Source organism: Pelobates fuscus, chromosome 12 (genome assembly GCF_036172605.1).
Source record: "Pelobates fuscus isolate aPelFus1 chromosome 12, aPelFus1.pri, whole genome shotgun sequence".
Classification (NCBI taxonomy): Eukaryota; Metazoa; Chordata; class Amphibia; order Anura; family Pelobatidae; genus Pelobates; species Pelobates fuscus.
The window spans coordinates 105,951,711-106,023,799 of NC_086328.1; the positions used below are offsets into that span (position 1 = coordinate 105,951,711).

Consider the following 72,089-nt stretch of genomic DNA (forward strand, 5'->3'; position numbering starts at 1 on the left):
TTTTCCTGGCACTATAGTGCCCTGAGGGTGCCCCCACCCTCAGGGTCCCACTCCCGTAGCGCTAAAGAGGAGGAAGGGGCTAATCCCTTACCTCTTTTCCAGTGCCGGGCTCCCTCAGCGCTGGGACTCTTCTCCCTCTTCTTCCGTCATCGGCTGAATGTGCATGAGCGGCAAGATCCGCGCGCATTCAGCCAGTCTCATAGGAAAGCATTCTAAATGCTTTCCTATGGACGCTGGCATCTTCTCACTGTGAAAATCACAGTGAGAAGCGCGGAAGCGCCTCTAGGGCTGTCAATGAGACAGCCACTAGAGGCTGGATTAACCCATTTGTAAACATAGCAGTTTCTCTGAAACTGCTATGTTTACAGCAGGCAGGGTTAATCCTAGATGGACTTAGCACCCAGACCACTTCATTAAGCTGAAGTGGTCTGGGTGCCTATAGTGGCCCTTTAAAAATAATAGGAGGCCTTAGAGACAGAATGGGTTCACTTCAATCACATATCACACACAGAGTAATGTCATGGGCAAGGGGGGAGCAGCAAGACAAAGGCAACAAAGAAAAACCCCAACTCTGCTGGATACTAAAAATAAAAAAATTAACTCAACTGGGCACTTGCCGCTCATGCTTTATGCAGATGCCCATGGCCGATATTCGATTGTCCTGTAAGGAGAGCAAGAATGAGAGCTGGAATCTAGCAACGTCTGATATAATTACAGGAGTTACATGAATCTTCTTTAATTTGTTTTGACATTACAGTATAATATGGTATGTTAGTGCCCACTAGTGGTAGAATTTGAGAAGGCAGTATACATGGTTGCATTATATTGTAATAACAGCTAAACCTGCACAGCAAATGTTGACAGATGATATTACAGTAAATGCTCAGCCATTTTAAAGATCATAAAATATAATAGATTCCCAGTTACTGTGTACAGTTCCATTACAGTAGATTTATGCCCATCCTTAAGCTATGTTCCATTACACAGGGACTATGGTTCCTACTACTCTACTCTAATAGTATGAGATCAAGCATGGGTGCAACGTGCAATCATATGATATAGACTCTCTTGTAGCGTTCTACTAGAAACCCTTACAGAAGCTGCATACTAATACTGTATCACTCATCACAACGCCAGTAGCCTAGTAATACCTAGTAATACCCGTCACCAAATCAGTAACCTGGAAATAACGCAGTAAAAAAGTAGGTTAGCGCTAATAATACAGTGGTTAGGCAGCTACCTTACAGAGGGTAACCCTCTAACCCTCTATATTAGAAATGTACAACAAGAAAAAAGAAAGGCTGCGCTAAAAGGAAATAATAAAAATATATATAAATAAATAAATATAAAAATAAGTAAAAATAGTTCCAATAAATATCAGAGGTTGAATTGACTTAGTTACTGATTCCGTTGGTAGAGTATCTTCTCTGTTTATAGTAGTTCAGATCGTCTCGTGATATGGAAGACACAAGAAGAGAGGACCAATCGTGCGGAGTGTATAAGGTAAATATTAAATAAATAAAATATAAGTATTACACTCACATTTGGATGAGCTATGGCCTGCTTATAGGATATGTGGATGCTTGTCCTCCGGAAGGTAATGATGTCCAACTCTCAGGAGAAGAGGAAAATAAAAACAGCAAATAGTGCTCTCTGATGATACGATGTAACAGTAGATAAAATGAAATAAAATATGCTCACAAATGGAGTGCAGACCACACTGCACTCTGGAAACAGCGTTGGTGGTATAATCCCCACCTCAGGATAAGTTATGGAAGGTAAGTAAAATGCCAGGAAGAAATAAATAAAATAAAATTATGTGTAAAAAGATAATGGCACAGGAATATAGCCAAAAATCATTTATTATATAAAATACACAATATTATAAAACCATTAACGCGTTTCACCACTAGGGCTTTATCAAAATGGAATAATATTAAAACCTGGCAAATAGAGAGTATATATAGGTGCATTGGTACTTTAAAAATGGCGCCAAAATAAAATCATTAGTCAATAGCCAATCAGAGTCATGCATTGTACATATGAAAAGTAAAATTTACAATTGAGAATAAAATAATAAATAGAGGTATGTGTAATACAAATGCTACATATCACAATCATTTGAGATAAAAATGGATAAAAAATGAGGATTCAAACTTTAAATGTAGTGTTATAAAAGATATGGCGCGTCACGTGACTCGCACAGTACTATGGGAAATGTAGTGCGTGAGTCACGTGACCGGCGTCAGCATAAATATGCTTAAATAGGAAGTGGGAGGGGGGCTTAGCCGCATAGAGAGTATGGGTGTGCGGCCGTCCTGTTAGTGGGCGGCACGCACGTCATAGGGGGCAGGTTCATGATGTGTCACGTGACCCACGGCGGATAATAAAATATAATGCGCGGGTCACGTGATCGGCATCAACAGATAATATAGGCGGCGCATGGGTGCATGGGACATGTAGTTAAAGGACGTCCGGCCGCCATTTAATTAGGCAAGTTTTTATTAGTAATATAGAAAAAAACAATATATAATGTGACTGAATAAATCAGTATATAGGCTAATAAAACATTAAAATGGTGGTACTTATCAGCAGATAAATTAATATATGTATTAACGCGTTACCCGCCATCATGTTTAATTTAGAATAAAAGTAAGCCCAAGTAAAACTCTGTAATAAACCAGGAACTGATATCTAGTGTCAATATAAAATATGGTGTATAAAATAGAAAAAAAAAGTTTGAATCAAGATTTCAACTATAAATAAGATAAAAATAAGAAATGGAGATTTAAATGGAATAAATGAGCAAGTGTGTAAAACATAAAAAATATGGGTATTTCAATGGAATAAATGAGATAGTAAATGCCTTGATAATATATACAACTGTAGATTAAATCAATTTCGTAGGCCCATTTACACAGTCCACTAATACATGTATAATATTAGACATCAAATGTCAGTCTCCAGTGGATAACTCCAATTTTAATATAGGATATCATTATATGACACCTATAAGCTTGAGCCTTGGAATCAAGATAAATTCTATCACAAGTACTGCTGGTTATATTGATTCACCATTAAATACACAATCCCACCAGATTAATACATTCAGACAATATATGTGGCTTTGTACAACAAGTATATAGCCAGCAGATCTGTGTATATGCAAAAAAAAAGAAGGAACAGATATGTAACAACGAATACATAGAAACATAGAAACATAGAAACATAGAATGTGACGGCAGATAAGAACCATTCGGCCCATCTAGTCTGCCCAGTTTTCTAAATACTTTCATTAGTCCCTGGCCTTATCTTATAGTTAGGATAGCCTTATGCCTATCCCACGCATGCTTAAACTCCTTTACTGTGTTAACCTCTACCACTTCAGCTGGAAGGCTATTCCATGCATCCACTACCCTCTCAGTAAAGTAATACTTCCTGATATTATTTTTAAACCTTTGTCCCTCTAATTTAAGACTATGTCCTCTTGTTGTGGTAGTTTTTCTTCTTTTAAATATAGTCTCCTCCTTTACTGTGTTGATTCCCTTTATGTATTTAAATGTTTCTATCATATCCCCCCTGTCTCGTCTTTCCTCCATGCTATACATGTTAAGATCCTTTAACCTTTCCTGGTAAGTTTTATCCTGCAATCCATGAACCAGTTTAGTAGCCCTTCTTTGAACTCTCTCTAAGGTATCAATATCCTTCTGAAGATAGGGTCTCCAGTACTGTGTACAGTACTCCAAGTGAGGTCTCACCAGTGTTCTGTACAATGGCATGAGCACTTCCCTCTTTCTACTGCTAATACCTCTCCCTATACAACCAAGCATTCTGCTAGCATTTCCTGCTGCTCTATTACATTGTCTGCCTACCTTTAAGTCATCAGAAATAATCACCCCTAAATCCCTTTCCTCAGATGTTGAGGTTAGGACTCTATCAAATATTCTGTACTCTGCCCTTGGGTTTTTACGTCCAAGATGCATTATCTTGCACTTATCCACATTAAATGTCAGTTGCCACAACTCTGACCATTTTTCTAGTCTACCTAAATCATTTTCCATTTGGCTTATCCCTCCTGGAACATCAACCCTGTTACATATCTTAGTATCATCCGCAAAAAGACACACCTTACCATCAAGACCTTCTGCAATATCACTAATAAAAATATTAAAGAGAATGGGTCCAAGTACAGATCCCTGAGGTACCCCACTGGTGACAAGCCCAAGCTTCGAATATACTCCATTGACTACAACCCTCTGTTGCCTGTCACTCAGCCACTGCCTTACCCATTCAACAATATTGGAATCCAAACTCAAAGATTGTAGTTTGTTGATAAGCCTTCTATGTGCAACAGTGTCAAAAGCCTTACTGAAATCGAGGTAAGCAATGTCTACTGCACCACCCTGATCTATAATTTTAGTTACCCAATCAAAAAAATCAATAAGATTAGTTTGGCATGATCTCCCTGAAGTAAACCCATGTTGTCTCTGATCTTGAAATCCATGTGTTTTTAGATGTTCAACAATCCTATCCTTTAACATGGTTTCCATCACTTTCCCCACTACTGAAGTTAGGCTTACTGGCCTATAGTTGCCCGACTCCTCCCTATTACCTTTCTTGTGAATGGGCACAACATTCGCTAACTTCCAATCTTCTGGGACTACTCCTGTTATCAATGATTGGTTAAATAAATCTGTTAATGGTTTTGCTAGTACACCACTAAGCTCTTTTAATAGCTTTGGGTGTATTCCATCAGGTCCCATTGACTTATTTGTCTTTACTTTTGACAGTTGAAATAGAACCTCTTCCTCTGTAAACTCACGTGTAATAAATGACTCATTTATCCTTTTTCTTAACTGAGGTCCCTTTCCTTCATTTTCATCTGTAAATACCGAACAAAAATATTCATTGAGGCAGTCAGCTAGACCTTTATCCTCATCTACATACCTTCCTTCTTTTGTTTTTAATCTAACTAATCCTTGTTTTACTTTTCTTTTCTCATTTATGTATCTAAAAAAGGTTTTGTCCCCCTTTTTTACTGACTGTGCTATTTTCTCTTCTGTGTGTGATTTGGAAGCTCTTATAACTTGCTTAGCCTCTTTCTGCCTAATCTTATAGGTCATTCTGTCTTCCTCACTCTGGGTTTTTTTATAATTACTAAATGCTAACTTTTTGTTTTTTACTATTTTGGCTACATCTGTGGAGTACCACAGTGGTTTCTTGAATTTTTTGCTTTTACTGACAAGCCTAATGCAATTTTCTGTTGCCTTCAGTAGTGCAACTTTTAAATAATCCCATTTCTTTTGGACTCCATTTAAATTGCTCCAGTCTGATAATGACTCCTTTACACATATTCTAATTTTGGAAAAGTCTGTTTTTCTAAAGTCTAAAACTTTTGTTTTTGTGTGGTGTGACTCAGTCACTGTTCTTATATTAAACCACACTGACTGATGATCACTGGATCCTAAACTTTCACCTACAGTAATATCTGATACCAAATCTCCATTTGTTAACACTAAATCTAGTATGGCCTCTTTACGAGTTGGCTCCTCAACGACTTGTTTTAGAGACAATCCCAGTAGGGAGTTTAGAATATGTGTGCTCCTGGCACAAGTAGCTATTTTTGTTTTCCAATTTATATCAGGAAGATTAAAGTCACCCATGATGATAACTTCCCCCTTCATTGTCATTTTAGCTATTTCTTCAACTAGTAGATTATCTAACTCTTCAATTTGTCCTGGGGGCCTATAAATCACACCTACACGAGTTACTGTGTGATTACCAAATTCTAACGTAACCCAAACTGACTCTATGTTCGCCTCACTAACCTTTATTAGGCTAGATTTTATGCTATTCTTTACATACAGGGCCACCCCTCCCCCTTTCTTGCCTTCCCTGTCTTTTCTATATAAAGAGTACCCTGGTATTGCTATGTCCCAGTCATTTTTCTCATTATACCATGTCTCAGTAACAGCGACTAAATCTACACTATCAGTTGCCATTATTGCCACAAGTTCATGGATCTTATTCCCTAAACTGCGAGCATTTGTAGACATGACTCTAAGCTTATCATTTTTTAACACACTTGCTACAGGCACCTTCTGTCCTTGTTTTGGGGGACAATTGGATTGATGTTTTATCACCCTTTTGCCCCCCCCTCCTAGTTTAAATACATCCTAGCAAAACCTCTGAACTGCTCACTGAGAACATTTGTTCCCTTTTGAGAAAGATGCAAACCATCTTTTTTGTACAGTTTATTTCCATTCCAAACAGAGCTACCATGAGCAATAAAGCCAAATCCTTGCTCCCGACACCATTCACCAAGCCACAAGTTAAAGTCCCTAATACGCATCCGCCTGTCATTCTGAGTGTTATGCACAGGCAGAACTTCAGAGAATGACAATGTGGAAGCAACCTGCCGTATATCATTGGCAAAAACACTAAAAACTTCCTTAACCTCTGAAACCTCATTGCAAGCCAAGTCATTTGTCCCTAAATGGACAAGTACATCCAATTCCCCTTCCTGCTTTGCTTGCTTAACAATATTACCGATACGTCTCCTGTCTCTGTGAGCAGTAGCTCCGGGAAGACACCTCACAAGACCACCATTGTCCATCTCCACACCTCTTATGATGGAATCCCCCACCAACAACTGCTTTCTATTAGGCCTCACCAAGCCTCTCTGCACAACACCACTAGCCTCAGTGCCTCTCTGCACAACACCACTAGCCTCAATGCCTCTCTTCACAACACCACTAGCCTCAGTGCCTCTCTTCACAACACCACTAGCCTCAGTGCCTCTCTTCACAACACCACTAGCCTCAGTGCCTCTCTGCACAACACCACTAGCCTCAGTGCCTCTCTGCACAACACCACTAGCCTCAGTGCCTCTCTGCACAACACCACTAGCCTCAGTGCCTCTCTATCTATTGTGTCATTTAATGCACACTTCTATTTTTGAAACTGGCGAATGCAATGCACATTTGTACAAGAAGATACTACTATACAACATTGTGCTACAATGAAATTGTTTATTGCCATATACGGTAGCAACATTGATGGTATTTTGATTTTAGTGTTACAAGTTAACACTAATTACATACCGTTATGAACTGGTTCTTTAGAAACATGAAAAAACTTGCAACACTTACACCAGCTGTTCAGAAACATACCGGTAATTAACTATCTTGCAACATTGATTTATTTACTGGTAATCTTCTTCATTACTCCCTCCATCATCTGAATCCTCAGAGAATGAATCCAACACATCACTGTCGGGAACATTAATGCTTTCCCCGTCATCAGGGCTGGTGCAAGGATTTTTGGGTTACACAGACGAAGATGATTTTGGCATCCTCTCCACCCCCAAAAAGCATCTTCACATGTGTGCCTCTTAACCCTCCTTTTGTTTCTTATCCCCTTTTTTAAATGTCTTACCCTTTTTAGGGTATCTTATCCCCTATTTTTCCCCATTGTGTGTCTTACACCTCCCTTGTGTATCTCTTACACCCCCCTTTGTATGTCTTACTCCCCCCAGCCCCTTTGTGTGTCTCATTCTCTCCCTGACCCTTTGTGTCTTTTACTCTTTCCAGCTTCTTTGTGTGTCACCACCAGCCCGTCTATCTCCCCCCAGCCCCTATGTGTCTCTTTTTCCTCTTCTCCAGCCCCTCTGTCTCTCTTTCACCCCCAGCTCTTTTGCATTTACACCCCCAGGCCCTTCTGTGTGTCGCTTTCATTTTAGTGTCCCTCTCTCTCCCCCCCCTTGGTCGCCAGTGTGTCTCCGACCTCTCTTTGTAGTGTAGGAAGAAAGAAAGTGCTAGTGCGCTTAAAACATATACAGACACCTCTAATATATAAAAGTGACTTGCAATATGCAAAACAGTGTTAATATTAAAAAACCCAAACAAGGTGTGTGAAACGAAAACACTGACAGGTGTATACTTATAGCCTGCCAATGAACAGCTGGATACTGTAATAAAGGAGACAAAAAATGGGGGAGGGGGGACAACAGAAAGCACTCCTAGTGCAATAAAGTTAATTATATAAAAATATAAATAATCTCTCTAGCGATAAAAAAAACTCACAAGTAAAGAGTGGTATAAGCCCCACTCATGGCTATCAAGCCCAGGGAGGATCAGCCCCTTGGGTGCGTGGGATCAAAAGAAAAGCTCTGGTGACCACTGTGCCAAACTCGAAAATTTTAATTCACATAAAAAACACTCCAATCTGCACACTTTAAAACGACTGCGTCCACTGCAGTTGAGTTATGTAATTTTTTATAATAATTTTTTATAATAATTTTTATAAAGTTCCTGTCCCTTTATCTATTTGTTTACAGGAGATGGTATGTTTTATGTACTATTTTTTTATATGTTATATTTTTCTGTGTGTTTTAATTTCATTCCCTTTTTTACTCTATATAGATATATACTTATCCCTCACCTCACGTTGTATGATTATCATCTCCTTTATATCTTTATGATGTGTAACTTTGGAAGTTTTCATTTAGAAGACTTTCCCCTTTTTCCTCCAAATATAGATTCTTCTCTGGACTGTTTTATTTACTAGCTATGGGATGTGCCCCCTCCATACAGGATTATATGTACTTAATATAGGATAATGTTTTTTGCACATATGATGTTTCTTTAAATATGGATTATATATAATACTTTTTTAATATTGCGGTGTATAGGTGGCTGATATATAGAATATGACTTATTTTTTTAGGGAACTGTAGGAGTTTACCGGCTATTTTTAAAGAAAAGTTTTTGTACAATTGAATAATAACAGACCTCATATGAACTTAATAAGGTTGAAAGGCCGATTGGATCACGGCCTCAGGACATATGATACTTAATGGGTTCTCCAGTGGGAGGAGATTATGCTCGTTTGAGAAAGCCCCAAGAGGCAGGGCGAAACGCGTCACGGGACCACGTGATCAACACACACGGAAGTGTTCGTTACATATCAGCAGGCAGGAGACACCACTCCGAGCAGGGGAACGAGAACAGGATCTAAATACCGTCCTCGTAACAGCAACAGATCCCCATTTGGTGTGGTGAGCCTGCAGTGGACTCAGTCGTTTTAAAGTGTGCAGATTGGAGTGTTTTTTATGTGAATTAAAATTTTCGAGTTTGACACAGTGGTCACCAGAGCTTTTCTTTTGATCCCACGCACCCAAGGGGCTGATCCTCCCTGGGCTTGATAGCCATGAGTGGGGCTTATACCACTCTTTACTTGTGAGTTTTTTATCGCTAGAGAGATTATTTATATTTTTATATTATTAACTTTATTGCACTAGGAGTGCTTTCTGTTGTCCCCCCTCCCCCATTTTTTGTCTCCTTTATTACAGTATCCAGCTGTTCATTGGCAGGCTATAAGTATACACCTGTCAGTGTTTTCGTTTCACACACCTTGTTTGGGTTTTTTAATATTAACACTGTTTTGCATATTGCAAGTCACTTTTATATATTAGAGGTGTCTGTATATGTTTTAAGCGCACTAGCACTTTCTTTCTTCCTATTTTACTGTATACCATTTTACCAGGGTATTTTGTTGGTGCTGCTGTCTATACCCAGTTTTCATTATAGAGGTGTTTTGCGCCGATTTATCTATCTTGTATACTATTCTCTTTGTAGTGTGGTCGAGTGGAGTAGACCACGGTACAGGAGCTTCAGTTTTTTTGTAACTGACTGGACTGACAGGAAGTGCTCACTCAGAAGTTCCTGTACCGTGGTGCGCACTGCTCCGCTCGGCCATGCTACACAGAGTGACTGGCAGGATGGGAGCGCTGTGCGCCCACCTCCTGCCGGGCACTCCAATATAGCCCCCCGGGCCGGTGCGCCCTAAGGCGGCCGCTTGTGCAAACCATCCTCAGATCCTCAGTCGTCTTCACTACCGTCTAATGCAGGCTTCCCCAAACTCTGGCCCTCCAGATGTTGCTAAACTACAACTCCCATGATTCTCAGCCTATCTATTTCATTCATAGAATCATGGGAGTTGTAGTTCAGCAACATCTGGAGGGCCAGAGTTTGGGGAAGCCTGCTCTAATGCATTAGAAATACAGTATTTCTTCAATTAATTTTTGATTAGAGGTGCTTTGATACATCTCCAAGCAGTAGAAACCCAGGGGCAACATAATGCGGAGCAGCACGCTTTATATTTCTGTTGGCACCAGTTCCCGGTTTGGCTCACAGAGGCATTTCTCTTATACTGCCGCTGAACGTTGGCTTTGAAGGGTTTGTTAACACTTGTTAACATCCAAGGGCAGTAAAACAGATGTCATCCCTCCAGGAATTACAACAAGTTTGCTGTTCGGGCCGAAAAAATTAAAAACTGAAAATTAAAAATGGAGGAAGTTGCAACCATCTGCAGTGATTGCCAGCATTACAGGTTTTATGGTAATTTATTTTGTGTGGTTACCCTGCATATCGAACAAATTCACGTCTCACCTGCATTGCCAATTTGTCCCATCAAGAAATTAAATTCTCTTATGAAGCTCGATTACATACCTTTAAAATGACTGAAGCTTTTCTTCAAAATTTGCGGGAAGCTTTTAGCATATTGTTGTGTGGCGCCATAGAGGTAAACCTATACACTTCATGAAACGATCCACCCATCCTCGATTGGCTTTAAACTTTTTCTTTGATATATTGAAAGCTATAGCCATATCTTTAGCGTTTATTCTAATTGGTTCATTAATCACAGGTAGCCCATTTTTTCTACTTTCCTGTACAAATTCCAAAACATCTTGGTCTATGTCAGGGTGTCTTCCTTTGTGAGGGCTGGTGAATTTCTTATTATCTGCTTTACATGCAAATATTAGCAATTTGTATTGGCACCACAAGCAGACATTGCTTTCAGCTACACCAAACTCTCTTGCAGCTTGACTGTTTCGATTTTTTTGGGGCAGAAAGGCTTACATTTAGTTTTGAATTTTGCATCATATGACATCCTTCACTGTTTCTTCTCCATTGTGGGGTAAATTTAATCGCTTTTTTATATTTTATAATAAGAATGGTAGTGGCACTAGAGCTGAGGTAACTCAAATTGCTCCTCACTGCAAAATTCACCGGGTTGAAATTGGATGGGGTGGAAATTGCTGGGCTGAAATTCGCATTTTCATCACAGATACAGTCTCCTACTGAGTATTCATGTTTGATGACATATTTTGCAGGTCAAAGAACCTGGAGAAAAGAGATGAAAGTAAACTCTAAAAGCTCTGTTCGCCTTCGAATCTCCTGCCCGTCTAAATTTTTGAGACTTTATTTTTCCAATGAACGTGCGCATTAGATTTGAGTATGTAATGTATTTTTTTAAATAAATAAATTAAAAGCACTCACAAAACCCCAGACGTCCAGACCTGGTCCCTGGATGATGTCGCTCACTCCCATTATTCCCTTTAAAAAAGCCAGCATACAGGGGAAAGAGCTAGCTCTCTGTTTGGAAAAGTCAGGCAGTCTGTAAACCGTGGTTCAGCGTGCATTCCACCGCTCTTTTGCACTGTGCGTTCCACTCTGCCAGTCTTGCTCTCGACCTTGAGCCAATATCTCGCCTTACGCGTTTTGTAAATCTCCAGTTCACTTTCTCAGAGGCCAATGTCGGGACATCGGTTTTAGGACTTTTTTATTTTCCATAATTTACAGCGACAAGTGCCTAAATAAAATGCTCCAGTAAGCACTTAATTGGAAAATAAAAAGGGGATTAAAAACTAACCACCAAAGTATGTGTTCAAAACATCAGTAAAGAGGTACAAAAAAAATAAAAAAGAGAATACGTATACATCACTAAGAACTGAATATTTGCTTGGACCTCATTCCCCCAAACTGCATATATTAAATTCATTCATAAAAAGCTTGTGGTATTAACAACCCCATGTCATTATTTATCTAAAGTGGCAGTGCAAAAATTATACAAAATATTCATAAGGTCCTGAATGGTAATTTACTAAAAGTGACATAGCTTGCTTGGGGCTAAAAGTAAAAATCTTTCCACACAATGAAAAAAAAAAAAAAAAAAACTATGAAGAAAATATGTAAATATGGCCCTGTACTGATAATGACTGTAAGAAGAACTTTATGTTCTCCTCTATGTTGCTGTTACTGGTAATTGATGCTGTGTGGTCACCATGGAGAATTGATGCTGTGTGGTCACCATGGAGAATTGATGCTGTGTTATCAGCTGGTACCTGGCTGACTCCAATAACATGGCCGCCGTGGCAGCTGGCGACATTTCCGGCAGGAAGTGCTCTTTGTGCGACGGCAGATTCCGTTTCGTCACATCCGGATTGCTGCTCTTCCCGCAGCGGACTCGGCACAGGCAAGATGTCTCGAGGCTCAATAGAGATCCCTCTCCGGGACACGGACGAGGTAATGGCGGAGGGGTACATTCCCCCCACTGACCGGGGGTGGGGACCAGTGACCTGTGCCCTCCCACCCCGACTGACCGCAACTACCTCTGACTCTACTTTGAGATCCCTCCATACTGTGACCCCCAAACTGTGCTCCTCCACCTTCCCCAGCTCAGCCATGAGATCCCCCCCATACTGTGACCCCCAGCTCAGCCATGAGATCCCCCCATACTGTAACACCCAGCTCAGCCATGAGATCCCCCCATACTGTAACCCCCAAACTGTGCCTTCCCATCCCCGACTGACCGCAACTACCTCTAACTCCCAGACACTAAACTGTGCCATGAGATACCCCCAAACTGTGCTCCTCCACCTTCCCCATCTCAGCCATGAGATCCCCCATACTGTAACCCCCAAACTGTGCCTTCCCATCCCCGACTGACCGCAACTACCTCTAACTCCCAGACACTAAACTGTGCCATGAGATACCCCCCAAACTGTGCTCCTCCACCTTCCCCATCTCAGCCATGAGATCCCCCATACTGTAACCCCCAAACTGTGCCTTCCCATCCCCGACTGACCGCAACTACCTCTAACTCCCAGACACTAAACTGTGCCATGAGATACCCCCCAAACTGTGCTCCTCCACCTTCCCCATCTCAGCCATGAGATCCCCCATACTGTAACCCCCAAACTGTGCCTTCCCATCCCCGACTGACCGCAACTATCTCTAACTCCCAGACACTAAACTGTGCCATGAGATACCCCCAAACTGTGCTCCTCCACCTTCCCCATCTCAGCCATGAGACCCCCCCATACTGTAACCCCCAGCTCAGCCATGAGATCCCCCATACTGTAACCCCCAGCTCAGCCATGAGATCCCCCCATACTGTGACCCCCAGCTCAGCCATGAGATCCCCCCCATACTGTGACCCCCAGCTCAGCCATGAGATCCCCCCCATACTGTGACCCCCAGCTCAGCCATGAGATCCCCCCCATACTGTGACCCCCAGCTCAGCCATGAGATCCCCCCCATACTGTGACCCCCAGCTCAGCCATGAGATCCCCCCATACTGTGACCCCCAGCTCAGCCATGAGATCCCCCCATACTGTGACCCCCAGCTCAGCCATGAGATCCCCCCCATACTGTGACCCCCAGCTCAGCCATGAGATCCCCCCATACTGTGACCCCCAGCTCAGCCATGAGATCCCCCCCATACTGTGACCCCCAGCTCAGCCATGAGATCCCCCCCCATACTGTGACCCCCAGCTCAGCCATGAGATCCCCCAGCTCAGCCATGAGATCCCCCAGCTCAGCCATGAGATCCCCCAGCTCAGCCATGAGATCCCCCAGCTCAGCCATGAGATCCCCCAGCTCAGCCATGAGATCCCCCAGCTCAGCCATGAGATCCCCCAGCTCAGCCATGAGATCCCCCAGCTCAGCCATGAGATCCCCCAGCTCAGCCATGAGATCCCCCAGCTCAGCCATGAGATCCCCCAGCTCAGCCATGAGATCCCCCAGCTCAGCCATGAGATCCCCCAGCTCAGCCATGAGATCCCCCAGCTCAGCCATGAGATCCCCCAGCTCAGCCATGAGATCCCCCAGCTCAGCCATGAGATCCCCCAGCTCAGCCATGAGATCCCCCAGCTCAGCCATGAGATCCCCCAGCTCAGCCATGAGATCCCCCCCCCCATACTGTGACCCCCAGCTCAGCCATGAGATCCCCCCCCCCCATACTGTGACCCCCAGCTCAGCCATGAGATCCCCCCCCCATACTGTGACCCCCAGCTCAGCCATGAGATCCCCCAGCTCAGCCATGAGATCCCCCCTATACTGTGACCCCCGGACAGTGCCATGAGATCCTCCATACTGTGACCCCCAGACTGCCATGAGATCTCCCCTATACTCCTAGACTGGGCTATTCGATTTCCCCATTCTGTGTTATGAGATCCCCCCCATGCCACCTGCTCAGCCATGAGACCTCCCAAAACTGTAATGAGAACCTCCTGTATCCCTGCACCTACCTACAACCCAGCCATAAGATCCCCTCCTCAACTGTGAACTTCCAACTCAGCCTTGAGAACTCCTCATACCTTCAATCAGTGACCACCAGACTGTGCACCTCCACCTACCCAAAATAACTTGAAGAGCCCCTTCTGACCCCCATGTGACCTTACTCCTTCAGCTAGAACTGAATAATATTTGGTATAATTTATTATATAATGGAGCGTAAGAAGTTTGCCCAACATATTTTTGTTCCTACACATATTTAATAAATTACACTAATATGTGAACTTATGGGAATTTGGAAGAAAACTTTTGCTGTTCGACATAGTCAGTAAATACTTCGTCACCAGAATCTGCAATGTTGGCTCTTGTCAATTTTAATACAGAAATATTACAAGCAAATAATTTTAGTAAAGTATTGTCACATCTCACTTTGTCACTAGGCAATGCTAACTTCAAAGTTCTAGATTTGGAGCAGTCTGCAAAAAACTTTATTGGTTTCCACAACCATTGCTCTGATTTCCTTACTATAACATATGCTTGTTTAGTATTTACCTTACTGAATGTGTGTCTAATTTCCTTTAAAAAAAAAAAATCACAAATGTGCAGTCTTCTTAATGGCAGTAGGATTCAGCTGTGGGACATTCTGTGAGCACACACCGTATATATGTATTTTTTTGGTAACTTTTACAAATATAAGTTTGATGCTAAATCTCTGGGCTAATAATGGATACTCATAAATCTTAAAGGAACACTCTGGCTTTAACTATAACAGATTTATTTTTAAATTAGAGTGTTCCTTTAAGATTTATGAGTATCCATTATTAGTCCAGAGATTTTGCTACTACTGAAAAAAACGCTGACTTTAAATATAACAGATTTACTTTTAAAATTAGAGTTTTTTTCAGTAGTAGCTTTATATTATAGGTCCCTTTTTAAATAATAAAAACAAATACATTTACCTGTAATCCAGAAGTGGTCCCATCGGTACACTCTGTGCATGATGACACAGAAGAGGCAACAACAAAAAAGACCGTATCAGTCCACCAAAATCCTTCAAGTGATTTTTGGTGGTTAGTGTCCCTTTAAATATGGGCATAGTTTGTTGAAATATTAAGTTATCTGTGTATTTTGTAGACAGTTGATAACTGATCAGTATTATTAGTGCCAGCAATCTTTGCTGCCTTTGGCATTTTAATGAGCGTGAATATTTACGAATCCCTTGCAGATCACGACAGCACGTCAAATGTAATACGTTTAAAATCACGTCTCTGAATACAGTCCATTAACCAGCCCGTGCGGATCCTGCTCGGAAACCTTTGCAAATGGAGTATTAATTTTTTCGGTAATTGGTTCTCTTTCCAGGTCATTGAACTTGATTTCGATCAGCTACCGGAGGGGGATGAAGTTATAAGTATTTTGAAGCAGGAACACACCCAGCTGCACATATGGATCGCCTTAGCGGTGAGTGCTCCTATGACAGACCAAGAAATAAATGGTCTGCTTCTAACACTGTACAGGAAGTCCAATATCATGCTATGAGATTAGTCTGGAGCAGTATGACTTTAGAGCTGGCTGCAGGTCTAGCAGTCCTTCAAGTGGATTCTTGGATACCGCTGGCATAATAGTGCTTTGAATGTTGGTCCTTCACCCTGTGCCATATGGCACAATGTGTTCTCAATGTGGGTGATTATGTGGGGTTTGTGAATAATAAGCTAGTGGGACTTATGGATAGAACACATTCATGGCTGATTTACCTAATTTCTGCCCAGATGTTAAGGGCCATGGTTGTATACTGTGCGGCAGGGGGTTCTTCTGGTTTTATTTGTTTTGGGTTTTTTTTGAGGGGAAAGCTAAAAATCTGTTTTATTCACTGTTCTCCCTAGCTGGAGTACTACAAGCAGGGAAAGACAGAGGACTTTGTGAAGCTGCTGGAAGCGGCACGTATCGATGGCAACTTAGATTACCGGGACCACGAAAAAGACCAAATGACATGTCTGGACACCCTGGCAGCTTATTATGTGCAACAGGCTCGCAAAGAAAAGAACAAAGACAATAAGAAAGAGCTGATCACTCAGGCCACACTTTTATACACCATGGCAGACAAGATCATCATGTACGACCAAGTGAGTAGCACATGTTCTATTGAACAGTACCCAGTGTTGTGGCATTATCTATAAGCAAATCGTAGTCTGCGGCCATTTTTTAGAGGCATTGAGCACCAATGTCTGTGTGCTGATGCACGGTGTGAGCGCCGCTGTCTGTGTGCTGATGCACGGTGTGAGCGCCGCTGTCTGTGTGCTGATGCACGGTGTGAGCGCCGCTGTCTGTGTGCGGATGCACGGTGTGAGCGCCGCTGTCTGTGTGCGGATGCACGGTGTGAGTGCCGCTGTCGCGCGGTGTGAGCGCCGCTGTCTGTGTGCTGTCGCGCGGTGTGAGCGCCACTGTCTGTGTGCTGCCGTACGGTGTGAGCGCCACTGTCTGTGTGCTGCCGTACGGTGTGAGCGCCACTGTCTGTGTGCTGGTGCATGGTGTGAGCGCCGCTGTCTGTGTGCTAGATGCCCACTGTCATGTTATCCTTTTGAAGTCATCACTTCTACAATCTTTACTATTATGTTTACTTATCCCTGTATATAACTAGTGTTTTTGTGAGCTGTTTAAAAGTAAAATTAGAATTGAATCCACACCTGTATATCTGGGAACCAGGCTGCTCCACGTTTGCTCCCTGTCAAACACTGTTATAAGTTCACCCTTTGTACCTGGCAGTCAGCACAGAGAGTAGACAGAGAAGAAGGGAATAAAACAATGTTTCTATTTCTCCTCTTCATTTGTAATGTTTTTCATGGTCGTGCCTAGACTGGCCTAAATGATGCTGTCATTTGTTAACTCGTTAATATAGATTTAAAAATAAAACCGCATCACATGAACAAAAAAATAACAAGTTACAGGCGATTTTCAATGTCCTCCTCAGTGGTGTAAATTCCAGACATATACAGTTGCCCTTTAAATACATGCTGGCGCTTTATTAATATTTATTTACAGAACGGTTTTGTGATCATCGTCGCCGTGTTTAGTAAGCAACGTTTTTTTAGTTCCATAGAAATTTTGTTTTTCTTGCAAAATAAAAGCTAATTTGCTGTGAAGATTTCCATTTCCCTTCTGAACGCACAGGTTTGACTCTTGATATTGTTCCTGCTCCCAAACCCCAAATTCGCTCTGGTTACAGTAAACCGCTCCCTCCTGTTACAGTAAACGGCTCCCTCTTGTACTTTGTTAAATATTGTTTGTAAGATACAATTCAGAGATCACTAAGCTTGTAACTACTCTTGTCCAGAACCACTTGTTGGGAAGAGCTTGTTTCTGCCTACTGGAGGGAGATAAAATGGACCAGGCCGATGCCCAGTTCCACTTCGTACTCAACCAGTCGCCAAACAACATCCCAGCTCTGCTTGGTAAGATGTGTAATATGTAGCCAATGGGAGCCAGCCGCGCCGTGTGATGGCGACTTGTGCTGCATTGTGCGAAGGCTTTCCTTTTCTGTTCCAATCTGCGAATATTTGTTTCCTTCTTATAGGTAAAGCCTGCATTTCCTTCAACAAAAAGGACTACAGGGGAGCTCTTGCCTATTACAAGAAAGCTCTGCGAACAACCCCAAACTGCCCCGGTAAGTCTCCTGGTAAATGGCGACAGAATTGCTTCTGGTTGATTGGCTGAGGAATTACAGTGGAGAAACCCCAAGCTGAAGATGATCTGTCCCTTTCTCAAATCATAGGTGTAGTGAACCTTTAATTAAAAAAACTGTTTGTTAGAAATCCACTTTATGCGATAGTCACTGGAAGCAGCCATTTTAATTGCTTATACCAGGTTTTGCAGCATATTCCTTCATGTTACATTTATGTTTATCAACCACTGAAGTAGTGTATGGAGGATGGGTTTATCTGTTCCGAAAATTCTTCCATTGTGTCACTAAAACATAATTTCCCGTCTGTCTTGCAGCAGGTGTGAGGTTAGGAATGGGCCACTGTTTTGTCAAACTGAGCAAGTTGGATAAAGCTCGTCTGGCATTTGGACGAGCTTTGGATCTGAATCCTTTGTGCGTCGGAGCCTTGGTTGGATTGGCTGTTCTGGAACTTAACAACAAAGAGGTAGGTGGGAAGTACAGGAAATAGAACTCGTGCATGTGCACTTACCCAATTTCATTGTACTAGAGAATCTTGGAGAAAATGAAACCAATTACCGTATATACTCGAGTATAAGCCGAGTTTTTCAGCACATTTTTTGTGCTAAAAAAACCCAACTCGGCTTATACTCGAGTCAATAGTCTGTATTATGGCAATTTGCATTGCCATAATACAGACTGGGGCTGTGGGGGCTGCAGAGATCTTACTTACCTCTCCTGCAGCTCCTGTCAGCTCTCTCCTCCTCCGCGCCGTCCGTTCAGCACCTCGGTCAGCTCCCAGTGTAAGTCTCGCGAGAGCCGCGGCTCTCGCGAGACTTACAGTGTGAGCTGATAGAGGGAGCTGCACGGACGGCGCGGAGGAGGAGAGAGCTGACAGGAGCTGCAGGACAGGTAAGTTACAGCTCTGCCAGCCGCCCTCTCCCCCCACTGAACTACCAATGCTGGACCACCAGGGAAGGAGCCCCCCTCCCTGCTATGTATCAAGCAGGGAGGGGGGACGAAAAAAAAAAAAGAATAATAAAAAAAATAATAATAATTAAATAAGAAATAATAATACAAAAATAATAATAATGAAATGAAATAATAAATAATAATAAAAAAATGTAAAATAATAAAAAAATTTTTTAAAAAAAGGTGCCCACCCCCCACCAAGGCTCTGCAACACACACACACACACACACACACACACACACACACACACACACACACACTGCATTCATACACACACGCTGCACTCATACACACACGCTGCACTCATACACACACGCTGCACTCATACACACACGCTGCACTCATACACACACGCTGCACTCATACACACACGCTGCACTCATACACACACGCTGCACTCATTATACACACACTGTAAATAAACAATTAATATATTTTTTTTAGGATCTAATTTTATTTAGAAATTTACCAATAGCTGCTGCATTTCTCGCCCTAGTCTTATACTCGAGTCAATAAGTTTTCCCAGTTTTTTGGGGTAAAATTAGGGGCCTCGGCTTATATTCGGGTCGGCTTATACTCGAGTATATACGGTAGCATAAAATGCCAAATTGGTGCCTTTTCAGAGAGTTACTGATTTTAGCTCTGCTTGTTGAAATAACAAAACCACAGGTTTATGTAGCCTGCTACTTTTTTAATTAAACGGTTTACAATTCACTGTTCCTTTTTGTACTCTGCTTAGTGCACTTTTCTTTTTAAAATAGTTTTTTTCTTTTCTTTCCCCACAGGCTGACTCTATCAAGAATGGTGTCCAACTACTCTCCAAAGCCTACACGATCGATGCTAGTAACCCAATGGTTTTAAATCACCTGGCCAATCACTTTTTCTTTAAGAAGGTCAGTATATAAAAAGCATTTTTTTCCTCACTGCCGCTAGCTGTTTACCATGGATTTTCATTTTCAGGTAATTTACAACCTGCATCCGGTGTGTTTTATTTATATATATATATATATATATATATATATATATATATATATATATATTTTTTTTTGTTCTCTTACTGTGGATACAATAGTTGAGATTTTCTCTGTTAAAGTAGATTTGTGGCTAATTTACCTCAGTAATTAGTTGGAGCATCTTCTATATTCTGCTCTCACTAGTTATGCGTGCGCTTTGCAGCTTATTAATCAGATTTTTAATATTGAATTGGTGAGGATTGTTTTTGGTTGTAAATGATTTTTAATATTGAATTGGTGAGGATTGTTTTTGGTTGTAAATGATTTTTTTTTAATGCAAATTTCAGGATTACAGCAAAGTGCAGCACTTGGCTCTCCACGCGTTTCACAATACGGAGGTGGAGGCCATGCAGGCAGAGAGCTGCTATCAGTTGGCCAGGTCATTCCACGTGCAGGTAAGAGGCTGATAGGATGTAATACATCATTTTAAAGACTTGCTTAAATAGCAAGCAGGCACATACAAACCAAGGTTTCACATTCAGTGTTTTGACAGTTGATGCTCTCTAAAGCGCTTTACGTTACAGAAATATAAACAAGGGGGTATAATAGGTGCTCACTCCAATACACAATAAAAGTAGGCTGCGGTACCTAATGCAAGGATTCCCAACCTTGTAACAAAAGGATACAAAAAAAAAGGAAAGGAACCGCGCCCCAAATGGTGATTATTATGTAAAATATGTACGTATTTTTTACATAATAATCACCATTTGGGGCGCAGTTCCTTTCCTTCTTTTTTGTATCCTTACGTTACAGAAATAAATCATACTACCTGTGTCACAGTGCATCAACATTTTGTCACCTTTTTAATAGAAAAAAAAATACACAATCACAGGATGTGTAATCAATCTGTTGGTTGGAGTTAAGCGTCATCCTAAGGCTAAAATAATTGATGTTTATTTTAGAACCTACAGGTAAATCTTATAGAGTAACATCGACTGGCACTTTTTTTGGCATGGTTACTATTTTTAACATTATCCTAATCTTCAAGTTTAAAATTCTTGCCCGAATTTCACAGATGAACATAATTAGAGATAAATGGACGTTTGATTTCCCTTGTGCAGTTCGCAAACTTAGAATTTCTTGATCATGCTGTGCCCTGCGAATTATAAACCAGGTCTCACTTCTTCTCTTTTAGGAGGATTACGATCAGGCGTTCCAGTATTATTACCAGGCCACTCAGTTTGCAGCTCCCTCATTTGTCCTTCCATTCTTTGGCTTGGGCCAAATGTATATTTACCGGGGTGACAAGGAGAACGCTGCTCAGTGCTTTGAGAAGGTGCTGAAAGCTTACCCCAACAACTATGAGACAATGAAAATTCTGGGCTCGCTTTACGCGGCATCTGATGATCAAGAGAAACGGGACATTGCTAAGGTAAGTGTGTGTGGGAATACAGTGCACCTTCTACCTCTGCCCATACACTGCATTGACAAAGGCAAAATTCTGAATACATATTATTCTGAAAACAATATTTAAGATTGAAAAGCAATCTTTAAAATATTTTATTCCTGACCCTGTAGTGGTAACACTATTTAGGTTCCTGGCCCCCTCTTGCTCCCTTAAATAAGGTAAAAATGTTCCTTTATTCCAGTGCCGCGATGATCTGCTGTGCTGGCCCCACCTCCTTCCCTGAGATGATCAGAACTGACTATCTCAGCCAATCCAATGCTTTCCTATGGGAAAGCATTGGGAGGCTATTGCATATGTGTGGCAAAATGCTGTGCTGCCAAATCAGCATCTCCTCATAAAGGTGCGTTGAATCGGTGCATCACAATATGAAGCACTGACCCTGGAAGCACCTCTAGTGGCTGTCTAAGTGACTACCACTAGAGGGGTCCCTAGGCAGTAATGTAAACACTGTCTTTGCGTTTATAGCATGTCTTTGCAGGATTTGTAATGTAGACACCAAAACAACTATATTAAGCTGTAGTTGTTCTGGTGACTACAGTGTCCCTTTAATTGGTGTTGTAAAACTGTAACACTATCTGAAATGTGTGATTGATTTCCCACCCTGCTGCCATTGCAGAGTCATCTGAAGAAGGTGACGGAGCAGTATCCAGATGATGTTGAAGCCTGGATTGAATTGGCTCAAATCTTGGAGCAGACCGACATTCAGGTACAGACGGATTGCCATACTTGTCATGTAATGTGGCTGGCGTCATGGTGATGATTTTTTATTTTTTTTCACTCTAACACTGCTTTATATTTCTAGAATGCCCTGTCTGCTTATGGCACCGCTACCAGGATCCTACAGGAAAAAGTACAGGCAGATGTACCACCAGAGATCCTTAATAACGTAGGCGCTCTCCATTTCCGTCTGGGAAACCTGGGAGAGGCAAAGGTAATGGTCTGATCTGTTGTCAACAGCTTTACGTTACGAATTCTAAAAATCTGCCCAATAATACAATCTCCTATACTCTCCTCCCCGAAATCGTATATTCCTTAATTTGCTCTCTCTAAAATTTGTAGAAATATTTCCTGGCGTCACTGGACCGTGCCAAGGCAGAAGGAGAACATGATGAGCATTATTATAACGCCATCTCTGTCACCACCACATATAATCTGGCGCGGCTGTACGAATCACTGTGTGAATATCATGAGTCGGAGAAGCTGTATAAAAATATTCTGAGAGAGCATCCCAACTATGTGGATTGTAAGTCCCTTTAATATTCCTGCAGCACTTTTGCCTTGAAAGTGATCATCTTGCCAGTAAAGTAGAACAGTTTGTCTCTCAAAATTGTGCGGTTTTACTTGATTAATTTGCACATTATATTTATGAAGAATTCAGTCCTGTGAATTGATTGAATTTGTGGATTTTCCTCTCTTCTTTATAGGCTATTTACGTCTAGGAGCCATGGCCAGAGATAAAGGCAATTTCTATGAGGCCTCTGATTGGTTCAAAGAGGCACTTCAGATTAATCAGGTAAGACACAAGATTGGGTCTTTCTGTGTAGTCTACCACAATCCTCTGGGCTTCTTAGAGTTTCAACCCATTGAGAGAATGCTTTAGGGTCCACATCAGTAGAAAAGGGCTTTCTTTCATTCATGGGTTTATTTTTCATAACAAAGACTAATCTTTCAGAGTTTGTCCGTGGGGCTTCTAGTAGAGCTATATTGCCACTGTAGGTGCCAGACTTGGTTTTCCAGCCCAGTGAAGCAAGGATAAATTGGTCGCTAACCAACACGGCAATATTTACCGTCTCTATGGGAGTCTCCAGTCACAGTAAGATGACTTCAAGAGGCCTGTGGACATAAAGATTTAAACTCTTGAGTTTTGTTCTAGAATTAAAACGCAGAGCAAAGACTATATTTTATGAAATATATCACCTATAATGGAAAGCCAATTGTTCCTTTTAGCTGCGATAGAGCCTTTAAATCGTACTGTAGTATATATGGTATCTCTGATTGTTGCCAGATTTATTTTCAGTGATCTGATAACTTGGCTCCTTTTTTTTTTCTCCTATTTGTCACGTTGATGGGTTCCAGGATCACCCCGATGCTTGGTCTTTGATTGGAAACCTGCATTTGGCCAAACAGGAATGGGGACCAGGACAGAAGAAGTTTGAACGAATTTTAAAGCAGCCTTCCACGCAGAATGATACCTATTCCATGTTGGCTCTCGGGAACGTGTGGCTGCAGACTCTGCACCAGCCATCCAGAGATCGCGAAAAGGTATGTTCTGCAGGTGGAATAAATGTACCTTGTGTCTAATCGCAGAGAGCACTCCTTCCACCCTGACTCAGCTCATTTATTACCAGTAACCAAAGAGCAAAGTATCCCTGTCCGCTTATTACAATCCTCCTGTAATAATCATTTTAAATCTCCTACAATTCCCAGGGTCTCAAAAATGGCTCAGGAGAAGCAGATCATGTCTCCAGTATATATGGCGTTTTATTTACCCATACGTCATACAGAATTCTATCTTACTGTAGGCGCTACTGGGGTTAATTACCCGTGATTGTTCATACTGCCATAAAGCTCCAACAAGTACCGGAACAGTGTGTAAACTACATTGAGAACAAAGAGTGATTCATGACCAGTAGTTGGACAAATGATCTCTTCATGATTCTGGCAAGTTTAGGTTTGGAATATGAACTTCCCAATTAGCATCAATATATACTGTGTAACTGTAATTACTGCTCTTCATAGAGTGCTTTATAATGTATATAGTAAACCATCGAGCTGGCCCTGTTTATTCTTTATTCCGCTTTATGAAATTGGGGACAATGTCTCTGCACTTTTTCTGCCTCGGCCACTGTTATTGCCAGCATTTACTTCTTACAGGAAAAGCGTCACCAGGATCGTGCTCTGGCCATTTATAAGCAAGTCCTGAGAAATGACTCCAAAAATCTATTTGCCGCTAATGGCATTGGTGAGTAAAGCTCGGATTGTTTCTGTGAAACTAGTTCAGCGCTGGATACATTTTCATAGTATCTAGAATCTACGGCCAGCATTTAGGTGCCAGACAGTCTTTATATTGTAGGTGTGGTGTGATAAAGAACTAAACGTTTAAATAATGGAGAGGTTTACCTTGACGTGGCAGGTGGACATAAATTCTCATGGCCATTGGAGCAACTAAATAACCTCCATTTGTTTAAATATGCATAGGGATTTGGGTAGAACGCTGGTAACTTGTTTCTTTATTTTCATTGTCAGTACAAATACAAAATGATTCTCACTCCTCTATGGCGACTGGCCCTTCTTGGTTGGCACATACTGACATGCTGGGGGAGTGCTCCATTGATAAGGAGCAGAGGACCACTCGGGCCCTGACACTCAATCCTATGCTTCGACTCTCTGTGCTGCACACATTGATTATGCTTGTCACGCTAAATTTGACCACTTCTGCTCTTATTCATTCATTAAAGGAGCTGTTCTGGCACACAAGGGATATGTAAGAGAAGCACGTGATGTTTTTGCACAAGTGCGAGAAGCGACTGCTGAGATCAGTGATGTCTGGCTGAACCTGGCCCATATATACGTGGAGCAGAAACAGTACATTAGTGCGGTTCAAATGGTAAGACGTGGTCCATCTTTACAGCCAATTAAACTGGTGGATAAGCAGAATAACGTGTTCTGTGCTGAAGTGTTGCATTTTTCTCTGTGAATTTCCCAATCTTAGTGGCGTCACACTCACATCAAATTCATTTTTCTTTGTGTCCAGTATGAAAACTGCTTGCGGAAATTCTACAAATATCAGAACACAGAGGTTCTGCTGTACCTGGCTCGGGCGCTCTTTAAATGCGGCAAACTTCTTGAGTGCAAACAGATCCTGCTCAAGGTAGATACTGGCTGAGTTTAGATTCAAACCTGTGGCTCATATAATGTTATGGGTGAAATATTTACAGAATTCTTGATGGTTGTATTTCAGGCCAGACATGTAGCACCCAATGACACAGTCCTGATGTTTAATGTGGCTTTAGTGCTCCAGCGACTCGCTACCTCGGTGCTGAAAGATGAAAAGAGTAACCTAAAGGAGGTGTTAAATGCTGTCAAGGAGCTGGAGCTGGCCCATAGGTAAAGAATCTTGGAAAAAACGTATATTCACTCTTCCACGACAATCTGCTGCGGGGGGTATGTTCTACAACTCTATTAGAAAAAATGGGAAAGCCAGGATTGACTCATGGCTCTCTGCAGGAAGCAGCACAGAAAGGAACTTTAAATTGTGTTATTATATTTTGTTTTGCGTTATTTTAAGTAATTCCATTATTTATCATCTACACAATGCATTTAAAAATGGTGGGGACGCCAAGGCTGTAGTATCTGTTAGTAAATGTGATCAGTATTAAAGGAACACTATAGTCACCTAAATTACTTTAGCTAAATAAAGCAGTTTTAGTGTATAGATCATTCCCTTGCAATTTCACTGCTCAATTCACTGTCTTTTAGGAGTTAAATCACTTTTTTTCTGTTTATGCAGCCCTAGCCACACCTCCCCTGGCTATGATTGACAGAGCCTGCATGAAAAAAAAACTGGTTTCACTTTCAAACAGATGTAATTTACCTTAAATAATTGTATCTCAATCTCTAAATTGAACTTTAATCACATACAGGAGGCTCTTGCAGGGTCTATCAAGCTATTAACATAGCAGGGGATAAGAAAATCTTAATTAAACAGAACTTGCAATAAAGAAAGCCTAAATAGGGCTCTCTTTACAGGAAGTGTTTATGGAAGGCTGTGCAAGTCACATGCAGGGAGGTGTGACTAGGGTTCATAAACAAAGGGATTTAACTCCTAAATGGCAGAGGATTGAGCAGTGAGGCTGCAGGGGCATGTTCTATACACCGAAACTGCTTCATTAAGCTAAAGTTGTTCAGGTGACTATAGTGTCCCTTTAAGTTATTTTCATAGGAGTCAAGTGATGTGCCAGTTTAACTAACATGAAACCCGCTTTCTGTCTGTATATGTAGATACTTCAATTACTTGAGCAAAGTTGGCGATAAGATGCGGTTTGATTTGGCGCTTGCAGCTACGGAAGCCCGGTAAGATTTGGTATTTGCTCTTTGTAGATCCACCATTTATCGTTTGACTTTACTGTAATGTCCTCGGTGGGGATCGAACTCATATCTCTGCGTATTTAAACATCCAGGCAATGCTCCGATCTTCTGAGTCAGGCTCAATATCACGTAGCGCGTGCTCGCAAACAGGATGAAGAGGAGAAGGAGCTCCGAGCTAAACAAGAACAAGAGAAGGAAGTCTTACGGCAGAAGCTGCTTAAAGAACATGTTAGTATTTATTGCCCCAATCTCTTACCTGTCTCACCTATTGCATGAGGAGGGAGTAGGTCCTGGTTATTGACACATAACGAGAAGGAACTTGTGTTGTCGGTCAGTCTATGCAGCCAATATCAGACATTTTATGAAATATTCTCCCTAAAATATAGATTCACTCACTGTAGAAAAACTGTTAAGACACATCACCTATTCATATTTTTAGTGGACATCTATAAGGAGAGTAGAAAATAACAGAATAATATTGGGTTAATTTGTCAAGTATATCGCTCACATAATCTGTCACAAAATTTTACAAATCAAGGGGACCGTCTCAAACATAGGCCTTGGTTTCATATTTTTTTATAAGCTTTCTCAAATGACTCTTTTCAAAATATTTTTATTATTTTTTAAAAGACATTATATATATATCAAAATAATTATGAAAATATTAAATAATTTTAAATGTTTACGCAAAATTATTAAATAATTTTAAATGTTTACGCAAAATTATTAAATAATTTTAAATATACAAAAATATTATACCAAGGCAATAGAGGTCCAATTCTGCTTCTTTCTGTGGAATAGTGGTTGCATGCTGTTGGACAAGGACAAGTGGACATTCACACGATTACCAAGAATGCCATAAAAACAAAGCAGTTCAACCAGTTGCTGTTCATATTATTTATATCGGCACAGGATTTCACGTGGATAAAGCCAAGGGATTTTATTATGCCACATTTTCTGTTGCCTATAGTCCCCAATGAAAAGAAAAGATAGGCTTTTTTTTATTTTTTATTCTGTGTCCAGCAGCAACGTTTCAACCCTAAGGTCTTTTTCAAGCTGGCCCCGGGTTTGGTTGCATTGATTTTTTTGGTACGTTTCCTGTTACCAACTTCTTGGCATGGCTCAGGATAAGTAGTGGTTTGGACAGCTATCTCCTTTAAGTCAGGATTTGTGCCACGTCGAAGGAGGAATATGAGGCTAGATTACGTGTGGGGTAAATACTAAACCTTCCATACTCCACAATGAGAACATGGCCAGTTCTGTCCTCTTTAAACCAGAATATTACCGGTATCATTCGAAAGTTGCTGATATAAATGGGAATCTTTACTTGTTCTCTGCTCCTGAACCAATGGATTTAAATGGTTTGTCACTTTTTTTTTTTCCCCTTCCAGGAAGAGAAACGTCTGAAAGAAATTGATGAGCAGAAGAAGCTTCTGGAACAGAGAGCTCAGTATGTCGAGAAGACCAAGAGCATTCTGGCCTTTACCGGAGAAAGTGAAACTCCCAAAGAGAAGAAACGAGGGGGTGGCGGACGGGTAATGCTAACCTATTAATTGCAATTGTGATAAATAACTCCACATTTTATATTTTATTAATTGTAACAGTGACTGGTAACAGTCTTTACATTTTATTATCTGTATATGTGACCGGTAACGCAGTCTTTACATTTTATTATCTGTATATGTGACCGGTAACGCAGTCTTTGCATTTTATTATCTGTATATGTGACCGGTAATGCAGTCTTTACATTTTATTATCTGTGTCTGTGACCGGTAATGCAGTCTTTACATTTTATTATCTGTATATGTGACCGGTAATGCAGTCTTTACATTTTATTATCTGTGTCTGTGACCGGTAACGCAGTCTTTACATTTTATTATCTGTATATGTGACCGGTAATGCAGTCTTTACATTTTATTATCTGTATATGTGACCGGTAATGCAGTCTTTACATTTTATTATCTGTGTCTGTGACCGGTAACGCAGTCTTTACATTTTATTATCTGTGTCTGTGACCGGTAACGCAGTCTTTACATTTTATTATCTGTATATGTGACCGGTATTTTATTAGCCATGGATGAGGCAGATTGTGGGTCAGAAGTTGGGTTTGGATTTTATAGTACATCATGCACAAACCCTGTGTGATGTTGCCATTGTAGTTTTTGTAGAAGAGGGTCGCCGTTATCTTCTAAAGCAATTACATATATATTTATTTTCATAATGACATAAACCTTGCCTAATGAGTAGTTGAAACTTGTCATAACAGCTTCACTTTAAAGCTTTTTTTAAATTTTGTCTGAGAGTAAGCATCCATTGCAGGCCGACACCATATCAAGTTACTGTGTTCAAGGCCGCGGTTTGACCTCCAACAAACTGTTTGTATCAAATGTGACAATCATATAATACGTGCTGTTTGTTTTTTATTGCAGCGCTCTAAGAAAACAGGAGAGTTTGAAGAGTTTGTTAATGATAATTCTGACGAGGAACTCGCTCCTAGAAAGAAAAAGAGAAAGAAGGCCAGCAGCAGCGAGAACGAGGGAGGAGAGGAGAATAGAGAAGGAAAGAAGAATAAGAGGAAGAGAAGGTACCGTGACTGCACATATTTTTATTACGTGGCTGACAGAGGTTTTTATATGGTGGCCTTAAATAGTGTGTCGTTCATACAGATTAATACAGAGCGCACGTACATACTGTAGCTGTTGAAAATGTTATTTGATGTTCTGAGTGTACACGCATACCATGGATTTTAATCTGTATTACGGGTTCACTGTTTAAAGGGACACTATAGACACCAGAACAACTACAGCTTATTGAATTTGTTCTGGTGAGTAGAATCATTCCCTTCAGACTTTTTTCAGTAAACACTGTGTTTTCAGATATTATGCAATGTTTACATTACTGCCTAGGGATACCTCCACTGGCCACTCCTCAGATGGCTGCTAGAGGTGATTCCTTGGTCACTGCTGCACAATGAGCGGCACTGCCATTCAGTGTCTCCACCCTCTGCATGGAGACACTGAACTTTCCTCATAGAGATGCATTGATTCAATGAATTTCTATGAGGAGATGCTGATTGGCCAGGACTGTGTATAGCTTGTCCTGGCTCTGCCTCTTTGACAAGCTCAGCCAGTCCTATGTGAAAGCATTGTAATTGGCTGAGATACTCTCTTCTGATTGTGTCAGCCAAGCAGGCAGATCTGGAGCAGAGCCAGCAGCAGCAGACTGGAATAAAAGTAAGATGTTGTTATATTTAGAGAGGCAAGAGGGGCTTACTGGGGCTAGATGGTGGTTTTTATGTATTCCTGACCCTATAGTGTTCCTTTAATGTTGTGATTTTGGAAACATTGTCATAAACTAAGTTGTCTAATTATATCTCCTTAGACCACAGAAAGCTGAAGGATCTGATGATGAAGAACAAGAAAAAAGACCTAGAAAGCGCCCACCACCTAAAAAGAAACAGGTATATTTATAAAAGCATTTTTTTTTTTTTTTTTGCTTCAACAGTTCATTTATTTATAATTAAAGGGATACTATAAATGCCAGGAATAAAAAACAACTTTCTTTTCCTGACACTATAGCTCCCTCTACCTCCCCCTTCTTTCTGCTGCCCCTCCCCCCAATAAGGACATTGTACTCAGACCACTTCAATGAGCTGAAATGGTCTGGGTGCCTATAGTGTCCCTTTACTACTGAAGACACGGTGCTCCTTCCTCACCAATCATTTCTTTATGAATAGTTAATGCGTAAGTGCAGCACTTACACTGTTAATGGGCTGTATAAATTCATAGACACTGTGTCTGTATTATGAATGTTGATGAGTGAAGGTTCAGCAAAACTCATAATCGTTTCTAGAAATCACTAAAGAATATGTCCTTGTTTTTTACTCCTTTTTAGCCAATCAAAGTGGACCGTACACCTCCTTCCATGCGTGGGAAGATTAAATCAAAGGCCATCATATCCTCCAGTGACGACTCCTCCGATGAAGATAAACTCAAGATTGCAGATGACGGGTAAGATTTCAAATGTGGGGTTTACTTAATTTGGCATAGAGATATTGCAATACTCTAACAATTAAAGAGACTCACTCTGGCACTAACCTGTCGCAACAGGCAAAACCGGGACATGCTATATTTTAGGTTGCAAGTGTGCTACTTGCTTTTATTGATGAGCTAGAACCTAAGCAAGCATCTCTGGACCTACTGTCCTTTTTTCAAAAGTTTGTGCCCAAAAGTGTTTTTTGTTGTTGTTTTTTTTCTTTCTTTCTTCTTGGCATTAACCCAGTAAAGATGTCCCAGTTGTTGAGTGAGTTAGTAGTGATATTGATAATTTTTTGTGCTGAGAATTGCTGGTCACACTCCAGCTCCTACTCCTCCTCAGCCAAGGCTATTGTAATGTCACGTTGTGCCGGATAAGAATGCACATACATAAACAAGTCTGACATCATTCCAGGTTTATATATGGGTCAATGGCATTTAAATAAAGGAAACTGACTTCCTACTTCAGGGCCATGGTTTTAAATCCTCACGTTTTTGCTGTTGCTAAGTAACTAGCAGTTTCTACGGATTGTCCAAATTATGCTATACAGCTTTTGGCTTGTCACGCATGCGGCTGGCAGTATGTAATGAGTGTCATACAAAATGCCAATGGTGTGAAGGTTTGAGGGAAAGCGCGAGATGTCTGTTATTAATCTATCACTAATTTTGGTTAATTTCTCCCAAAAGTTAAACTTGTAAATAGTTGATAGTTGCATAAATATGGTTCTCTTATGCTGCAGTATTTAATAATTTTTTTTTTGTTTGTTTTTTTAAGACATGCCAGAAACAGCAACAGCGACTCAGACGAAGGTCCCAAAAAAGCAAAAAGAAAGGTTATGTCTGATAGTGATTCTGATAATGCGAACAAATCGGGGAGTGAAGCTGGCAGCGCCCGAGGATCACAACAGTCAGATTCAGATGATAACGGCCCTTCGCCAAAAAAGAGACAAAGATCCGATTCTGGATCAGATAACGATTCAGTGCGATCCGGGCGAAGCCGTTCAGCGGGTTCTGACAATGAGTCTCGAGCTGCATCCCGTAGTGCTGGGTCAGACAGAGAATCGGACAACGAAGGCTCGGGCCGGGGTTCTGGGAATGGGTCAGAGCAGGAAATTTCTGCCAATGACAAGTCAGAGCACGGATCAGACGACAGTGACTAAACCTGAAATTAGTGCCGTGTTTTGCACTGAATGTAAATATTGATTTTTCAAATTGATACAAAACGTGTACTGTTTTCTTACGGATAAATGCTGTGATATGGGGGTGGGGAGACTTGTATTATCTTTTCTATCCCAGCATGCTGCGGCATATTGAGTTTTTCAGGAAATAGGGTGTCCGTATCATACATGGACATTTAAAGGGAAGGTGACATTCACTGAAAACAATGTGGAGTGGCTTCAGGCATATTACATGGTTTTCGTCCCTGTGACATTTATTCAAAATGATGTGCTTCCTTCCAATTTTTTTTATTTTTATTAAGCTGCTGGGTTTATATGACTAAGCCAGATCCCCTTTGATAATATTTGCCATTTTTTTTATATAAGGGGCCAATAGGTTATCTGCAAAGGGACTATTACCCTGCAATGACCAGGCTCTTGACACAAATGGCATCTCCACTATTGTGCTTTTTTGCAACCGTCATAAATGGCAACTAAAGTCAGTGTTACAAGGCAAGGAGGGGGGTTCTGTGGCGTTCATGTATGCAAATTTCTTTAAAGCAGAACTGTCACAATTGAGATGATTGCTCATCATGAGGGCTGTACTTTTAACACGGTTGCATGCCAATGGCACTACATCAGGACTACCTGAGCACATGTTCCCAGGGGATCGTAGGACCAATGAATGTGACCTACAGAGAAGTTACAGTCCTGCTTTATCTACTGTTTTATGTAAAATATAAAATACATCTCCCAGTGCTGCGCTCATTGTGTTGCTATCACTGGAGTAATGCTAGCTCGATCCGCATTCGTTTTGCTACTTTTTCTTTTTGGATAACAGTCAGTCGGGTTGTCTGGTAGAATTGAGTGCCAAATGTTGCTTTTTGAGACGTAGAACTGATAATGAGCGACATAATATGAAGGCGCTAGATCGGTCACATTTGTCAAAGGATCTTCTGACAAATGAAATGTTTTCTTTTTTGTTTTTTATATATTAACTAGTGGAATAATTAAACATTTTTAAGTAGCAGTAATGCTTTTGGTCAGGTACCTGTTACTCTGTGACGTTTTTGCTCTGATGGGATGCGAGGAAACATCCTATCACTCATTTCACTTTCTTCCCTGCAAGCTTTGTGGTTGACCAGGACATTGCTTGAATTGGTTAATTAAATGTGGAGATTCGAAGAGCAGGGAGCGAAAGTGCAAACATAAGAAAATTTGATTTCTGATTAATAAATGCTGTATCATAATATTTGTGTTTTTATTTCTATTACATAATGTTGTATCATCAGTTTGGTAGCAAACCATATCTGTGTGGCATTGAGGAGTTTTATGCAAAATGCCTTAAATATAAATATATATTTTTTAAATGGTTGGTTATGATGTCATAAGGGGTCCTTCTGCAATATATCTTTGAAATGGGGGTGGAGCATGTATATGCCCCCTTTTAATCATAAGGTTACTCAAAGCACCATAAAACACAAAGAAATGACCAATGGACATAAAATCCAGAGGACAAAGTAAAGTCCCTATATGAATATAATGTAGCTAAAATTACATTTATTTATATATGTTTAAAAAGGAACAGCAATTGTACCCAAACTTGAATCTGTTTTACAATCAACCTAGCTTTTTGCCTTCATTACAATATTATTTTTTCAGACTGCGACCTTGAAGTCGATTCAGTGGTCAGCAACTTCAATGAAGACTTGGCTATATAATGGTTTTTCAGAGACATGATCCCTCTGCTATCATTAGGTTATATGATTTATTTGCTACAGTGTATATATTTCCTTGATGTACTATCCTATAGGTATTAAATTGTTCTAACTCTCTGTGAGTATATTTTTTTTACTCACCACAACAACCTTGTAACCTATATATGATTAGGATTCATAACTGTCTCTATCTTATCATTACTTTAACAAGCAGCCTCCATTGCTCCTTAACCCCTTCTCCCCCATTTCTTACTTAGCGCTTATGAGCTCCCCTTTATTTTGTGTTTATAATTTTCCTTTTTTGTGTGTTTTATGTATTCTGTTTCTATGGCTACCACCTATTAAGTTCCATTCACATACTCTAGACGCCTTAGGGGGTCGCCCCCCTTTTTTCTTTGTAGTTACTCTAAGCACCATAAACAATTCATCTTATCAAAGTGGCTATGGTGCAAATACCCTGTCCCTGTAACTCTCCCTTCTTTTTAACAATGTTTCATTCTGGAGAGAACTACTTTTGGCTTCTCTGGTGTATAGGACCACGTCTCTGGGCTGTGAGTCAGCCATCCGGAATACTCATATTCCTCATAGCTGTCAGACAGCCATCAGTTGCTCAGTGCTAACATTGAAAGCATAGATTTATGCGGCTGTGGCAGAATGTAAGGATTTACGTTGCATCTTTCTATCGAATCCATTTTGCTGAATTAAATTCAGACTCCTTTTAAGTGGTCACAGAGTTTCCGTAGAGGTGTAGGTCTATCCAGTAAGTAGGCTGTAACAGCTTAATACCTATGACTAGGTGAGTTACAAGCACACATGATTATACACTAAAGTGAGAATAGTCTTATCCATACCTATAAAGCACTGAACAATTCTAGCCCCTCTTATATCTCTTTACAGATCCATAGCTATGCCCCTTCTCGGTCTCTCCGCTCTGACCGTGACCTTCTCCTGTCCGCTGCTCGCGCCCGTACGGACAACTCACACTTGCAGGACTTCTCGCGGGCGGCTCCCTTCCTATGAAATAGCCTGCCTACCGCCATCAGACTCTCCCCTAGTCTTCAATTGTTTAAGAAGTGCCTTAAAACCCATCTCTTTAGGAAAGCTTATGGCCTCCCAGAGTAACCTCTACCTCACATACCTGTGCCTTGGTCTCTCCTCCAGCTCTGCTTCAACCCCAATTTAATTGCCATCTCCTGTCCTATTGTGTTTTATACCCCACCTCCTATAGAACTTACAGTCCTCTTCAACCTACTGTTCCTGTAAGTTTTTGTAATTGTTTCATTTATTGTTAAAGCTTCCCCTCTTATAATATTGTAAAGCGCTACGGGATATGTTGGCGCTATCTAAATGCCAATAAATAAATGGTCGGGAATTTCATATTTAAAGTAACACTATAGTGTCAAGAATAGAATGTCCTGACACTTGTAACATTACTAGGCACAAATGTAAAGTGTTTACATTACAATGTCTGCAGGGCATACTATAATCACCAGAATATTAATCAGTATTTTTCTTGTGACTATACTGTCCCTTTAAGGCCAGAGTTGCTGAAAGCGTAGATTTTTTTATTTTATTATTATTATAATTTTTTTTCCAGTATGGCTGTTTTGATCTTAAAGTTGAAATTCACTTTAAATTCTCACTTCAGTGAATAACCCTGCAAGTGAATTTTTAAAATTTTAGAGGATTTTGTTCCCAGCTCAGCTATTTGGCCTTTAATTTAAAATTCACTTTGAGTTCTCGTTATAGTAAATAGTCCTACCAGTCTCAAAGCTTCTGTTGCTTGTGCGATTTTATCATTTATTTAATTTATTACTGGCATTTATAAAGTGCCAACATATTCTGCAGCGCTGTACAAGTGGGAGAATAATACAATATAAACAGACCGATACAAAAGGTAGGGGGAGTCGGGGAACAGAGTAGCCATTTGTTGCACATATTAAAATATTTACCTATTAGCCAGATTATTAATTACTACAGGTAACTGCAAGTACAAATATTACAGTAGTAAACTATAAGTAAAAATGGTAACATTGTAATAGTACATTAATATGTAGTAAAAAGGTGGAAGGAATCCGGTGAGGTATCCTCTGAATCCCAGTCCATACCTTAAAACTGCAGTGTTCAAATGAAGATTCTCGCAAAGATGGAAGTCTTTGCCGGCATTTGATGTCTGCGCGGCCAGGTGGCCACATGGAAGGCCAGAGATGGGCGCTCGTAATGACGTCTGCGGGTGGTTGGCCTTATCCACGAGGCCACTAATTGTGCTGCCCGCTGGTAGGCCACCCCCCTGTCTACCAGTGTTGTGCAGAAGTTCAGGCACAGCTGGTCTAGGGCCACTAGAGGATGGGATGGGGTACGGCTGACCGCGGTCTTTTTCTTTGGTCCTAGCTGGGCGGCCATTTTGGCTGGGTCTCAGGTGCCCCGTGCGTTTGTGAGTTGCGCGGTCGGGGTATCTCGCTCACAATTTCAGTTTGCCTGGATCAGGTAAGTATGGATTGTGTCAGTCGCTTAGTGGTGCCGGGATATCCCTCACCGGCCAGGGGGGGGGTAAACGGGGTCTTGAGGATTGTAGTGCTGTCCCGCTGAGCTGCTGGCGCGGAGGTCGGCCGCCTCTCCCGCGCTTGCATACGTTGGTAGGCCGCAAACCTATGTCTGCTTCAGGTCGCCTCTCCGAGTTCAGCGATCCGGCAAGTTGAGTCTCGGGGATCACCCCACTACCCTGCTGCTGTGTTTTAGAGGGTTCGGTATGATAATTTTAGGGATATGTCGCTTATTTGCCGGTTTTCGCACGGAGCTCTGGTTCAGTGCGACCAGTCTGCTCGGCAGTCAGGCCCCGCCCCCGTCAATTCTATTTTTATGGAAATTCTAAGCTTGAAATGTTTAACCTGAAAAGACAATGAGTGCAAGCCATTACCTTTATATACATATATCCATATATACAGTATATATCTTTTCATGTGACAACACTGAAGAAATGACACTCTGGTATAGCCTGAATAACAGTGTAAATTTGCTGTTCCCTCAAAATAACTCAACACACAGCCATTAATGTCTAAACCGTTGGCAACAAAAGTGAGTACACCTCTAAGTGGAAATGTCCAAATTGGGCCCTAATTGTCAATATTTTGTGTGGCCATCATTATTTTCCAGCACTGCCTTAACCTTCATGGGCATGAAGTTCACCAGAGCTTAACAGATAGCCACTGGAGTCCTCTTCCACTCCTTCATGACGACATCACAGAGCTGGTGGATGTTAGAGACCTTGCACTCCCCCACCTTCCATTGGAGGATGCCCCACAGATTGTCAATAGGGTCTAGGTCTGGAGACATGCTTGGCCAGTCAATCACCTTTACCTTCAGCTTCTTTAGCAAGGCAGTGGTCGTCTTGGACGTGTGTTTGGGGTCATTATCATGTTGGAATACTGCCCTGCTGCCCAGTCTCCAAAGGGAGGGGATTATTCCCTCAATTAATTGTAGCTCCCAGTGCCAACAGCACTCATGCAGCCCCAGACCAAGACACTCCCACCACCATGCTAGACTGTAGGCAAGACACACTTGTCTTTGTACGCCTCACACGCATGACACCATCTGAACCAAATACGTTTATCTTGGTCTCATCGGACCACAGGACATGGTTCCAATAATCCATGTCCTTAGTCTGCTTGTCTTCAGCAAACTGCTTTCTTGTGCATCATCTTTAGAAGAGGCTTCCTTCTGGGACGACAGCAATGCAGGCCAATTTGATGCAGTATGTGGCATATGGTCTGAGCCCTGACAGGCTGACCCCACCACCCCTTCAACCTCTGCAGCAATGCTGGCAGCACTCATATGTCTATTTCCAAAAGACAACCTCTGGGTATGACGCTGAGCATGTGCACTCAACTTCTTTGGTCAACTATGGCGAGGCCTGTTCTGAGTGAAACCTGTCCTGTGAAACCGCTGTATGGTCTTGCCCACTGTGCTGCAGCTCAATTTCAGGGTCTTGGCAATCTTCTTATAGCCTAGGCCATCTTAATGTAGAGCAACAATTCCTTTATTCAGATCCTCAGAGAGTTCTTTGCCTTGAGGTACCATGCTGAACTTCCAGTGACCAGTATGAGAGAGTGTGAAAGCGATAACACCAGATTTAACACACATGCTCCCCATTCACACCTAAAACCTTGTAACACTAACGAGTCACATGACACCGGCTAATGGCTAATTGGGCCCAATTTGGACATTTCCACTTAGGAGTGTACTCACTTTTGTTGCCAACGGTTTAGACATTAATGGCTGTGTGTCAAGTTATTTTGAGGGGACAGCAAATTTACACTGTTATACAGCCTGTCAGGGGAGGGCTGGCAGCCTTAGGCCTTGGGGGCAAATCGAGTCAAGAGGCCCATTGCATTAAGCGGAGAGTAAGGGGTCAGGGCTGAGGAGGGGGGACCGGGGCTGACTAAGCAGACAGGGCTATGGAAGGGTGACAGGAACTGTTGTAGGGGGCAGGGCTGAGGAGGGGGGACAGGGGCTGACTAAGGGGACAGGGCCTGAGGAGGGGACAGGGGCTGAGGAGGGGGGACAGGGGCTGACTAAGGGGACAGGGCCTGAGGAGGGGAATAACAAAAACTAAAGTGTATTTCCCCTCTCCCTGAGTCTTACCTTATGCCAGGGAGGGGTGGGCAGCAGCCAGCATACAGTAGCAGTCAGTGAAGTCAGCCTCTCCTGATGATGTCAGGAGGAGGAGGCGTGACTTCATCTGCTCTTCTGACAGACTCCCCCAGCGGTCCTGTGAGAAGAGCAGTGAAACGCACGCCCCCTCCTCCTGACATCATCAGGAGAGGCCGGCCGACTCCACTGACTGCAGGGAGAGAGGTGAGTTGGGAAATCTGAGTCCTCAGCCAGAGGCAGGGCCGGAGCCAGAGGCAGGGCCGGAACCAGACGCAGGGTATTCAGATTTTTCCTTTTTTTGCTGGATGCGGGCGGCCCTGGGTTTAGGGCGGCCTGGGGGGCAATTGCCTCCCTGCCCCCCTTCCCAGCCCGCCCCTGCAGCCTGTACACTTACTACTTTACATTGTAGCAGAGTGGCATTTCAGTGAAAAGATATATTAAAATATTTACAAACATGTGAGGGTGTAATCACTTTTATGAGATATTGTATATATATATATATATGAGAGGGGCGTAATCAAGTGGTGTCAATGTCTCAACTTTGTCAAAGTAGATGCGCTGAATAGGGACACTCGGGTATGGTGGGATTTACCAAGAGAGTGATGTGTCTCCTTCCAACCAGGGATCCCAGATCTTATAAAATGATTTTGGGGAATTGTTTACTTGTGCTGTTAACCTATGCACTTCTATGCTAATATATTTTTGTTGATTATTGATTGTGAGGGGATTTTGGTAGTTGAGCAGACCTCAGCTATTGCCCTTCGTGCTGCTAGAGATATGGGAGCGGCAAGTTTATTTTTGTTTCGGGTAAATGGTTCAATACATTTCGAGAGTAGGAGTGTCCAGGGATCTATAGGGAATGGTCTATTGAGAACCCTAGAGAGTCTGATATGCTTCGCCAAAGAGGAACAAGTTTAGGGCAGGACCACCAGCAGTGAAGGAAGGGGCCAGTTTCACCACACAACTTCCAACATAGGTTAGTTGGTATACGTTGCATAGCGACCAGGCTTTGTGGGGTAAGGTGCCACAGGAAGAGCATTTTATATGCTTGTTCCTGATGGGTCACACAAATGGAGATTGAATTTGTGAATATATGGGAGTAATATCTGAGTGTGCTGTGTTGCCATTGTGTTATATATATAACCGAGATTTGGCCCTTTCTTGAGGGAGAAATAAGGCAATCGCATTCATAGGTAATCAGAGGGGAAGTCGCTGCAAGACACATAGCTGTGAAGGAGACAAAGCTTCTGTTGAATATATCAAAAACAGACAAAGGTTGTGAGTGTATGTCTATCTGCGATTCAGAGTATTCAAGTACTTTGCCGTTAGGGTACAAATGACCTTGTCTAGTGATGTCTCTGTCCTCAAAATGTGCATAGTGTTTTGGTGTTATTCCCAGGGTAAATAGTTTATTAGGGAGTATCGGGGTAAGGGGTGATATGCCGGTGCCTAGTTCAAACTTTTCTTTGAGGTGATCCCAGAAGTTGATGGAGTAGGAGACAGCCGAGGAGGTTTGGGGTGGTAGAGGTCTGTGTTGTTTACCGAGCCATCACGGCCAAAAATTAGATGTTCTAGGTCTACCCATCTCTTTTAGTTGGAAGGTAAATGCCAATGTAGGATCTGAGTTAAACAAGCTGCGTACTGGTAGTGAAGGAAATGGGGGAGGCCCAATCCTCCATATTTTTTGGGAACATATAGTGTGGCTCTTCGAATGCAAGCATGGGCGTAGGAACCCAAAAAAATCTGGGGGGGATAGCATTTTTACTCGCCGGGTATATTCTAAAACTAGGAGTTGTTTATCCCATTGTACAGCGCTACGGAATTTGCAGTCGCTATATAAATGATTAAATAATAACATTAAAGGGTCACTACAAGGAAGGGGTTTTACTTACCCAGATACAGCGCCGGGATCCTCCTGATTAGAACCACCCCTACCCTTCCCATGAATATTAGAACCACCCCTACCCCTTCCATGCACAAAAGAACCCCACCTACCCCTTCCACGCATATTAACCCCCTACCCCTTCCATGCATATTAGTACCCCCTAACCACTTCCATGCATATTAGTACCCCCTAACCCCTTCCATGCATATTAGAACCCACCCTACCTCTTCCATTCATATTAGTACTCCCCTAACCCCTTCCAATAATTTTTCTACCTCCCCCCTCCTCCCATCCATATTAGTAGCCCCCCTAAACCCTTCCAATTATTTTTCTACCTACCCCTCTCCCCCTATCCTTATTAGTAGCCCCCCTAACCCTTTCCAATTATTTTTCTGCCATGTTAACTAACGCCAGTGCTGGAGTGCCGCCGTGTTTACATTAAAAGGCCTGCAGGGACAGGCTATAGACACCAGAACCACTACATTAAGCTGCAGTGGTTCTGGGGACTATAGTGTTTCTTTAATGTGAGGTAAATTAGAGATTAGTGCCACGAATAATATACTAGATTGCCTACTTACAACCAGATGAGGATGGTGATGGGCTCTAGCTGCCGTCTGGCTCCACTGGTCTGGTGTAGAACAGGCTCTCTGGAGGCTGTTTGTAACTGGTCCCAAAAATCAATGTTCTGTGAGAACGGGAAGCAGCTCCATTTTTGGGGGGCCCTTTACACAGCTCAAGGTCTGGGTCCCAGGGTCCACCTTCACGTTCCACCAATGAGTTTGTTCACAGGGGGTGGAGTGTGTAGGGGATGTCCTGATATGTGTGTAAGGAATGCATTGTGTGAATCTGTGTTTGTATGTGTAAGGGCTGCAAGGTGTGATTCTGTGTATGTACGGGATGCAGTGTGTGCGTCTGTAAGGGGTGCATTGAGTGTGTGTACGGGGTGCATTGAGTGTGTGTAAGGAATGCATTGTGTGTTTCTGTGTGTGTAAGGATTGCATGATTGTGTGTGTGTGTGTGCACGGGTGCATCGAGTGTGTGTAAGGATGAATTGTGTGTTTCTGTGTGTGTAAGGGTGGCATGATTGTGTGTCAATCTCTCTCCCCCTCCCTCCTCGTCACTCTTTCTCCCCCTCCCTTGTCACTCTTTCTCCCCCTCTCTGTTTCTTTCCCCACCCCCTCCCTGTTTCTTCCCCCCCTCCCTCCCTGTTTCTTTATCCCCCCTCCCTCCCTGTTTCTTTACCCCCCTCCCTGTTTCTTTATCCCCCCTCCTCCCTGTTTCTTTCTTCCCCCCTCCCTCCCTGTTTCTTTATCCCCCTCCTCCCTGTTTCTTTATCCCCCTCCCTGTTTCTTTATCCCCCCTCCATGTTTCTTTATCCCCCCTCCCTGTTTCTTTATCCCCCCTCCCTGTTTCTTTATCCCCCCACCCTGTTTCTTTCTTCCCCCCTCCCTCCCTCCCTGTTTCTTTATCCCCCCTCCCTCCCTGTTTCTTTATCCCCCCTCCCTCCCTCCCTGTTTCTTTATCCCCCCTCCTGTTTCTTTACCCCCTCCTCCCTGTTTCTTTATCCCCCCCTCCATGTTTCTTTATCCCCCCTCCCTCCCTGTTTCTTTATCCCCCCTCCCTGTTTCTTTATCCCTCCTCCCTCCCTCCCTCCCCTGTTTCTTTATCCTCCCCCTCCTTCCCTGTTTCTTTCTTCCCCCTCCCTCCCTGTTTCTTTCTTCCCCCCTCCCTCCCTGTTTCTTTCTTCCCCCCTCCCTCCCTGTTTCTTTCTTCCCCCCTCCCTCCCTGTTTCTTTCTTCCCCCCTCCCTCCCTGTTTCTTTCTTCCCCCCTCCCTCCCTGTTTCTTTCTTCCCCCCTCCCTCCCTGTTTCTTTCTTCCCCCCTCCCTCCCTGTTTCTTTCTTTCCCCCTCCCTCCCTGTTTCTTTCTTTCCCCCCCTCCCTGTTTCTTTACCCCCTCCCTCCCTGTTTCTTTCTTCCCCCCCTCCCTGCTTCTTTATCCTCCCCCCTCCCTCCCTGCTTCTTTATCCTCTCCCCTCCCTCCCTGTTTCTTTATCCTCTCCCCTCCCTCCCTGTTTCTTTATCTCTCCCCCCCTCCCTGTTTCTTTATCTCCCCCCTCCCCTACCTGTGTTGTAGCGTGGCCGAGCTGTGTACTGTCCGCGGGTACAGGGAGCTTTTGTTTCCTGTATCCGGCGGACTAACAGGAAGTGCACACTGAGTGTTCACTTCCTTTTAGTCCGGCCGGGTACAGGAGACAGATGCTCCCTGTACCGGCGGACTATGCAGGGCTCGGCCACGCTACATTGAGGGAGTGACAGGAGGGAGCGCTGAGCGCTTCCCTCCTGTCAGCCCCTCTCCTCTGGCTGCGCCCGGGCGGTGAGCCCTCATGGACGCACCAGCCCGGGCAGAGCTGCAGCCGCCTGAGGCTCTATGCAGAGCGCTCGGGCGGCTGCAGCAAAAGGGGGGCCGGCGGAGCTGGGGGGGATTTCCCCATTACCTGTCCCCCCCGCATGATTTGCTGGGGGGGATACGTCCCCCCCATCCCCCCCGGTTCCTACGCCCATGAATGCAAGGTTTGCGGACGTTTCATATGAAGGAGTCTATCGCACATTGAAGGGAGTGTAAATCATTTTTTATTTTTTTTACAGGGAATGGGCAAAGTTTGGAATGCATAAAGAAACCTGGGTAACAGGTTCATTTTTATAGATGTAACTCGGCCTAACCAGGAGATAACCATGGGGCTCCATCATTTTAAATCAGCGTATGCTTTGCAGAGCAGAGCGTTGTCGTCGCATGCGCATTAGGTCTCCCTGGCCGGCGGGTGGGATCAGTCTCGCCCACCAGCCGATGTAATGCAGAGGAGGAGCGGCGGCGGAGGAAGAAGCAGCGTTGTGGGACATGTCGCTGCCTCTGGAAAGTGACTGAAGGGGTTTTCACCCCTTCAGCAACCGGGGATTGGGAGGTGGGAGGGGTCCTGCAGTGCCAAGAAAACTGATTGTTTTCCTGGCACTGGAGTTTCCCTTTAAGGCTCATTCAGGGCCGGACTGGCCCACCGGAATACCGGGAAATTTCCTGGTGGACCGTCGTCACCTGGGGCCGGGCAAACAGCTGGGTGTGCTGGGGGACTTGTGCTGGCGGCTGCTGGCTGCTGGGAGAGCTGCGCTGTCTCTGCTCCCCAGCGCGCAGCTTAATGAGACCGGGGCCGGAATATGCACTGCACGACCCCCTGGCAGGTAGTAGTAATGTGTGTCAGTGTGAGTTTGTCTGTCTGTTATTGTGTGTGTCTGTCTGTCTGTCATTAGTGAGAAGGATTCCCAGGTACGTTATTGCCTTTAGCTGGGTTCAAAAGGAATGTTTTTTTTTTTCGGTGAGGTCAGCAGATTCCTGTCAGTGTCAGAGTTGATTCCCCAAAATGTTGGAGCTTGATAAGGGCAGTTAGAGAGGTTTCGGGTTTAGTCACCATAGGTAAAATGTAAAGAACATTTGAAACAAGTACATCCACAAGGGCAAAGCATCAGAGAGAGACCTAAAGTTCCATGGCACAGTGGCTGCATATTCCCTCCAAGGCAGCACTTCCTGCAGGTTTGGCACTGCACATATAAAAATACATACCATAAGACAGTTATCGACAAAAAAAAAAAAAAAAAAAAAAAACATGGAGGGGAGGGGGAGTAACATCAGTGGCTGGAGTAAAATCCCTCTCAACCTCCCAACTATATGTTACCAAGACATCTGTACTCCGTCTCCGGAATCCTCAGCTCATCATCCCACATAGACATCTATAATGGGGAGGGGAAGGAGATTGGAAAAAGGGAAGTGAGAAAGGGGGATTAAAAAGGGGGGGGGTCCCCAAAGAGTTGCTTCATGTGAGCGCAGCTTATGCCACTAATCAAGGTGTGAGTGGCCCCAGACCACACTGATCAAGCGCACGTCTACACAAGAAAAGACTAACCATCGAGGGAGCTGATTACCAAGTAATGCAGAGAGTACCGTAACATACGAAACCACCCAACATGGCTTATAGGGTCGAGGGTATTACGGCTTAAACTTTACTACGATCAGTTGCTTTTTTTTTTTTTTTTTATTGACAATCAAGACTTTGTTTCTGGTAGCAGTTACTTCTGTTAGGAGGGTCCCCGAACTGCAAGCACTTTCCTCTGAAGAACCTTATAGTACCTTTCACAGCAATAAGACTGTACTGATGCCCACACAAAAAATCCCTTCCTAAGGCGGTTTTCCAGTTCCATTTACAGCAAGAAATTGTTCTACCATCCTTTCTTCTTAATCCATCTTCTCCAGAAGAAAGAGTATAGAGCAGAGTGGATGTCATGAGGTGAATCTATGTGTGTTTGGAACGATTGAAAGTCTAGTGGAATATGTATTCTTCCATCAGGGACAAGGAAGGGTGAAGCAGCTTCTACTTTGAGAAGATGGATAGCAGTAGCAATTGTGAAGGCTTACTCGGCACAAAGTCGTCAAGCTCCCACTAAGATTAAGGCTCATTCCACAAGGAGTTAAGCTACTTCCTGGGCTTCCATAGCAGAGTTGTCAATGGAGAACATATGTAAAGCAGCTTCTTCCACCTAGCATAAAAAGCTTGATTTGACTTCGTTGTCTTAAACAAATAAATTCTAAGTAGTTAAAATTTTACCGCTTTTCATTTACGTTTGGGTATTACCCATAAGTGATGCTGCCAGGAAAGGAGAACATTTCATTAAATACTTACCGTAATTTTCTTTAGCTGGCTATGTTACATGGAAATGTTAATATCAACATTCTATGTACTGCTATACGGATGGTTTTAACACAGTGTGGTGGTTAGTTTTTACCCCTTTGTTTCCAATAAAGTGCTTATTGCAGCACATTATTTGGGAATTTGACACTTTAAATGATGGGCTATACAGAGACTTAAACGTCCCAAACTGACTTCCTGACGTTGGCCTCTGAGGAAATGAACTGAAGATTCACGTAGGCGAGACATGGGCACAACGTTGATAAGACTGGCAGAGAGGATCGCATGCCAGAGAGGATCGCATGCCAGACAATCTTACAGACTGCCAGACTTTTCCCAGAGAGCTACCACTTTCTCCTGTATTCTAACTTATTGAGGGTATCATGGCAGTGAGCAGCAGCAGCATCCAGGGACTGTGTCCCCTGATACGTGGCTCAACTCCCAGGGGTCTTGTGAGTGCTTTTATCCGTGTTTTTTTTTTTTTTATTCTTTATTTTTGTTCGTGCATAAGGGTAACAGGCGAATTTGTACTGCCACAATAGCTGGTACAGTCAAGTTTGCATACAGTCTTAATCACATGGCATTAATGACATTGCACTTTTTTTTTTTTTTTTTTTTAAGTAGTTATGTAAACAAGATAATATCGTAAGCTTAGTAGTGATAGCAAATTAAAGACTTAGACATAGACATAGAGAAACAGTTATGTGTCCTATTAACTTTGCACAGTTTTATGGGTTAATACAGGAATGTAGGAGCATGCTAAGTCTATTAAGGCTATGGAGTGTTATGCAGGCTGAACATTGTTATTATACATAGCCCTATAGAGTGTGTAGAGGTTGTGCTTTGTTAAAAGTTTGGCACATGTTTATACTAGTGTTGTTAGTCGATAAGCATACAAGAGAATTGCAGTGGGTTAGCGTGTGAGTTGCAGAGCATAGCATATGAGCATGGGAGTAACACTATATTTCTCAGGGGAAGAAGAAAATGTCCTTAGTTTCTCACTTTATGAGGCATAGGGTGAATGACTCATCTGTGTTGTCAAATGTCCCGGTCAGCCAACACCTGCCAGGGGTATGTCACAGCCATATGTTTTGCCGCCTCTCGGGGGAGCGAGTGGACCAAACACTCCCGTTCGTTGGGCAGTGAGTTGGCTCCGTGCTGCCTCTAGGTTTCCTGGTGGCTTGGAGTGGTGAGTGTTTGGGAGTCATGTGTGTGCCTTTAGACCCGGAGGGTTGCTGTTCTGAGACAGAACCAGCCTGAGTGTGCTAGGCCGGTTCTTAGAGAGGACTTTTTGCGGGTGAGAGGGGTGGTGATGGGGCAGCCCTGGAGATCTTCTCCGTTGAGGCTTTGGGCAACTCACCAGCGGTCTAAGAGTCGGGCGCTGGGGCTTTCGGCGTTTCTTCCGCCTCTCACTCCCTGCTGTCTCGATCTTTCTCGGGTTCTGCACCGGAGCTGCAGGCTGCTGTGTAATGTCCTTTGTGGCTAATGCCGGTGGGACTTGTGTCCGGGTGTCTCTGCTGCTGGTGAGTTTGGCCCAAAAATTGCTGAATAGGCGGTCTAGCCGCTCCAACAGTGGAGGCAAGCTGGGCTTGGAAGCTGAGATCCATGTGGACTCCGCCATGTCGTGAGTCGGCGGTCCGGCGGTGCAAGGTGGCTGAGCTCGGTTTCTCCGTCCTGATCCACATGCTCTGGTTGCCGGGATATCCCTCACCAGCAGGGGGGGGGGGGGGAGAGAGTGTTTCGGGGAGACCTTTGTTACAGGCTGCAGTTGGCTGAGGGATCGGCCGTCTCCCCCATGCTTCCTGAGTAGGCCGCAGGTAGGCCTCAGGTTCATCCCCTGGAATCGGTCGCATTTTGTGGTCCCAGGCTCGGTTATGCATTGTCTGGATATTAAGCCCCAGTGTCTGGGGTGTAAAGGCATTGAATTTGCAGCGATTTTGCTTGTTTTTCAGGCTATTTAGACAGGAGCTCTGCTGAGGTGCGACCACTCAGCTTGGCTGTCAAGCTCCGCCCCCCCCCCTTTTTTTTTTTTTAAATAATAGATGCACAGATCTGCTGGCTATATACTTGTACAGACCCACATAATATGTTCTGAATGTATTAATCCAATGGGATTGTGTATTTAATTGTGAATCAATATAACCAGTAGTACTAGAATATTCAGCAATTGGGAGTCCCCAGTAACTACCATATATTTCCCAGTACAGTATATTAGTTGGAGTTTTGGGACTACATTGCAAAGTATATAATTGTTTGATACAGTTGTATAAACTACTAAAGTGTTGTGTTTTACACTCTGGCTCATGTATTCCATTAAAATACCAGTTATTAAAAAAAAATCAAATTTATAGTTGAAACATTAATTCAATATTTTTATCAATTATATGATCGACACTAGATATCAGCTCCTGGTTTATTACAGAGGTTTTAACTTTGGTTTTACTTCCACCTGAATCAAAGGTTCAGAAAATCTGAATAAACATTTGATTGTCGTTTACAACTTCAATAATAAATCAATTTTAGATTCTTCACCCGGCACTTTGGGCTGCGAGGGCCAAATAGTTTAAATTCAAAAAGAATTCGGTGCCTTGAATATGGATGATCCTCCCACTAACAGAAGAGTCTATCTAGAAGGTGGACAAGTATTATGTTTCACAGGAGATGTTTTAGCATTCTTGGGCCAAGTTTGAGAGATTTTAGTGGGGGAGATTCCAAAACAGCCAGAACACAGAAGGTAATTAATTGCTCCAAGCCCAGACTGCAGACATTTTGGAAGGACCCATTGTTAAACTGATTAGTTTTTACTCAAGTAGCAGATCTCATTCACTATTAGTCCTACATGGTTTTATCCATTTGGCATCAGTTAACCATAACAGGTGGCAAATAACCCAAAGCATTATGAGCACCTGTCCCTTTGAATGGTACAACTGATCTACAAGTATTTCTGTATCAGTTGGATCAGATGCAGCATGCAGGCACCTGAGGACATTAAGTCTGTGTCAAACCATTTGAAAACAGTTTAATATTAGATGGTAAGTCAGTGCAAGGGAAATATACTCACCATAACCTCTTGGAGATGAAGTGGTTATGGTGCAAAAAGTGTTGAAGAGTTTAATTCCTCAAGGTTTATATTGCAGCCCTCATTCTTATTTTATCCAGAGCCCTGGACAGATGGCCTCTAGCTCAAAAGATTGTACCTCTTGTATCTTTAGTGTTTTAACACCCTATGTCAGTGGTAACATTCAGCACTCCAGTTTTTGTGGACTAGATCTCACATTATGTTCTTACAGTCATAATGCTGGCAAAGTATCAGGAAAGATAGTCCACAACACATGGAGTGCCAAAGGCTGCCAAACACTGCTCTATGTGGTCCTCCTTTGAGTATGTGCCTTCATTCTCCATTAAACTTCTCATCAGTACAACAGTTTTACTGTTGGCCATCATGTGTTGATCATTTCAAGGATTTTCCCCTTTTCTCCACACAAATTTTGTCCAATGGTTGCAAACTGCTACCCTCAAGCAAGAGCTGGCATGTCACTCTATGTCTGTATTTCATTGCATGAAAATCTGAACAGTTTGGCACAAATCAAGAACCAGGGTCATTGGCATTGACATCTTCTGGAGCACTTTACAATTCAAAATAGATTACACACAGCAAGCGAGAAGTTACTACAAATGGTGACAGGGACAAGAGGTTAATGTCCAAATTAGCATACAATTTAGAGAAACCTTTAGATCTCATCCAAAGAGCAGCTAAATGTAGCATACAAGCAATCTTTGGCTAGGTGTGAACAAATTAATTTCTGATCTTACAATTTCAGGAGAGGCCTCCACCATAAAATGTTATGGCTCCCTGCACTTGGGTTGGTGGATTGCTTCACCTAAGAGTAGCAATGTCGTAGTCACATATGATCCAGGCCTCAGAATGCATGGGTTTAGGTGTTGCAGCTGAAGGTATGAACCCGACCCTTGCAGTCATGAGTCCTGCCAAAAAGAAAAACCAAAAGCAGCAAAAAAAAAAAAAGAAAAAAACACCCACTTCTCTTTTCCTTACGTATTCTTTGTCTGTGTACAGCAGGCAGTTGGGCAAGTGGCCTTTTATCTACTAAGAAGCATTACCATTATTGGAAATGTGAAGCAATCCTTTTTATGATTAACATGCATACACACACTTCACATACCATTCACTACACAGTAATATACATCCTAAATCAGGCATAGGCGTCATCACTCCAGGTGTTTTGGACCACCTCCCATGATGCTTTGCCAGCACAATGGGGGATGTAGTTCAAACCATCTGGAGTGCCAAAGGTTGCCTATCCCTGTCCTAAATGGTGATGGTTTGACAGAATGAACACTGCACATTAAAGCATACCTGACAGATCAAGAGTTAATAATAACAACCCCTTAAGACCGGAGGGCGTACAATTACGTCCTTTTTTTAAGCGGCTCTAAACGCCGCTGGTGCGTAATTGAACACCCTGTTTTTTTTTTTTTTTAACTTACCCAGTCGCCGGCGTGGGGGGACTCCCAGGGAGCCCCCCGCGGCATGTCCGCCCTCCAGCAGCCCCCCCCCCCAGCCATGTGAGTGAGGTCCCCTGAATAAAATGATATATAATAAGGGGGTGCGCATTTAATATGAAAGGTGAATTACGGACAGACATAGCGCAAATGCCAGGTTTTGTTTACAACTTGTACATTTGGCTCAGTCCTTAAGGGGTTAAACACCAAACTACATCCATGGACACACTGGGATTTTATTCATGCAACAGTACACAATGAAAACCAATTTGTAAAATGTAGGCCAAAAAAAAAAATTCTGTTTTTTACCCTCCATTTTGCAAATTATTTTTCGAATTCACCTTTTTAGACAAAACCAATTAAAGAAACCGTGTTTGAACAGCTGTCTATAAGTTGAGGCTAAAATTGCACAGCTTGGAAAATTTAGCCTTGCTGTTCTAGCCTAAAATTCTTAATACCAAGGTCAAAATGTAGTAAACACTACTTGGATATACATATTAGTTTATGTACATACACAAAAATGCATAGCAACTGGCACAAAGTTGTAAAAAACACACACACACTAGTTTGCTTCCTCCAAAGTTATACAGCTGGCATCAACTCCTACAGTGAGCATGCAGTCACTCCAGACTTTCAAGTTTAGTCTCTACTGTCCAGGATAAATTAATGTATGCACTGTGGAATGAGTTAATATTAATGCTAATATGGTAGTTTCATAACTTCACCAATAAATTTGTTAGCAGTTTAGCTCCCACACTATTGATGAAACTTTACTCTTATACATGGAGCACTTTATAAAATAGCAATTCTCAGACATTGGCCATATTTTGTAGGATGTAAATGGACATCAAATTAGCTGACAAATTTAGCCTATGGGCATTACTGAAAAGGTCTTCCAATGAGAGAGATTGTTTTTAAGTGTGGGAATGACCACACAGGAGGAACACGTCAGACTAGTTCATTAAAGGATGATCTTGAGGTCTGGCACAGCAGAGAATTCAGAGATGTTATATAGCAGATGTAGTGTCATAAATTACACATATCAAGTATCACAATGTTTATTGATAGATACAAGTATATAAAATCAGGGCATGAACATGACTTGATAAATTAAGTAGACTTAATTTCAATACTATAAGGAGGACCAGTTCGGTTTCTCACCCACAATACCATTTAGGAGGGCCTCTCTTACCCACGCAACGGATCGGTTTTTGTGCAAGTAAACTCATTTTTTTTCTTCTTCTTTAAAGACTTTTACACTTGCCCAGGCTCAAAAAGATATTAAAATCTAGCACAAAAAGCCCATTACTAGAGGTAGAAATACAGGCAATATACTATTACGGCAACAAACCATCGATTACAGTTAAGGTTTCTCTGTAACAACCAAATGAATCAAATATTGCAACAACTCAAGTATTACACTGAGCAAAGTGAGTCTTCTACAGTATTCAGTGTTGCTATTCAGGTTTCCCCCCACCCCAACAGCCTAACGTTAACCGGCAGCAAAGAACGTCCTTGCAACACACCACTTCTGTGTGAACGTATGATGTAATTATTGCATGCTGCTAATACACTGTTCTAAACATTACAGATACTCTAAAATATTGGATGGCAGACTATGATTAAGACATTACACTAAAATCATTATATGCAGAAGAGATCCTACAGACATGCCTCTGCGGTAATATTACAGCGGAATGAATTTTCGCAGTGGTTAGGTCGAACGCGGTTACATCATAGACACAGTATGTTTGCACAAGTTAAGGCTTTGGCTGGGTGTTAGTCTGCTTCCTCCTCAGACTCTTCCTCTTCTGCAGTCTCCAGCCAGGTCAGCCACTGGTTCACCTGGAAAAAGCCATCAAGCGCGTTACATTAAATTTAAAAAGACAAAAAAAAAAAAAAAAAAAAAGGCATTTCTAGGAGCTTTTCATAAACTTTAGACTGTAAGCGCAATAGTCAACTTGGCAAGTATCTTTTTGAAGATTGCTGCAATTTCTATACTAAAGCATATTTTGTCACTTCGTGTGCGGTGGCCCAGGGGTGCAGTGAAAGGTAGGTTTTACTCACCCAAAGCGGTCAGTTGCCCGCATCTTCTGCGGGATCCTCTCCAACTCCTGGCACCTTGTCTAACAGGAGCCAGTCAGTGCCGTATTCTTGCTCGTGTGCAAGAATACAACACTGAGGTCTATAAAGGATCCTGCAGGAGCCTCCATACACAATGCTTCCTCATCCTCAAGCATTCATTACTAGTGACTGATGGGTGCTTGACAGCAGTCGTTCCATCTTTTTGTCAAGCTTAGGAAAATACATGACAGAGTAGCCACTTTGTCTTATATCATCTGTCGCTTGAAGTGTGTGATGCTTTATAGTGCACTGCAGAATGTGTTGACACATTAAATACTCAAGACTCCAAGGCACTTAAAGTGGATACCATTTAGATTCCAAAACGGATTGCTGGAGAACTTTTATTGACATGACAGTGTAAGAACGCCAGCTATGTTTTCATTTTGGCTATTGTGGCCTAGATTTTGAGATTCACTTTGAATTCCTGATAATTCCCATGTAGTGAAAAACCCAGAGTCACAGCAAGTAACCACAAGAGAGAGAGACCCACCTGGAATAGAGCTTTTCCTTTCCCAGGAAACTCTTGAGTAATATCTTCCTTCCAGGCCAAGAAGGCTTCTTCCTCAATGATCTCCATATCGTAAAAATGGACAAAGAAGCGCAGTAACATGCCTGTGAGTAAGACGACATGGACTGGTTATACACCGGCAGCTACAAATAAAGACAATTTCAGAGGATCGCTGGCCTGACTCACTAACCTTTAGGAAAGCTTTTACTGTAGCAGTGAACCTGTAGTGCATAGAGGCCGCTAACTTGCAGATCGACATGGTCATGAAGGAACTTCTGCATTACTGGCTTGAAGGAAAGCAGCAACTGCTTCTCCTGCTCCAACTGCTCTTTGGAAGGAGCAGACAGATCAGGGTCTTCTGATGGACATACCTCATTAGAAATATACTGTAAAAAGCTAGAAATGAGAAAACAGAACAGTCAGGGTAAAAAAAAAAACCAAAAAAAACCCCTTATATTTGTAGTTTAAAATGTAGAGAAAAATGAGGTTTATATAAAAAACCCCAGTTATTTCCAGTACTGCACCATTTAAAGTGGCTCAGTCACATATACATATCAATTTGCACAGACTATGGATGGAATCATCACCATCCTCTTCAGCTCCTGGCAATTCAAGCACATGCATGAGTACAGCACTAGGGTCTAAAGAGGACCCCTCAGGGCCCTTCATAGACAACGTTCTCTCCCCCCCCCCCACAGCCAAAACTTTATAAACTTTGCCTTTTGACAAGCATATGAGATACAGAGACAAGACAGTCCCTAATTTGTCTCAGTATTTTTTTTCCCCCACTGAGCTAGAATTTCAGTGAAACTCAAAATCTGTAGCTCCTCTGCGACTCACAGGCACTCATGATACTGATAGAGACCAGGTTAATTTTGGAATCAGTCACAAGAAGGATTTTCTACCAATTGGATTGTATAGGAGTACAAACAAGTGCATTGTGCCAACATTCACAAGTTCCCCATACAATTATCCTGACTTCAAGTCAATCCATGCAGTGACCATTTTAAATCTTTAGGATACACTCTCAGGATCTTCCTTCACTAAGACAAGTACGCCAAAATTGTGGTTTTAATATTGGACAGACTAAAGCAAGGCTTTCCAACAAAGCAAGTCATTGGGGACTTACCTGGTCATCAAAATATTCACAAATCCTTTATCTACATGAAGTTTAGGAGAGATGTTATCCTTAATCCACTTGTATATCGCTTGCGGAGATGGATCCATTTCTATTTGTTTCAGCAATTCCTTTTCCAATTTCATAAGTGGAAACAAGAAGCTGAGTCCTTTTCCTTCCAAGATCTCCAGCATCCGGTCTTTATTCTGATCGATTTCTTAAAACCAGAAACAAAAGTTACGTTTCCACACAATCATTCTGGTTTCCAAGAACAGGTGGATGTATTAAAAGCACCAAATAAGCTTCCGTTAAGCACCAAAACATAAGCAAAGGACCACACTGCAAAATATTAAGACTTTACCTGGTAACATTTTCTGCATGTTAACCTTGCTTTGCTGGAATATCTCTGTCAGCCATTCACGGTCTTTAAGCTTGGCCAATTGCTGAAGGCAGAGCAGGAAGAGCGGGAAGTGGGTACCGTTCTCAAGGGGCTGAGCCAGCTCAGAAATGCTCACCAGGTCAGCGATTATGGCACGGGCTGCAAACTGTGCCAGGTATGACTTCACAAGAGGTATATCAACCTCTAACTTGGGGCACTGGTCCAGCACATTTAGGAAAGCCTGGAATGAAGATGTACTGGTTAGTAAATTGAGTAGTTCGATGGGGCAGAAAAGTACATATATACAGCAATCATTACCTGCATGAAATTGTCACTAGTTGCAAAGCCCTCCTGGCGCAGAATACCTATCAGAGAACTTGCCCTCTCCTTATCGTCATCTGACCGGTCCAAGGACTGAAGGACTATCTTGCTAATCATTTCGGAAATAAAGTGTTTGGGAGCACGCATTTCTTTCACACTATTTATAGCCTCAGCCGCATTTCCATTATTCAAGTATTCAGTCACAAAAGCTTCCTGAAATTAGACAAAGGGGAGACTTAAAATAAGTATGATAAATATTTTAATACATTCTAAAATGTTACAGCAAACATCAAAAGGCACCTCACATTTTGGAGATATTAAAATAGGACCCAGTAGATAAGGTTGTCTAAAAAGGGACTAGAACCAATATGCATTTTAGGCAGACTAGACAGATTCCCAGTCTTTCAGATCTGGCAAAAGGATCTCAATTATACTATCAATATGAACAAATTGTGTGAGGCCTGGTCTAAGGTACAGGAAACATTGCACTGTGTAAATTGGCAAGAAACATTTTAAAGTGGCCCAGAGATGATAAATGGTTCCTACTAGAATGGCCAAAAGGTAAGATTACACAAAAACTTGCTGGAGATGCACTCTCTAATGGTACATATTTAGACATCTGGTGGAATTGCCCCTTGATTAATGGCATTTGGAAGGCTATCCCTCTCCCCTTTATAAAAATTAATTGCAGGAGTTTATATTAAAGGGACACTAGTCACCTGAACAACTTTAGCTTAATTAAGCAGTTTTGGTGTATAGAACATGCCCCTGCAGCCTCACTGCTCAATCATCTGCCATTTAGGAGTTAAATCCCTTTGTTTATGAACCCTAGTCACACCTCCCTGCATGTGACTTGCACAGCCTTCCATAAACACTTCCTGTAAAGAGAGCCCTATTTAGGCTCTTTATTGCAAGTTCTGTTTAATTAAGATTCTTATCCCCTGCTATGTTAATAGCTTGCTAGACCCTGCAAGAGCCTCCTGTATGTGATTAAAGTTCAATTTAGAGATACAATTATTTAAGGTAAATTACATCTGTTTGAAAGTGAAACCAGTGTCAATCATAGCCAGGGGAGGTGTGGCTAGGGCTGCATAAACAGAAACAAAGTTATTTAACTCCTAAATTACAGTGAATTGAGCAGGGAAATTATCTATACACTAAAACTGCTTTATTTAGCTAAAGTTATTTAGGTGACTATAGTGTTCCTTTAAAAGGTCACCAGGTGACTTTATGTTACCTAAATTGGCCAAAAGTAAGTAAAAAGTTAATGATCCAATGTTTGGCAGTTGGCAGTCATTGCATGAAATTGAAAAGTAACCCTACCAATTGTATTAAAACAACTTATAGCTTTCTCCATTTCTATTTGAGGAGTAACTCTAAAGGATATATATCAGAAATGGTTAAGATATGGGTTGGCTGGTTAGAAAAAACTAGGAGTATATACTCTGCCTTGACACTATAACAAAGTATTTTCTAGCACAGATGACTGCTCCCCCGGTTGTATTTCTCGATGTTTTGTATTGGACATCATAAATGTGAATCACAAATACCATTTTAAAATCCAGGTGATTTTTTATATGTTGTGTGTTATTGGACTAACATACTGTTTGTCAACATCTTAAAATTGTAAAAAAAAAAAAGTTTTATACAGGAAAACAGGGGATCTGGCTGTTCTATTTGTAATATTTTCATTGGATTTCATTAATCCAATGAAAATATTACAAATAGAACAGCCAGATCCCCGGTTTTGCTGTATAAAACTTTTTTTACAATCTTGTTTTTATTGAAGGTTTCAGTACAGGTTTAACAAGTCAGTAGGTGAAAATATAGGTTACACAATAGAATTAAAGAAACACGTACAAAACAATTCATATAACCTGACCCAGTGGTGGCCAGTTAAAGAGTGTGCATAGAGCTCAGTGCTTAACATTAGAATCATAACTTAAATTTTTCCAAACCCTACAGTACGCCAATGGGTTTCACCAAAGCACCCAAGTCCGCATCAATTTGTTTAGTGCCATGTGTTTGGTAGAGGGTGCGCAGCCCCGGTGTGACCTCCCCACAGCCCCTGTATATAAAACTCAATTATTTGCAACATGTAAGTAGTGCAGAGTTTTTCCTGTACTATTTGAAATTTACGTAGTGTAGGGTGAAACGTTCATGTGTGGCCTATCACTATATAGAAGGTGTCCAGGAAAGTATGCTGGATTTATTCTAGTAGTTTGAGAAGGTCCTATACGCCTAAATATGGTCCTTTCAGCATTGTGGACATTACAGGTTTGTAAAAAAAAAAACAAAAAAAAAAACCAAGTTGTCCTGATGCTGAGCATTAGGTCACGCTATGTATAAATGGCTTCAGATACTTACAGTAAGTTTAATCAGTTCTTCTTTCGAGGGTGGAGGCTTCTTAACACTTTTTGGTGGCTTCTCCTGAATGGGTGGTGGGTTGGTTTTTAGGCCAAGCTGAGGAGTCTGACAGAGAGGAGAGGTGGGGGTATCAGTAACTGGTTACACATATCTAGCCTCACCTTCACATAGTAACCAGAGAAAGTTGCCTCACCTGCCCCATGGGTGGTGTTTGAGTGCGAGGGGGTATCATAGTCATTGGAGGCTGAAGCTTTGGCACTTGGTTTTTATTCATTAGGAAAGACTGAGCAGGCCTCAGGCTGATCTGTGAAGGGTGAAGAGGAGACAAATATTTTACATTGAAATTTTTTAAATCCCAACATAATTATGGTAAGTCATGGAAGCCCTCATATCTCATAATCTTGCTCAAAGGACACTGGTTACCACAAGGAAAAGAAAAGGAATGATTGGGGAAAGCGTAAGAGGGGGAAAAATGGGGTAAAGAAAAGAGAAAAAGAGCAAAGGGGTTTCCAGTATTAGTCCTCGTAATAACGCGTCTTTTGTTAATCACTGGGCTACAATACCAGGCTTAAAAGAAAATATATAAATTCCAGCTACGTACCTCATCTGCATTAAGCTGCCCCTTTTTAATAAATCGAGGGGGCATGTCTTTAGACTGTCCTTGCTGCGATAAAATTCCTTGACTCTGGTAAAGTTGGCTTTGCCCCTAACCACAAAACAGGGAAAATAGCATTAGAAAATGGCCCAAGCCTAAAGTCACTATGTGCAATGGTCAGTCTTGGCATTTCAGATGTTTGAGGTATATTTGAGACCATGTTCCGTTAAATACAGCTCAAAACATCGGTCGTGCCATGGTCAGTCTTCAAAAGTGCTCCAAGCTGGTTCTGGACATATTTACATATTAAGATATCTCACCTGGCTTTTCATAAATGGTTTGCCTCCAATTTCAAATTGAGACTGCACTGGAGGTATGATGTGCCCTCCATGGCCGTTGAAGAGCTGATTTGAACGATGACGTCCCATGGTGGGGGAAAATCTATCCTGTATGACCCCTGGACCAGTACCAATCCCACTACCTGAAGACAGAGGGCAAGACAGCATTCAAACATCCATAAAGTAGCGGATTCTAACATACACGGTTTCCTGTGAAATGTTTAGATTCACTACAGCACAATTACCTGGCATTTGCCGGAACATGTCAGCAAGTCCTCCTAGTGGGTCCCTGTCAAGCTTCATTCTTGGTGGCATGAACGGTCCCTCCAAAAAGAAGTCCGACCGCATTCCTTGAGACATAGGAGCAGGAATAAATACCCCTAGATCCTGGAAGAAAAACAAAACCCAAGCTCACATAAGTTTGAGAACCAGCAACATATGTAATACTTCTGAGTATAGATGCTGCAGCATCAGCCACAGATACATCCGCAGCATCACAAGCAGAGAATCTTGAAGATAAACAACTTACTTTTACTGCATCTTGGCGGATTTGATTGATAGTCTTTGGTCCATTGTCATTGAAAGCTTTGCGAGGAACCCAACGGTTTTCTCGCAACTCCACAGTATCCTTAATGGGGAAGGAGTAAAAATAAAGTGTAAACTGTTAACACTGACATCTCAATGAACAAGCTATATATAAAACAAAAAAAACACTACTTAAGTCACCGAGTGACTTCAAGGAAATTAAGTGGTCTGGGGTGCAATGGTCCTGTACTTTTAACCCTTCAATGGAAAACCGCAGTTTTGCAAAATAATTGTGAAAACATTGATGGGTTAATAAAATAAATAAAAAAGACTAATGGCCATCTTCATGACAGCCACTAGAGACTTCAGTCTCCATAACCAAGAAAAACTTTGTATTGCAATAAAAAGCTGCTGATGGCAGCATTTATTGGAGTAGCGCTTGTGCTCTCCAATGCTATTCTTTGATCAGCATCAAATATGCTGACATAAAGGTGGGACAGACAGATGCAATGTACAAGACATAGCGATGGCAAAGAGGAGAGCAATTTACTTTTACACAGTGCCGACAGCCATAGAACAGATTGTCCTTAAATGATGACTGAACACTTCATACTCCCAGTTTGATTTACTTAACACTTACTTGCAGCAGGAAACGAATCCTCGCTGGCAAATCCTTACTAGACTTCAAGGCGCACATACGGGCAAAGTACTGATCCATTAAGGACTAGAAGATAAACAAAAAATAAAATAGGAGGATTATAATAAGCATTGTTATGGAACAGTTGGACTGGAGATTTACAATATCTGACATAGCCAACAGCTACATATGCAGGACAAATGGCACAGTCACAGCAACGCAGATGTTGGCCATCACTAGACGCAGTCATTTTCTTTTGACTGGAAACTAGAAAGAGACAGACCCACATCTCTATCTCCAAAAATCCAGAGCAAAATTATATTTCTTAATGAGAAAATTGCAGGGGATTTAATATACATAAATACATAAACAGCAGAAAAAAATATAAATCTTTAATTGTAACCACTTATTCAGATCATTTCAATACAGGACTAGAATATGTCAACCCCATTACTTGCTATATCACATGTGAGGTTTTCATGTACTGCAATACACACCTTGGCTTTTTCATGGTCTAACCTCGGCCCCACTGTCCTCATTATCTGACAGAGACACTCCAAATCTTCCCCCATGTCTTTAAGTTGAACTCTCTTCTTCTTTTCCAAAAGCTAGAAAAAAAATAAAAAATTTTAAAACCAAAGCTCACAGAATAAAAACCATGAGACAGCACTATCAGAGCAGATACTCAGACACTTCAGCCATCATAGAATTAGAGTAATAATGCAGCCATGATCTACAAGTTTTGAACAGAATGTTTGATAGTATTTCCCATTATTAGAACAAGTGTTACTACAAGCCATTAAGACTGCAGCAGGGCAGTTTATCAGACACTTACTGTTTTGATGCACTTATGAAGGATAGATTCATGAATAAGATCAAGCTTGCCAAGCTCTCCAATAAATTTGATGTTTCCCAGCATCTTGAGCTTGGCGATGGCTCTCTGTTCCTCTTCCTCAGGAAGGAGGGGACCGTCCCGCTTGTCGTAAACTGCAAAGATTAAATGTTTAAGTCAGTATCCTGGTCTGATGTCTTTGTCTAGCATGTGGCCAACAATAATTGAATTATTTACCATCAACATTTCTGGATCTATTCTCAAATTCATCTTGAAGCTTAGAAATTAGGAGGCGTCTAAACGTCTGTGGGAAAAAGAAAAAAACAAAAATTAGAATGACCAGGCATTAACCTACTCTATGAAAAGCCTGGAATGAAATCTAAAGCCAAGTACACCATACATGTTTAGACAAAAGAATTTGATGGCTCTAAAACGAAAATATAGCCAACGTAACAGCATCACCATCTGTGATGTTTATCGCAGCCATGAATACACTTTAGAAAAGGGAGGGGTGTCAAGGATCCAGTGTGTGTTTTATTTAAATATCACAAAACTGTAAAAATTTAGAAATTGTAATTTTAAGACTCAGATACTTAAGAGTGGCAATACTTACGCTTACTGAGTTTTGCTTCTGTCCTGGTGGACCCTCTGATGGGCCGTCAAAGTTTGGTGCATCTTCTGCTAATCGCAGACATAGCTGAGCGTAGAGTGAGCTGTACTTTGGCTCTTCAAGGGCTTTGTCTACAATCTAAAATACACGAAACAAAAAAAAAAAAAATGATATCCACACACAAAAAAATAATTTAAAAATCGTACATTTAAATTCAGATTTGTAGCTTTCGGCCACAAACAACTATTAAAAAATAAAAATGCTGAGTGGTGTACAGGACAGGCTGCTTATTCCAGGGTAATCTGTGAGAACACAGGAACTTCACTATATTTGTTGATCTCTGCACATTAATCCCCAATACAAGTTAGTGACAGGTACAGATGTTAAGAACAAAATACTTACAAGCAGTATGACTCCTTTGAGGATGAGTTTGGAATCTACACCCGCATTGAGGAGCTCAAGGCATAGCTTGTCAAACTTTTCAGGAGCAAGCTTGTTTAAGATGCTAGAAAGGGAGGGAAAATAAATATATATATATATATATATAAAAATATACAATTTAAGCAAGGGCAAAAAGGCATAGGTGAGTTAAATATTAGCCAAAAAGTTATTTATATATAAAAAAAAAAAAAAAAAGGAAAATTTAAACATGAGAACCTCTTTCACAGGAAAGACAATTTCTGTCCCTCCAACACAGTCTGACAGTTCCCAACATCTATAGTACTGAAGTTTGCCTACTTCTACTCGAACACCTTAATATTTCATCACTTGAAAGATGGGTTACAGCTCTGAAAATATCTAACTGCTAAACAAAAACAAACAGCAGTATGTACAACACATCAGCCCACTAATGAAAATTAAATTTAGGTTTCTTGCCATCTCTTTGAGTCTAAATTATAAGTTGGCCTTCAACTCTGTTTACTACATCTTGTACAGGTGGATTCACCCATCTTCAGTCTGATGTTATTGGCATTACATGATTATTGGTTTAGACTATGACCTGGATAGCTTCAATGGTAACTTACCCTCTCACTTTCCTAAAGATTGCATCGTGTCGTTCTTTCTCGCTTGCGGAGGGGATCGCAGAGTTGTTAGCGGAGTTGTTTGTGGAGTTACCATCTCGTCTAGTGCTTCGTGAAGGAATCCATCTTTGAACGCCAGGCCCCGGGGTTTTCCCCAGGTACTCACTGCAAAGGCAGGGAGGAAAAAAACAAAACAAAAACAAAAAAAAAAGCCTTTAGAACTTGCTCACATTTTTCAAATCATTTAAGATCAGAGAGAAATAAAATAGTAGTCCCACCATTAAACCCCATTTTAAAATATAAGGCACTAACAGTTATTCTGCCCAATGTCAAAACCAATATAGAACAGGATTCAAAAGTATTTATTCCCACATTCAAAATAAAAGCAGCTAAAAATTTAAGGAAAATTCACTAGTACTAGTCAATGAAAGAAAGCTCACAAAATATCATTGTTTTATATTTTTATGAGTGGGCACTTTACAATGAGACAGAGGGTCTCTACTACAGTCTGGTAGTCATTGTAGATTACCACCAATCAGACTCAATGCACAGACTGAGGGATTTGTTAAACCTGCTCTCCACGGTAGAATATACACACCAGCGTTTCCGCGAGGCTGGGTTACTGTGCGATACAGGCGCACAACCCGCGGAGTCCGCTCCCCCTAACGAACGCTGCATGCAAATGCACGACGCTCAGATGTATTAAAAAATACAACCGTGCGTCTGCAAATGGGGGAGGGGGTGGGTTTTTGGGCCTCTCAGACGATCTTCTCCGGGCGGGTAATCCACCCAATCAAAATCCTGGCAAAACACTGCAGATCACAGCTTTCAACCTGCCAATGAGCAAATGTGGAACAAAGAGCCAGAATGAGGGATGGAAGCAGAGGTGAGAAGCTAAAATATAGCTGGGCAGCAACAAGACACATTTATAGAATTTTAACATGCATATGATACCTATATCAAGCAGAAGGATTACTTTTAGAATTAGAAATTCCTGCTGTATAAGGCTACAGGCAGAGGCCTCCTCAAAAAGGTGCAAAATCTAAAGCAGCACCACTCCGCCTCAAAGAGGCACTGCAACATAAGATTCTCTCAATATACACACATAGCACCTTTGTGATATTAGTTGCCATGACATACAGGCTTATACAGCACATGTCACACAAGTTATGGTGTTAGATTATCCACTGATAAAATGTATGCAACCCCCCCCCCCCCCTCTTTTTTTTCTCACTTAAAGGTGACTTTGTAAACTCAAATATATTTTGAGTATGTCTTTATATACAGTTTTATTTTAGTGTGCCAAGATCAAAAGCAGAGTCCCTCTAAATCCTATTCTTGACACAATGTAACAAGTAAAATTGTGTGCCCTTACTTTATGCAGCAGGAAGAAATCTAAAAATGGTGTATATTTCTAAAACAATGTAGTACTAATTTTAAGGTACTTTCTTATAAAGCACACAATGCCGTAACATTGTATCTGCTGAAAAAATAAAATAAGAGCCTGCATTATTACACAATTCCTTTCACTGCCCCCTTAAGAAACTAGATAGAGCTATTTATGCAGACTAAAAATCACACCAAACATAATTAAATACTAGCAAGAAACAAAGTTTGACAAAACAACCAGTATATAAATGGTCAGATCTCTTGAACACCAACTGCAAGGACATGCACATTGACGTATGGTACTGGTTACAGACAGAGGATAATGGTCACGTGAGTTATTTAAAGCCACTTTAACACATACATTTTTATAGTTGAAAGTAAGGCTGGAAAGAAACTAGTCTTTACTTGGTTGAATTTTCACAACCTGATCACCTAGCAATGTGGCCGAACTGGTTGCCAGACATCTACATACTCCGGCAATGATTTTATCTATATACTGTACTAGCTAGATGGTTACCAAATGTTACTTTTACATAAAGGGTCACTCCAGTCAACAGAGCCATGTAGTGGTTATGGCACTCGAGTACACCTGTGCCTTATTAACATTACGTGCTAAACAGTTTCAAAAAGCTTAAAAATTAAGTGGAGTTTCCAGGAACCAATCTGGCTCCTTCTCCTGCTGTCCTTGTTGGGCAACAGTGGTAGGAGTGTAAATAGCAAATAGTCATTTTGCTGACCCTGTGAGGAAAAAAGGCATGACACTAACTTTTGTATTTTTTATTCACTAGCAGGACATAAAATGTTTGAATGTCAGAGGTTCACATAATATAGTAGGTTTTGTGCAGACCGAGTAGTTGTGTTCTTGAGGTTCATGACCAGACTATATAGAGAGTTTAAACAGTGTACCTGTTGCCGGCAGTCTTGGGATAGTGCTGAGAGGCACCCCTACCTCCTCCACCTGACGAAGCACTGCAGGAAACAAACAGCATCATTAGTGCCAGCGGCATCTTACACAACCAATATTATATCAATGCTGATCTGCCTGCTTGACTGACATCAGAAATAGGAAAGCATTGGATTGACTAAGCTTGTCAAGGAGGCAGATCAGGGGCAGAGCCAGCACAAGCCAAACACAGCCCTGGCCAATCAGCAGCTCCTCAAAGACGAATTGAATCAATGAATCTCTGTGAGATAGGTTCAGTAGGAAGTATCCAATGGAGGTATCCCTAGGCTGCAGTTAAACATTGCATTTGCTCTGAAAAAACTGCAAAAAGCCTGAAGGGAATGTTTATATTTGCCAGAACAAATACAATAAACTAGTTCTGGTGACTAGTGTCCATTTATGAAAAAAATTATAGCTTCATCATAAATGGCCCTGCACTTTAGTAGGAGAATACACACACACTACTTTTGTAAAATATGCACCATTCCTTACATGCAACTAGTAGTAAGTAATTTTAGTTAGAAGGTGAACGAAGCAGCCATTTCTTGTAGTCTAATTACAACCAAGGTTCCTGGACCACATACAACTGATGTGGGCAAGAAAAGGGAATGCAAGAGATGAGCTGCTAGTTGCATGCATACTATATAGAATTGGCATAAAAATAATAAGTTAAACAAGGTTGGTGGAAAAGATGGCGGCAGCCCTTAGTACTCTTGATAGGATTATATTGCAGATCAATATGAAATGATAGCATTGTTTCAGAGCCAGCTTGGTGAAAGGAAAGATGACATCTAAAAGCCCATTAAATATTTAACAAGGTAGATGTGTGTGTCATTTCCTCTAGCTCAACAGTTTGAAATCTTGCTGACTATACAAGCAATCTCACTGATTCTTCTGGCTATAGAGAACCCACATGTTGTGAAATGGGTGCAACTTACCTGAAACGAGAAGCACCCCCTTCTGCAATCGCACTCTCCACTTTGGCGGCTTGATAACCAAGAATGTTCAAAAAAAAAAATGAATAAATATACAATAGGCAAGTTGGGGAGGGAGACACGCGCTGAAAGGAAGAAAATAAAGGATTTAAAATTAGTACCAGGTGAAATAACCTTCCCAAATAAACACATTGTAAAAGCCAAGAGATACCCCAGTGGCATCTGTATAATGTGCCAATAGTTCCATCTTCTGTCTGACTGCAAAAGCTTTACACAGAATTCTGAGACATGACTCATATCCTCCCCCCCCCCCTTCATTTTACAAATATATTTAATTTAGATATTTTAAAGCAGATGTGGTGTGAGACAAATGGTTTACATGGTAACATTTCTAGTTATACAAATGGTTTAACATCAGGGATCAACAATGCACACATCTATATCAAGTTTTAAACAAATTGTGTAAGAGAATGAGAATATTAAATGATTTTTTTTCTCAAAATCACATTGCTATTGAACTTACTACTAGTGTCAAGAAAAGTAGAATTAAAACACATTTAGATAATTAACAGACTTTACGGCTCCAGGTTAGATGGGGAAACGCCAACAGCATAGTGTACGGTTAAAACATGGATTTAATTTTCTAAACTTCAATTAGTGACTACACATCTCATTAAAAACAAATAGATAGGTAAAACCACATTGAGATGGAAAATGCTACCAGGGAAATTAAGAAATGCCAGAAATCCTTATTGATTTTTGTGAATTCTTGAGAGAAAGGGAAAGAAATGTGAGAAATCACACACACCACTGCTGTGATTACAAATGAAGAGATACAGGCCCGGCCAGTCTAGTCTGAAGCCAGGCGAAGTCTTTGTTCTCTTGAAACCAAGGCCTGGAAGCAGACTGTGCTGGGAGGATACTGCATTTAGACCACACCAATACCAGGAAGTCAGTTTAACAATTCCATGATAATTGCCCAATACAATCTGGCAAGAGGAGGAGCAAATTGAATAGTGAGAACAAAATGGCTGCTCATATGGGCAGGAAATTAGGTTTACACAAATTCAGGTTTGCCTTTCTAAATACGCAGAGACATTTACTCAGCTTTAAAGCAGTGCTTAATGTTACCAATTTTCTCTGGGGATGGAGAAACATACAATCTATAGTAAAAAGGATGGATTCCTATACAGCTGCCAGATGAGGTTATTTACAAGCTTAACATACAGGCTTGCCAAGATCTACGTTGTTACTAAAAATGACCCCATAGCTTTTATAGTACAGTTTGGACATTTCTTTTTGTTTGCAGTACAGCATTTTTGACCCACACTTTTTTTTTATCGTTCAGATACAATGTAGTCTGGGAAGACAATGCTGGAAACATGGTGTTTTAAGCAACACAATCAACGGGCGTCACATCAATTCTCCATCAGGGTAGTCTGTTATGTGGCACCTGGGGAGGACCATAAGGCCAGGATGCCATTAGGTGGCTGGGGTATCACAAAGGGACAGTAAGGGATTACAAGCATTAACCCAAAACCACTACGGGCTGCATAGGATGCCAGTTTAGGCGATGCTCGTTGCTGAAGCATCACCCCAGAATGGTAGCTTAGCACTGGCACAATGATCAGCCATGGGCAAAGCTATAGACATAACATTTTACTATCCCTTACATGCCCCATATGTAGAAAGAAACATAAAATTGGGCAGGAAAAAAACAAAATTAAAAAATCACCAAGATCAGTAAAGACCTAGATTTCTAGACTGAAACAATGACAAGGTGAACATATTGAAGTCAGAAGTGGCAATAGCACTGGGAAAGGCAGCTAATCGCACATGGGGCAACAGGATGCAAATAATTATCTCAGCAGTAATGAGATGGGCAAATGGACATCAATGGACTGGAGGCTTCTATCATCAGGCAGTAGGATGGAGTATCAGACCTGAGGTAGGAAGGGGCAATAAATCAAAGATTAACCCACTGAGTGACAAAACACAAGACCATGCACTGTTTTCACTCAAAGAGTTAAATATACAGTAACTGGACTGGGGAAAAAGTAACCCACAGGTAGGAATTAAGCCTTAAAGTGGTAGCAAATATAACACTATGGTATCAATAGAACCAATCTCAATCTCCCAGGGTCTCTCTGAGCAACAATAGCCCCAGTCCTAATATCTAGGAGTAACAATACCCCCCCCCCCAATCTGGATCTCCTAGGGTATCTAGGAGTAACAATACCCCCCCCCCCACAATCTGGATCTCCTAGGGTATCTAGGAGTAACAATACCCCCCCCCCCACAATCTGGATCTCCTAGGGTATCTAGGAGTAACAATACCCCCCCCCCCACAATCTGGATCTCCTAGGGTATCTAGGAGTAACAATACCCCCCCCCCCACAATCTGGATCTCCTAGGGTATCTAGGAGTAACAATACCCCCCCCCCCAATCTGGATCTCCTAGGGTATCTAGGAGTAACAATACCCCCCCCCCCACAATCTGGATCTCCTAGGGTATCTAGGAGTAACAATACCCCCCCCCCCACAATCTGGATCTCCTAGGGTATCTAGGAGTAACAATACCCCCCCCCCCCCACAATCTGGATCTCCTAGGGTATCTAGGAGTAACAATACCCCCCCCCCCACAATCTGGATCTCCTAGGGTATCTAGGAGTAACAATACCCCCCCCCCCCACAATCTGGATCTCCTAGGGAATCTAGGAGTAACAATACCCCCCCCCCACAATCTGGATCTCCTAGGGAATCTAGGAGTAACAATACCCCCCCCCCCCCACAATCTGGATCTCCTAGGGTATCTAGGAGTAACAATACCCCCCCCCCCCCACAATCTGGATCTCCTAGGGTATCTAGGAGTAACAATACCCCCCCCCCCCCACAATCTGGATCTCCTAGGGTATCTAGGAGTAACAATACCCCCCCCCCAACAATCTGGATCTCATAGGGTACCTAGGAGTAACAATACCCCCCCCCCCCCCACAATCTGGATCTCCTAGGGTATCTAGGAGTAACAATACCCCCCCCCCCAATCTGGATCTCCCAGGGTATTTAGGAGTAACAATACCCCCCCCCTCCCCAAACTAGATCTCCCAGGGTATTTAGGAGTAACAATACCCCCCCCCTCCCCAAACTAGATCTCCCAGGGTATTTAGGAGTAACAATAACCCCCAATCTGGATCTCCCAGGGTATTTAGGAGTAACAATAACCCCCAATCTGGATCTCCCAGGGTATTTAGGAGTAACAATAACCCCCAATCTGGATCTCCCAGGGTTATCTAGGAGTAACAATCCCCTCCCGCTCCGTTTTGGGGTAACACCTCCCCCATTGTGCTCTTTAATCTATAAATGATTCCCTACACACGGTATCTGGGTAATAATCCCCCCAGTCCGGGCTGGGAGCTGTATTTAAATTCCCTGAGGTGTAAAAATCCCCCCCCGCCCTCTGCGTATTAATAAAATCCGCCTCCTCCCGGTACCCGGGGTAACAATACAATCTACACCCCGGGTATTTTATCCCCCAGCCTGCCCCCCCTCTCTCTGCCAGCAGCCAAGCCGGCGCCATTTTCTCGCAGCCTCGCCGAGGCGGCCATTTTATGGTGTGTGAATGCGGTCCCGGTCTCACCTGGTCTATGCCCCCGGCAGCTTATCGCGCTGTGTACGGCCTTGTACGCTGAGCAGGGCCCGGGGTCTGAGGGGAGAGGGGCCCGGGGAATAAGGGGGGGGGGAGCTGCAGCCTCCTGCTCCGAGCTCAATCACCGACTGGACGGACAACCACCGACTACACCCTAACCTCACAGCTACCCGGCAAGGCGGGACTAAGCGACAGCCAATCACCGACCGCCCACACGTGAATGACGCGCCTCGAGCCGCCGGCCAGCCAATGGGGAGCGCTGGGCGTGGCGGGCAAACAAGGTTTGTTTGAGAGCAGCATAGCCGCAGTGCAGCAGCGCTATTCACAGAGCCGGTTAGCGCTAGTGAATGGCGTAACACTCTGTGTGTGGGTGGTGGATGCGAGGATTGCGTAACCAGGAATGTGCTCCACTCTTGGGGCTCAGTTTAAGTGGAGCGGGTGGCAGAGCAGGGGTTAAACAGAGCAGCAGGCACACAGGATGTGGGGTACAAGGGATGGGGATGTGGGGTACAAGGGATGGGGATTGGGGGTACAGGGGGAGTAATGCTGAGTATCCACTCAGGAGACCTTCCATTACTGGGATCCTTTGTCTGGAACAGAGTGTGAGTCACATACTGAACACATATACACAATAGGGTATATTGGTACAACACCTAGTCTATAATAACACAACACAGTGTACAATAACACAATAGGGTATATTAATACAACACCTAGTCTATAATAACACAACACAGTGTATAATAACACAATAGTGTATATTGGTACAACACCTAGTCTATAATAACACAACACAGTGTATAATAACACAATAGGGTATATTAATACAACACCTAGTCTATAATAACACAACACAGTGTATAATAACAGTAGGGTATATTGATATAACACCTAGTCTGTAATAACACAATGACACTACACAGTGTATAATAACACAATATACAGTGTATAATAACAATGAATAGTGTATAATAACACAATACATAGTGTATAATAACACAATAGGGTATATTAATACAACACCTAGTCTATAATAACACAACACAGTGTATAATAACACACTATCACAACACAGTGTATAATAACACAATAGGGTATATTAATACAACACCTAGTCTATAATAACACAATACATATAATAGCACACTATCACAACACTGTGTATAATAACACAGTAACACTATATAGTGTATAATAACACAATACACAGTGTATAATAACAATGTATAGTGTCTAATAACACAGTAACACATCACATAGTGTAAAAAACCACAATACATAGTGTATAATAACACAATACACAGTGTATAATGCACAGTACAAGATACACAGTGCATAACACAACAAATAGTGTCTAATAACACAATAACACATCACATAGTGTAAAATAAAACAATACGTAGTTTATAACACAATGCATAGTGTATAATAACACAATATATAATGTGTAATATCACAGTAACACAACACAGTGTATAATAACACAATACATAGTGTATAATCACACAAAATATAGTGTGTAACAACAGTAACACAACACATAGTGTATAATAACACAATACATAGTGTGTAATAGATAATAATACATAGAGTATAACAATAACTTATAGTGTATAATAACATAATACATAGTGTGTAATAACTCTACACATAGGGTATAACACAGTAAGACAAAACATATTTCAGTGTGTATGTAATAATACATTGTGTATAATAACATACAATACATTGTGTATAATAACATATACTGCATGGTGTGTATAACAACACAATACATTGTGTATAATAACATAATAACATACTGCGTGGTGTGCATAATAACATAATAAATAGTGTGTAATAACATAATACATAGTGTATAATAACACAATACATAGTGTATAATAACACATACTGCTTGTAATAGATATACCTTGTATATCTCATACATGTCGTACTCCGTTTATGTCAATACCTCGTTACCTCATATACCTTATATTAGGGTTACCATATTGTGGAAAAAAGAGGACACCTCCAGGAACAGATTCTCGTGGGCTGGAATTTAGTCACGGGAGTGCAATAAAGGCCGCGGTTACATCCCCCTAGGTTTGAGCTGCATGTGGGGGGTTAGTTTCTTCACTGGGATGATGGCCCATATCCAAGAACACAGAGCACACAACTCTTTCAACGCACAAAAAAATAAATTCACATTTTATAAGGATTATTTAGGGGGCGTGGCCTGACAGCGGAGCAAGCTAGATGTGCTTCAGTAGAGCTCTGCACCGACCACCTTGCTAACAGCAAACAAAAGCTATTTAACAGATAAACCCGCACCTTTACCTACCTAGACAGAGCGATGGACAAACGTACGCCCAGAAAACAGCCCAAAAACACCCCAATCGCAGTGCTATGGTCGTGGGCCTTACACGAGGATGCCCAAGATGGAGCCGGCTCCGGACAGACACCAACCGCCTTACCCACAGTGGCTGACCATGTTTTTATAAACTGCAATAATTACCTTGAAGGGTTAGACAGCCACTAGAGGGACTTTCGTGTTCTTAGAACACAAAAAGTGTTTTAAACAACGCTGGACGTCCTCACGCTATGTGAGGACCTCCAGAGTCGCCGAAATCCCCATAGGAAAGCATGCGCATTAGGTCTCCCCCGCCGTCAGAGGAGAGTAAATTGTGTCCCCTTTAATGCTATGCCCTCACTTACATGTGCCCCTTTAATCCCATGCTCTCCCTCAGCTTTTTCCCCTTTAATCTCATGCCCTCGCTGCTCTCCTTTAACTGTGCCCCTTTTAATTCCATTCCCGCCATTAACTGTGCCTCCTTTAATCCAGTGCTTCCCTTAATGTTTTACCCCTTTAATCCAATTTCCTCATTATCCCCTTGTTTTTCCTTTATCCTTCAATTCCCACTTTGCTCCAGTTAAAGTCCAGCTCAATTACCTCTTTGCTGCTCTATATCCACCATCCCTCATCTCCATTTATTTATTCCTCAGTCACCCCATTTCTTTTGCACTGTCTTTTTCCACCTTACACCTTACTCGGACGAATTTCAAGCATAAATTTCTAAGCAAGAATATTCTACAAAAAGTGTGACTCCATTTAGCTCTCTCACTGTACCCTGACTGGGTGCTAATAAACTGATGTTAGCTGATCCTCTGAAAAAGGTGTCACACATGTCAACCAACATACACAGAGTGTGCATTTACCGGTGATCTGATCCTCCTGGAAGTCACACTGTTCAATGCAAGAGAAGTACAAGGTATCAGACAGGGTAGTAACACATTAGATCATGGGTGTCCAACCTTTTGGCTTCCCTGGGCCACACTGAGCGAAGAGGAATTGTCTTGGGTAGCACGTAAAATATATAATATAATTAATTTATAAAATAGACTTCAAAAGCCCTTTTATCAATTTTTCATTTGTTTAATAGATAACTCCCTTATGTGTTATCCTTATGTGGGTTTGCCATATTTAAGGATACCAAATTAGGGAGCTATCTACTAAGCACACACACATGTATATACATACACACATAACCACAAATATAAACATACACACACAATCACAGATATACACACACATACAATCACAGAACTATACACATATGCAATCACAGACATACACACAATCACAGAAACATAATGACAGACATACACAAACACAATTACAGACCCACACACATACAAAATCCCAGACACACAAAATCAAACCTATACACACGCCATACAATAGTTACAGACCTATACACATGACATCCACAAAATCCAGCACACTCACACTTTCACTAAACAGCTATTTCAAGTCTCAAAGAATATACTATTTATATTTAAAGGGGCACTATAGTCACCAAAACAACGTTTGCTTAAAAAAGTAGTTTTGGTGTATAGAGCATGGCTCTGTAGTTTCACTGCTAAATCCACTGCCGTTTAGGAGTTAAATTACTTTTGTTTCTGTTTTTGCAGCCCTAGCCAAACCTCCTCTGACTGTGACTGACACAGACTATATGAAAACAAAATGGCTTCATTTTTAATCAGATGTAACTTACTTTAAAAGTTTTTATCTCCTACTCTGTAAAATTAACTTTAATTACATACATGAGGCTCCTGCAGGGTCTAGAAAGCTATTAACAGAGCAGGAGAAAAGAAATGATAAATTAAGCAGAATTTACAATAAAGGAAGTGTAAACATTAGATGACTCTTTACAGGAAGGATTTAGGAAGGCTGTGTAAGTCACATGCAGGGAGGTGTGACTAGGACTGTATAAACAAAGTGATATAAATCCTAAATGGCAGAGAATTGAGCAGTGAGACTCCAGGGACATAATCTACCCAAACGACTTCATTAAGCTAAAGTTGCTTTGGTGACTATAGTGTCCTTTTAACCCCTTGAGGACCGCTAACGGTTCAGGACCGTCATCAGAATCATCCCCTTGAGGACCGATGACGGTCCTGAACCGTCAGAACGGTAATAGTTACTCACCTGATTGCCCTTGTTCCCCTGCTGGCAATCGGCATTGCTCCCGGTCTGGGGGGACTGCCTGACAGTCCCCCCTCGGCGAATTAGGCCCCTGCGGCCATGTGATCGCTCTAACAGAGTGATCACATGGCCGCAATAGGTG

The 72,089-nt window shown here is 41.9% G+C and overlaps 2 protein-coding genes and 1 non-coding gene across 4 annotated transcripts; 1 reads left to right on the plus strand and 2 right to left on the minus strand.

Moving 5' to 3' along the window:
- The first annotated feature begins 12,262 nt into the window (after nucleotides 1–12,262).
- Nucleotides 12,263–32,937, plus strand: CTR9 (CTR9 homolog, Paf1/RNA polymerase II complex component). Of its 2 annotated transcripts, none has more exons than XM_063437865.1 (25): nucleotides 12,263–12,368; nucleotides 15,723–15,821; nucleotides 16,244–16,483; nucleotides 17,692–17,809; nucleotides 17,932–18,021; nucleotides 18,354–18,502; nucleotides 19,773–19,880; nucleotides 20,288–20,395; nucleotides 21,136–21,372; nucleotides 22,025–22,114; nucleotides 22,211–22,339; nucleotides 22,468–22,651; nucleotides 22,833–22,921; nucleotides 23,485–23,670; nucleotides 24,283–24,370; nucleotides 24,867–25,015; nucleotides 25,163–25,279; nucleotides 25,370–25,515; nucleotides 26,410–26,481; nucleotides 26,589–26,724; nucleotides 27,888–28,031; nucleotides 28,926–29,080; nucleotides 29,878–29,956; nucleotides 30,391–30,506; nucleotides 31,306–32,937. In XM_063437865.1, the coding sequence occupies exons 1-25, from the start codon at nucleotides 12,324–12,326 to the stop codon at nucleotides 31,688–31,690; spliced, it is 3,459 nt and encodes a 1,152-aa protein (XP_063293935.1). In that variant the 5' UTR covers nucleotides 12,263–12,323; the 3' UTR covers nucleotides 31,691–32,937. The 2 variants fall into 2 exon arrangements, with proteins under 2 accessions (XP_063293935.1, XP_063293936.1); XM_063437866.1 differs by having other exon boundaries at nucleotides 18,357–18,502.
- Nucleotides 32,938–50,233: 17,296 nt separating this feature from the next.
- On the minus strand, nucleotides 50,234–61,413 carry EIF4G2 (eukaryotic translation initiation factor 4 gamma 2). Its single transcript, XM_063438286.1, has 20 exons — nucleotides 61,165–61,413; nucleotides 60,570–60,731; nucleotides 59,947–60,049; nucleotides 59,548–59,682; nucleotides 59,172–59,238; nucleotides 58,938–59,089; nucleotides 58,600–58,710; nucleotides 58,106–58,189; nucleotides 57,470–57,568; nucleotides 57,186–57,327; nucleotides 56,923–57,083; nucleotides 56,609–56,713; nucleotides 56,201–56,311; nucleotides 56,008–56,112; nucleotides 53,638–53,853; nucleotides 53,302–53,560; nucleotides 52,953–53,157; nucleotides 52,014–52,219; nucleotides 51,806–51,927; nucleotides 50,234–51,036 (listed from the first exon to the last, which is right to left on the minus strand). The coding sequence occupies exons 1-20, from the start codon at nucleotides 61,242–61,244 to the stop codon at nucleotides 50,971–50,973; spliced, it is 2,691 nt and encodes an 896-aa protein (XP_063294356.1). The 5' UTR covers nucleotides 61,245–61,413; the 3' UTR covers nucleotides 50,234–50,970.
- LOC134579725 (small nucleolar RNA SNORD97) lies at nucleotides 56,388–56,564 on the minus strand. Its single transcript, XR_010086262.1, has one exon. It is a non-coding gene; the product is annotated as a small nucleolar RNA SNORD97 (small nucleolar RNA).
- Nucleotides 61,414–72,089: the final 10,676 nt, after the last annotated feature.

Bases quoted from the DNA above. Each gene is read 5' to 3' on its own strand.
- CTR9 (XM_063437865.1), top strand. From the start codon at position 12,324: ATGTCTCGAGGCTCAATAGAGATCCCTCTCCGGGACACGGACGAG. The intron at 22,340-22,467 runs GTAATGGTCTGA...TAAAATTTGTAG, and splicing joins GAAACCTGGGAGAGGCAAAG to AAATATTTCCTGGCGTCACT. The intron at 26,482-26,588 runs GTAAGATTTGGT...TTAAACATCCAG, and splicing joins CTTGCAGCTACGGAAGCCCG to GCAATGCTCCGATCTTCTGA.
- EIF4G2 (XM_063438286.1), bottom strand. From the start codon at position 61,244: ATGCAGCGTTCGTTAGGGGGAGCGGACTCCGCGGGTTGTGCGCCTGTA. The intron at 57,328-57,469 runs GTAAGTTGTTTA...TTTTTCTTCCAG, and splicing joins TCCGCCAAGATGCAGTAAAA to GATCTAGGGGTATTTATTCC. The intron at 53,158-53,301 runs GTAAAGTCTTAA...TCTGGTTTTAAG, and splicing joins CATGCAGAAAATGTTACCAG to AAATCGATCAGAATAAAGAC.